The sequence below is a fragment of the Oratosquilla oratoria genome, chromosome 10 (assembly GCF_046742065.1).
Source record: "Oratosquilla oratoria isolate Oo_2021 chromosome 10, ASM4674206v1, whole genome shotgun sequence".
NCBI lineage: Eukaryota > Metazoa > Arthropoda > Malacostraca > Stomatopoda > Squillidae > Oratosquilla > Oratosquilla oratoria.
The window spans coordinates 56,966,705-57,038,793 of record NC_134786.1 but is presented as its reverse complement, the minus strand read 5'-3'; the positions used below and the strand labels follow the sequence as shown (position 1 = coordinate 57,038,793).

The following is a 72,089-nucleotide window of genomic DNA, read 5'->3' as shown; positions in this document are numbered from 1 at the left end:
GGAACCGTGGAAGAGGGAGACCAGACATAAGGTGGAGAGACGAGATTGAGAAGTTTGCAGGAGTGACGTGGCAAATGTTGGCCTTTGTTCAGCAGTGGACTCAGGGTGGCTGATGTGATTGACCGATATACATACATACATACATACATATATATATATATATATATATATATATATATATATATATATATATATATATATATATATATGTATTTTACCTAGTTGTATTTACCTAGTTGTATTTTACGGGAAGGGGAGCTATGCTCGTGGGGTCCCGTCTTCATATCTCATTTTATCTAAACTATTTTTAAATTCATGTATTGTTTTTGCACACACCACTTTCTCATCTAACTTGTTCCAACTGTCTATTACTCTGTGAGGAAAGCTGTTCTTTTTCAAATCTCTTCTATAGCTGTCTTTTTTATTTTCTTTCCGTGTCCTCTTGTATTTCTGTTATCCCATTTTATCAGATTCTCTCTATCAGTAATTTCTATGCCTTTCATGATTCTGTAAATAGCTATCAAATCTCCTCTCTCTCTTCTTTGCTCTAGTGTCTGTAGTTCAAGTTTTTCTAGTCTCTCTTCATATGATAGTTTTGAGAGCGTTGGTGCCAGTTTTGTAATTGCTCTTTGTATTCTTTCAAGTTTTTTTTATACATTTTTTTGTACTTGGTGACCATATCGTTGCTGCATATTCCAATCTTGGTCTTATCAGGGTGATTAGGATTTTCTTCACCACTTCTTCATCCAGGTATGTAAATGCAACTTTGATTGTTCTTATTAAATTATAAGTTTCTCCAAAAATCTTATTTATATGTTTCTCAGGTGACATATTATTCATAACAATGACTCCCAGGTCCTTCTCATTTTCTACTTTTTTTTATTCCTTCTTCTCCCAATTTATATGCTCCTGTTATTCTGTTTTTGCTTTTTCCAAATTCCATTATACTACACTTTTTTGTATTGAACTCCATCTCCCATTTCCTACTCCATTCCTGTTCTATATTTAGATCTCTTTGTAGTGATTCACAATCTTCTTCCGTGTTCACTTTTTTCAATAGTTTTGCATCATCTGCAAAGAAGCTCATATAGCTTTCAATTCCTTCATCCATATCATTAATATATGTAGCAAACATTATTGGGGCCAGAACTGTTCCTTGTGGAACACCGCTTATTACTTCACCCCATTTTGAGTGTTGATCTCTTATCACCACTCTCATTTTTCTTTCTTGCAAAAAGTCTTCCATCCAATTTAGCAGTTTGCCCTGTATTCCTCCTTCAGTTTCTAATTTCTTAAGCAACTTCTTATGTGGTACTTTGTCAAAAGCTTTTTTTAGGTCTAGAAATGCACAATCAGCCCATCCATCTCTTTCTTGTATTATATCTATTAGTCTTAAATAGAAACATATTAAATTGGTGACGCATGATCGTCCTTGTCTGAATCCAAATTGCCTTGGATTGAGCACGTTGTTTTTTTTCTAAATATTTTACCCATCTATTTTTGACAATTCTTTCACAAATTTTTGCTATTGTACTTGTTAGAGAGACTGGCCTATAGTTGTTAGGGTCTTCTTTATTTCCTCCTTTATATATAGGTACTATATTTGCTTTTTTCCAATCTTCTGGAACTTTACCTTCTTTCAAGGAACTGTTTATTATGCTATGTATTATGTCTGCTAGTTCATTCCTGTATTCTTTCAAAATCCAGTTTGCTATTTCATCTGGTCCATGTGATTTTCTGACATCAAGATTACTCAAGTGGTTCAATATTTCATTCTTTGTTACTTTTATTTCTTTCATAGGGGGGACTTTCTCTTTCCATTCGATCTCTTCAGGTTGTATGTTCTCCCTTGTAAACACTGATTTAAAATGTTTGTTCATAATTTCCGCCATTTCAATTTCCTCTGTGTATTCAACTCCTCCTTGTCTTAATTTCTCCAAATCTTGTTTGTTTTTCAGTTTGTTGTTTACAAATCTGTAGAATAGTTTTGGTTGATCTTTACATTTTTCTATGACATCTTTTTCATATTTTCTCTTTTCCTCTCTGCACGCTTGTACATATTCATTTCTATAGCAAGTATATATTTTCCATTTTTCAGGTCTTTTGTTTTTCTTCCATTTGGTCCAAGCTTTGTCTCTTTTGTCTTTTATCTCCCTACAACTTTTGTTGTACCAGCATTTTACATATTCTTTTTCTTGTTTTTGTCTTGGGACATACTTTTCTACTCCTTTTTTTTTTATAGATTTTTGTCAAAATATTCCATTTCTCTTCTACTGTTGTATCTTCTTTGTGTATTCTTTCCCAGTTTTCATTTTGGAAGAATTTTCTTATTTTATCAAAATTTGTTTGTTCATACATCAATCTTCCTTTTCTATATTGTTCATTTCTTTTCATGTATTTTTTTTCATTTAGTTCTAGTTCTATCAATATGTGGTCACTTTTACTTATTGGTGCCTGGTATTCTATCTTTTCCACTATTTTAGGTTCTGATGTGATTATTAGGTCTAGTCTCGATGGTTCTTCTTCATTTCTATACCTAGTGTTCTCTTGAATCCATTGTGTCATTGTGTGGTCAATAATCATCTCAAGTAGAACACTTCCCCATGAGTCTTCTCCACCCTTTACGGTCATCTCTTCCCAGCATATTTCTTTGCAATTATAGTCGCCCATCATAACTATTCTTCCTCCATCTTCCATTATCTCGTTTAGTGTTACTATTGTGGTTTCTAACATGTTTTTATGTTCATTCTCTTCCCATGAGGCTGTTTTTGGGGGCACGTAGTTTATTACAAACTTTCTGCTCTTCTTATCTCTATCTTCTACTTCTATCATAATCATCTCTACTCTATTCTTCCCATATGTGACTCTCTTCACGTTTATATCCTTCTTAGTCAGGAACATAACTCCAATCCCTTGTTTTATCTTTCTGTTTCTAATCCAATAATTATATGCATTGTGTCCTATGCTGTTGGGTGGTAGTGGGCCTTTTAATTTTGTCTCAACAAATCCCATTATGTCCGGATCTTTTTCTTTCAGATATTTGTTCAGTTCATTCAGTCCTGTTATTAATCCATCTATATTTGTGTAGGATACTCTTAACTTTCTATTATTTCCATTGTATTCTCTGTTTCTTTTGTGTTTCTCTCTTTTATGTTCCATTTCTTCAATTTCATATTCACTACTCTCCAGTAGAATTCTTGTTTTTCTGTCTCCGTTCTGGCCTCGTTTTTTTTTTTCTTAGCTTCATGTCTATTCCTTATTTCCTCCTCTCTTTCCTCTTTATTCATTTCCCTTTTTATCCATACCTTTTTATATTGTTCACTTGTTGCTAGTTTCCCTGTTTTGGATAAGATATTCTCTGCCGTCATTTGCGACCTGAATTTAATCTTAATTGGTCTGGTCTTGTCTGTACTATATTTCCCAAGCCTGAATTTCTCTTCGATTTGTTTCATTATTTCTGGCTCATCTTCCTGAACTAATTCTAGTAAATTTCTTACTTTTTCATTTTCCTCTTTGGTTCTTGTGGTTCTATCTGGGTTATGTTTCTCTTCCATTCCTAATATAATTATACATTTCTTTCTATCTGCTAAGTCTCTTACTATATTCTCCTTCTGTCTCATCACTTTAATAACTGAGTCTTCAGTTTGTTCTTTCATTTGCTGTTTGATTATGTCAGTAAATGCAACTTTACTGTTTTCTTGATTTTTTTTCCAACCCTCCTTGTTATCTTATTATTCTCCTTTAAGACTTTATTCTCCTCTTTTACTTCTTTTAACTGTTTTTTTAATTCTTTAATTTCCTTAGTTAAGTTTTTGTTCGCCTTCTCTAGTTCTTCCAATTTTTCAACCCTCTGCACAATGTTGTTAACGTGACCGAACCTAAGTTCCCAGTGCTCGATCATCTTATCGAGCTTCTCTTCTAGTCTTGTTCATCGGGGGGTGGGGGTTTGTGTCCCCCCCACCCTCTTTAAATCCCTAGAAAATATTCTCATCACCTTCTGCTGTATTGCTCTTATCTATACTTCTGATCTTTACATTTTTGTTAGACATTTCGTCGTCGCTAAATTGGTCCGGACCTCTTTTGTTTAGATGGCGTCTGCCTGCCTGGGCCAAGTCCTCACCTTCCTCATTTCCTTCCATTTCCCTCAGTAATCCCTCCCCTTCTCCTTTTTCCTCACTTTCCCCTACACCACGAGCAATTTCCCCCCCACCCTGTAAATACAATAGGTACTTCCTTTGCTTCGGGATCCACGAAATTTCACTTTTTCTTCAGAACGTCGTCTAAGCCGTCCGTTCGTTGAAGTGTGTATTTACCTAGTTGTATTTACCTAGTTGTATTTTACGGGAAGGGGAGCTATGCTCGTGGGGTCCCGTCTTCATATCTCATTTTATCTAAACTATTTTTAAATTCATGTATTGTTTTTGCACACACCACTTTCTCATCTAACTTGTTCCAACTGTCTATTACTCTGTGAGGAAAGCTGTTCTTTTTCAAATCTCTTCTATAGCTGTCTTTTTTTATTTTCTTTCCGTGTCCTCTTGTATTTCTGTTATCCCATTTTATCAGATTCTCTCTATCAGTAATTTCTATGCCTTTCATGATTCTGTAAATAGCTATCAAATCTCCTCTCTCTCTTCTTTGCTCTAGTGTCTGTAGTTTAAGTTTTTGTAGTCTCTCTTCATATGATAGTTTTGAGAGTGTTGGTGCCAGTTTTGTGATTGCTCTTTGTATTCTTTCAAGTTTTTTTATACATTTTTTTGTACTTGGTGACCATATCGTTGCTGCATATTCTAATCTTGGTCTTATCAGGGTGATTAGGATTTTCCTCACCATTTCTTCATCCAGGTATGTAAATGCCACTTTGATTGTTCTTATTAAATTATAAGTTTCTCCAAAAATCTTATTTATATGTTTCTCAGGTGACATATTATTCATAACAATGACTCCCAGGTCCTTCTCATTTTCTACTTTATTTATTCCTTCTTCTCCCAAATTATATGATCCTGTTATTCTATTTTTGCTTTTTCCAAATTCCATTATACTACACTTTTTTGTATTGAACTCCATCTCCCACTTCCTACTCCATTCTTGTACTTTATTTAGATCCCTCTGTAGTGATTCACAATCTTCTTCAGTTTTCACTCTTTTCAGTAGTTTTGCATCATCTGCAAAGAAGCTCATATAGCTTTCAATTCCTTCATCCATATCATTAATATATATAGCAAACATTATTGGGGCCAGAACTGTTCCCTGCGGGACACCGCTTATTACTTCATTCCATTTTGAGTGCTGATCTCTTATCACTACTCTCATTTTTCTTTCTTGCAAAAAGTCTTCCATCCAATTTAGCAATTTACCTTGTATTCCTCCTTCATATTCTAATTTCTTAAGCAACTTCTTATGTGGTACTTTGTCAAAAGCTTTTTTTAGGTCTAGAAATGCACAATCAGCCCATCCATCTCTTTCTTGTATTATATCTATTAGCCTTGAATAGAAACATATTAAATTGGTGACGCATGACCGTCCTTGTCTGAATCCAAATTGCCTTGGATTTAGTACGTTGTTTTTTTCCAAGTATTTTACCCATCTACTTTTGATAATTCTTTCACAAATTTTTGCTATTGTACTTGTTAGAGAGACTGGTCTATAGTTGGTAGGTTCTTCTTTATTTCCTCCTTTATATATAGGTACTATATTTGCTTTTTTCCAATCTTCTGGAACTTTTCCTTCTTTTAAGGAACTGCTTATTATGCTATGTATTTTGTCTGCCAGTTCATTCCTGCATTCTTTCAGAATCCAGTTTGCTATTTCATCTGGCCCATGCGATTTTCTGACATCAAAATTACCCAAGTGTGTCAATATTTCATTCTTTGTTACTTCTATTTCTTCCATAGGGGGGACTTTTTCTTTCCACTCAATCTCTTCAGGTTGTATATTTTCCCTTGTAAACACTGATTTAAAATGTTTGTTCATAATTTCTGCCATTTCCATTTCCTCAGTGTATTCAACTCCTCCTTGTCTCAATTTCTCCAAGTCTTGTTTGTTTTTCAGTTTATTGTTTACAAATCTGTAGAATAGTTTTGGTTGATCTTTACACTTTTCTATAACATCTTTTTCATATTTTCTTTTTTTCTCTCTGCACTTTTGTACATATTCATTTCTATAACCAGTATATATTTTCCATTTTTCAGGTCTTCTGTCTTTTTTCCATCTGGTCCAGGCTTTGTCTCTTTTGTCTTTTAACTCCCTACAACTTTTGTTGTACCAGCATTTTACATATTCTTTTTCTTGTTTTTGTCTTGGGACATACTTTTCCACTCCTTTTTTGTAAATTTTTGTCAAAATATTCCATTTCTCTTCCACTGATGTTTCTTCTTTGTATATTTCTTCCCAGTTTTCTTGTTGGAAGAATTCTCTTATTTTATCAAAGTTTGTTTTTTCATACATCATTCTTCCTTTTCTATATTGTTCATTTCTTTTCCTATATTTTTCTTCATTAAGTTCCAGTTCAATCAATATGTGGTCACTTTTACCTATTGGTGTTTTATATTCAATCTTGTCCACTATTCTAGGTTCAGATGTAATTATTAAGTCTAGCCTCGATGGTTCTTCTTCATTTCTATACCTAGTGTTCTCTTGTATCCATTGTGTCATTGAATGGTCAGTAATCATCTCAAGTAGAGCATTTCCCCATGAGTCATCACCACTCTTTACTGTCATTTCTTCCCAGCAGATTTCTTTGCAATTAAAGTCGCCCATCATAACTATTCTTCCTCCGTCTTCCATTATTTTAGTTAATGCTATCTTTGTGTCCTCTAGCATACTTTTATATTCACTCTCCTCCCATGAGGCTGTTTTCGGAGGCACATAATTGATCACAAATTTTCTGCTCTTCTTATCTCTGTCTTCCACTTCTATCATAATCATCTCTACTGTATTCTTTCCATATATGACACCTTTCACGTTTATATCCTTCTTAGTCAGGAACATAACTCCACCCCCTTGCTTTTTCTCTCTGTTTCTAATCCAATAATTGTATGCATCATGTCCTACACTGTTGGGTGGTAGTGGGCCTTTTAATTTTGTTTCTACAATTCCCATTATGTCCGGTTCTTTTTCTTTCAAATAATCATTCAGCTCATTCAATCCTGTTATTAATCCATCTATATTTGTGTAAGACACTCTTAGTTTTCTGCCACTTCCATTGTGTTCTCTGTTTCCCTTATGTTTTTCTTTTGTATGTCGAACTTCCTTAGTTTCATGTTCACTACTCTCCAATAGAATCTCTCTTTCTCTGACTCCGTTCTGTTCTCGTTTTTTGTCTTAGCTTCCAGTCTTTTCTGCTTTTCTTCCTCTCTTTCCTCTTTATTCATTTCTCTTTTTATCCATATCTTTTTGTGTTGTTCACTTGTTGCTAGTTTCCCTGTTTTGGATAAGATATTCTCTGCCGTTGTTTGTGACTTGAATTTAATCTTAATTGGTCTGGTCTTGTCTGTGCTATACTTTCCGAGTCTAAATTTCTCTTCGATTTGTTTCATAATTCCTGGTTCATCTTCCTGAACTGATTCCAGTAATTGGCTTACTTTTTCATTTTCCTCTTTGATTCTTGTGGTTCTATCTGTGTTGTGTTTCTCTTCCATTCCTAATATAATTATACATTTCTTCTTGTCTGCTAAATCCCTTACTATATTCTCCTTTTGTCTCATCACTTTAATAACTGAGTCTTCAGTATGTTCTTTCAATTGCTGTTTGACTATGTCAGTGAATGAAATCTTATTTCCTTCTTGGGTTTGCTTCCAATTTTTACTTTCTTTAGCTATTGTTTCTCTGTTTTCTTTACTATTCTTCTTCAATTCCTCATTCTCCCCCTTTACCTCTCTTAACTGTCTTTTTAGTTCTTCTATTTCATCAGTTAAGTTTTTATTCGCCTTTTCCAGTTCTTCCAATCTTTCAACCCTTTTTAAAATGGTGTTCATATGACCTAACCTACTCTCCAAGTCCTCGATCACCTTATCAACCTTCTTCTCTAGTCTTGTCAGTCGGGGGGGGTTTGTGTCCCCCCCACTCTCTTTAAATCCCTTGAAAATATTCTCATCACTTTCTGCTATATTGCTCCTATCTATACCTCTAATCTTCACATTCCTATTAGACATGTTATCATCCAACTCGTCTTGGGGTCGTTTGTCTACCTTACGGCGGCCCGTCAGGGCCATTTCCTCCACCTCCTCATTACCTTCCATTTCCCCAGCAATCCCTCCCCCTCTCCTCTTTCCTTACTTTCCCACTACCCCACGAGCAATTTCCCCCCCCCCTGCAAATACAAAAAGGCACTTCTCTTTGCGTTGGTATCCACAATCTGCACTTTTCTTCAGAGCGTTCTTCAAGCCGTCCGTTCGTTGAAAGTGTGTGTGTGTGTGTGTGTGTGTGTGTGTGTGTGTGTGTGTGTGTGTGCGTGTATTTACCTAGTTGTATTTACCTAGTTGTATTTTACGGGAAGGGGAGCTATGCTCGTGGGGTCCCGTCTTCATATCTCATTTTATCTAAACTATTTTTAAATTCATGTATTGTTTTTGCACACACCACTTTCTCATCTAACTTGTTCCAACTGTCTATTGCTCTGTGAGGAAAGCTGTTCTTTTTCAAATCTCTTCTATAGCTGTCTTTTTTTATTTTCTTTCCGTGTCCTCTTGTATTTCTGTCATCCCATTTTATCAGATTCTCTCTATCAGTAATTTCTATGCCTTTCATGATTCTGTAAATAGCTATCAAATCTCCTCTCTCTCTTCTTTGCTCTAGTGTCTGTAGTTTAAGTTTTTGTAGTCTCTCTTCATATGATAGTTTTGAGAGTGTTGGTGCCAGTTTTGTAATTGCTCTTTGTATTCTTTCAAGTTTTTTTATACATTTTTTTGTACTTGGTGACCATATCGTTGCTGCATATTCCAATCTTGGTCTTATCAGGGTGATTAGGATTTTCCTCACCATTTCTTCATCCAGGTATGTAAATGCCACTTTGATTGTTCTTATTAAATTATAAGTTTCTCCAAAAATCTTATTTATATGTTTCTCAGGTGACATATTATTCATAACAATGACTCCCAGGTCCTTCTCATTTTCTACTCTTTTTATTCCTTCTTCTCCCAAATTATATGATCCTGTTATTCTGTTTTTGCTTTTTCCAAATTCCATTATACTACACTTTTTTGTATTGAACTCCATCTCCCACTTCCTACTCCATTCTTGTACTTTATTTAGATCTCTCTGTAGTGATTCACAATCTTCTTCAGTTTTCACTCTTTTCAGTAATTTTGCATCATCTGCAAAGAAGCTCATATAGCTTTCAATTCCTTCATCCATATCATTAATATATATAGCAAACATTATTGGGGCCAGAACTGTTCCCTGCGGGACACCGCTTATTACTTCATTCCATTTTGAGTGCTGATCTCTTATCACTACTCTCATTTTTCTTTCTTGCAAAAAGTCTTCCATCCAATTTAGCAATTTACCTTGTATTCCTCCTTCATATTCTAATTTCTTAAGCAACTTCTTATGTGGTACTTTGTCAAAAGCTTTTTTTAGGTCTAGAAATGCACAATCAGCCCATCCATCTCTTTCTTGTATTATATCTATTAGCCTTGAATAGAAACATATTAAATTGGTGACGCATGATCGCCCTTGTCTGAATCCAAATTGCCTTGGATTTAGTACGTTGTTTTTTTCCAAATATTTTACCCATCTACTCTTGATAATTCTTTCACATATTTTTGCTATTGTACTTGTTAGAGAGACTGGTCTATAGTTGGTAGGTTCTTCTTTATTTCCTCCTTTATATATAGGTACTATATTTGCTTTTTTCCAATCTTCTGGAACTTTTCCTTCTTTTAAGGAACTGCTTATTATGCTATGTATTTTGTCTGCCAGTTCATTCCTGCATTCTTTCAGAATCCAGTTTGCTATTTCATCTGGCCCATGCGATTTTCTGACATCAAAATTACCCAAGTGTGTCAATATTTCATTCTTTGTTACTTCTATTTCTTCCATAGGGGGGACTTTTTCCTTCCACTCAATCTCTTCAGGTTGTATATTTTCCCTTGTAAACACTGATTTAAAATGTTTGTTCATAATTTCTGCCATTTCCATTTCCTCAGTGTATTCAACTCCTCCTTGTCTTAATTTCTCCAAGTCTTGTTTGTTTTTCAGTTTATTGTTTACAAATCTGTAGAATAGTTTTGGTTGATCTTTACACTTTTCTATAACATCTTTTTCATATTTTCTTTTTTCCTCTCTGCACTTTTGTACATATTCATTTCTATAACCAGTATATATTTTCCATTTTTCAGGTCTTCTGTCTTTTTTCCATCTGGTCCAGGCTTTGTCTCTTTTGTCTTTTAACTCCCTACAACTTTTGTTGTACCAGCATTTTACATATTCTTTTTCTTGTTTTTGTCTTGGGACATACTTTTCCACTCCTTTTTTGTAAATTTTTGTCAAAATATTCCATTTCTCTTCCACTGATGTTTCTTCTTTGTATATTTCTTCCCAGTTTTCTTGTTGGAAGAATTCTCTTATTTTATCAAAGTTTGTTTTTTCATACATCATTCTTCCTTTTCTATATTGTTCATTTCTTTTCCTATATTTTTCTTCATTAAGTTCCAGTTCAATCAATATGTGGTCACTTTTACCTATTGGTGTTTTATATTCAATCTTGTCCACTATTCTAGGTTCAGATGTAATTATTAAGTCTAGCCTCGATGGTTCTTCTTCATTTCTATACCTAGTGTTCTCTTGTATCCATTGTGTCATTGAATGGTCAGTAATCATCTCAAGTAGAGCATTTCCCCATGAGTCATCACCACTCTTTACTGTCATTTCTTCCCAGCAGATTTCTTTGCAATTAAAGTCGCCCATCATAACTATTCTTCCTCCGTCTTCCATTATTTTAGTTAATGCTATCTTTGTGTCCTCTAAAATACTTTTATGTTCACTCTCCTCCCATGAGGCTGTTTTCGGAGGCACATAATTGATCACAAATTTTCTGCTCTTCTTATCTCGGTCTTCCACTTCTATCATAATCATCTCTACTGTATTCTTTCCATATATGACACCTTTCACGTTTATATCCTTCTTAGTCAGGAACATAACTCCACCCCCTTGTTTTTTCTCTCTGTTTCTAATCCAATAATTGTATGTATCATGTCCTACACTGTTGGGTGGTAGTGGGCCTTTTAATTTTGTTTCTACAATTCCCATTATGTCCGGTTCTTTTTCTTTCAAATAATCATTCAGTTCATTCAATCCTGTTATCAATCCATCTATATTTGTGTAAGACACTCTTAGTTTTCTGCCACTTCCATTGTGTTCTCTGTTTCCCTTATGTTTTTCTTTAGTATGTCGAACTGCTTTATTTTCATGTTCACTACTCTCCAATAGAATCTCTCTTTCTCTGACTCCGTTCTTTCCTCGTTTTTTGCCTTAGCTTCAATTCTTTTCTGCTTTTCTGCCTCTCTTTCCTCCTTATTCATTTCTCTTTTTATCCATACCTTTTTATATTGATCATTTGTTGCTAGTTTCCCTGTCTTGGATAGAATTTTCTCTGCCGTTGTTTGTGACCTGAATTTAATCTTAATTGGTCTGGTCTTATCTGTACTATATTTTCCGAGTCTGAATTTTTCCTCAATTTCCTTTATAATTTCTGGTTCATCTTCCTGGACTAATTTTAATAAACTGCTTACTCTTTCATTTTCCTCCTTGATTCTTGCGGTTCTATCTGGGTTATGTTTCTCTTCCATTCCTAATATAATTATACATTTCTTTTTGTCAGCTAATTCTCTTACTATATTCTCCTTCTGTCTCATCACTTTAATAACTGAGTCTTCATTATGTTCTTTCAATTGCTGTTTGACTATGTCAGTGAATGAAACCTTATTCCCTTCTTGAGTTATTCTCCAATTTTTAGCTTCTGTAGCTAGTTTCTCTCTGTTTTCATTACTATTCTTCTTCAATTTCTCATTCTCCTCCTTTACATTTCCTAACTGTCTTTTTAGGTCCTCTATTTCTTCAGTTAAGTTTCTGTTAGCCTTCTCTAGTTGTTCCAACCTTTCAATTCTCTGGAAAATGGAGTCTACATTACCTAACTTACGTTCCAAGTCCTCGATCACCTTATCAACTCTCTCCTCTAGTCTTATCAGTCGGGGGGGGGGGGTTTGTGTCCCCCCCACCCTCTTTAAATCCCTGGAACATATTCTCGTCACTTTCTTCTGTATTGCTCCTCTCTATACTTCTAATCTTTACATTTTTATTAGACATGTCATCCTCACTCAGTCTTTTGTTTACCTTTCGCTTGTCTGGCTGGGCAAAGTCTACTCCCTCCTCATTTCCTTCCATTTCCCTCAGTAATCCCTCCCCTTTTCCTCTTTCCCTACGTTCCCACTACTCCACGAGCAATTTCCCCCCCCACCCTGCAAAAACACTAGGCACTTCTCTTTGCGTTGGGATCCACAGACTTCACTTTTCTTCAGAACGTCTTCTAAGCCGTCCATTCGTTGAAGTGTGTGTGTGTGTGTGAAACGGCCTTGCTGTGAATGTGCTGTCTTTCGACACTGCTTCTGGCCCAGGGCAGTGGACAAGATGCAGGGATGACCCGTCATCCAGGAGGTGCCAATGTAAGAGGGAGGGAAGAGGGTAGAGGGGAGTAGAGTATGTAGGGGATGGAATGGGTGGGAATGGTTTCTATGCCTTTGTTTTTTGGCTACCTCCCATATAAGGGGGAAAAGCCTTTAGTGTGTATATATATATGTATATATATATATATATATATATATATGTATATTTATATATATGTATATATATACATATATATATACATATATATATATACATATATCTGCAAATACCCATGTTACTGTTATTACGGGAAAAATGTATTGATACAAAATATTTTATTTAACCTTTCTGTTTTCGTACACTTCAAACTTATACAACTTGCAGTGGGACCTCGGGCACCGCGGTGATGAATATTATTTATTATGGTTCTCAACATTTCTTGTATATTTTCATAGTTATAGAAAACTTTTGTAAGGGAGATATAAACCACATGAAGAACCTTGCATTAAAAAAATCGTGCTTCAATTTTATAAAAGTTGACCTATTGCAACTATGTAAAGTCGGTTCTACTCGTACATAATACTACATGATGCCAAGATACATAGTTTGAAATAAAAAAATATATGTAAGCTGATTTGATAAACATAACAGGTTTACATTGTAAGATTAAGATTCAAGCAGTGATGACTGTACATAACTTACAATTTGGTAATCATATTCAATTATTATCCGTACAGAGAACACAATATGTTTCTGTTTATGTTCGTGGGTCTTGGTTAGGCTGTATGTAAACACGAAGGAGCGTCAGAGGGCAAATGATACCTCGCTAGTTTTGGTATGATAATCGTGTCCTGTAACATTATTACAGTTCAGTGGGCGTATACATAGCACTAATATTCTTTGGTATACGTGATGACAACTTTTACTTGTGTTTGTGTAAGCCAACGTTCGGTTCCCTCGTACGGTTGTCAAAAGTTTGAGTGAATCTCCTGTGTTTGTCCTGGATGTTGGGAACAACATTAATTTAAAATATGTTTCCATGGAATCGGAGCTTGTTTGTTGTACTGTAAGGTACTAAGTCACAGATTTCTTTATTTTAAGGAGGTTTGCAAGAGAGGTTTTACTATATAAATTGATCAACACTTGAAGTTCAGCAATGTCGGTACATATGCCTGTTGAAAGGGAATTGGTAGTGTACTGTGTTGTAGTTTAGATGTAATACGAATGCCTGTCTGGGGACCCACCACTTTATGTATGGTGAGAAGTGCAAGTGAAGTTTTCTTTGGTGTGTTGGGATGGCTGTGGTTGTGGATGAAGTCTGAAATCAGTAATTGGCTTAATACTGATAAAAATTAAGGTGCTAGCATATAATATAATTATATATATAATAACTTGTTACTCTTGGGCAACAGTCCTGTACAGCAAATTATGGTAAATTTTTAGAAGTGCACACATACACAATGTAGCAATAGAAAATTGAATATTAATTTTGTAAATTATAAATCAACATAATATACATTTTTCTTGCTGGAAATTAATAACAAAAAAAGCTGCTTAAAGCGATGCACTAATGAATAGAGCCACGATGACTGCTTGAGATTTTTTTTTTTTTTTTTTTTTTTTTTGATAAGTGTAGAGGTGGAAGAAATTAAAGTATGATAATTTCATCAAACCTAACCATACCTACCTAACCTGCATTTAGTAATACAGTACCTGTAATTCTAGAGGTCATCAGGGTTGTCATCGTCATCAAGTATGTTGACAGCTGGTTTTGGCATCTGATTGGACTGCAGTGTAGAGGAGTTTCATAGGTTGAAGAAGACCATGAACCTCAGCCCAGCAGCATGGTTTTAACAATATGTAGCTTGGTGACATCACTCAAAGTGGGAGAACACCTACTACACAAATTTAACACCGTTGTCAAACTGACATCGACAGGACTGGACAAACGACAACATGGCATTACGAACCTATTGTCGCAGCTCTGTTCAGTAATGTATTTGCTTTTAGCAAGATTTTTTTGTTATTGATTTCTGCCAAGAAAAACCTATTACATTGAATTAAAATTTACAAAATCAATAATAAATTTTCCATTGCTATATCGCATAGGTGTACACTTCTAAAAATAGATACCCAAATTGATGTAGGCAATCATAATGACAGTCATTATTTGCATATCAAAACATTGGACACTTAATTTTTTAGTAAAAATATCTAAACTTGTGAGACCACTATCACATATGCAGTCTATTATTGACTGAAATTGTTTGTAGTATATAACTATATTTGAAATAACCTGGTGTCATGGGAACCTATTATGGAAAGTGGAGGGTACTGGTTCAGATTTTGGAAGTGTCTTTTTTTTTCATTATACTCGTATATTAACTGTAATTTGGCACAGCTACAATTTGGCAGGAAAAAAGACCAGACCATAATATATTATGCGTGTGTTATGGTAACCATTGCAATGACAGGGCTGAGCATATGCTACCACAGACAAGACGCTCCCCACTCCTGGAATAGGGATTTTTGTTGTAGGTCTTGAAGAGGTTGTTTTGTGATCTAAGTGTGAATGTATGTTTGTGTGGGTGTATTATGAAGTACAGGTGGTAGATTGTTTTTGATGTGTGAACATTATTATTATTATTATTATTGTTATTATATTTTCATTTTTCCAGTTGATTGTGCTTGTGTAAATAATGTTAAGGACTCTCTTGAGGGGTATATAGATTAGGAATTGCATTTCCATGTTCATTAAGTGGTTAATACTTCTATTAAGAGCAAAATATTTTATTTACTGGTAACCGGTGAGTGTCATTTCCAATTTAAATCTATATTTCAGAAATATGAGGCAACAGTCATGGTGTGATGACTAATCACATAATGGAGGGCGAGAAGGATGCTGTTCCTATAGTAAGTAGGATCTGCTGCTTTCATTCCTCATCCTCATCTTCATCCTTAACTTTCCTCTCCCTCTGCTTTTTCCCATTCATATTTTATAGATATAACATATGGGATGAGACATCTTAGCTATGCTCTACAGCTGTATATTTTTTAGAGTGAACACATCTTATTTAACATTGATTGGGTTAGTTATCCGTTTTAGAAATTACCCAAAAATATTTGGCAATATACTATGCTAAAGAGTGTGTCCACATCATGGTTTCCCATAATCAAGAACACCAGTAAGGAATCACTACAGTCAGTAGAAAATATGGCCTCAAGATTAACAATGGGCTTGACCAAAACAGTCTGAGTTCACAGGAAACCACTTAATTTATCTTTAATTATTTTTAACATAGTATGACCTTAGAGTAATAATAATGGCCTATCTTACTGTAGTAAATAAAAAATGCATATACCCCAGTATATGGGGGTGGCCAAACAAGGCATGGCCCCATCCCACACCCATCCACCGTCCATATGTTGTCACTTTTATTGTAGTTCCTTGTGAATGAAGGGTCATCCCTGTCCCCCACCCACTGCTTGGGTCAGAAGTAACAAAGGATGTCATAACAACAACACACCAGGGCCTGGGGGCCAAAGCTGGTTTCCCCCTACCACTTTATTACACTCATTACATTAGATAGAAATGGATATGCAAAAATTAGTTCAGAGCATGAAACTTTTTTCTTGTAAATTAAAATTTTTGGGGGGATATTATATGAAATACTCAGGTTCTGTGATGAATATATTATACAAAATATATTAACAATACATGTAGAATATGAACTAAAACCTCTGTTACTAACTTGGTAATCTATTTTGTTATTTTTTGATTGAAGGAAAGCTATGTGTAGGTAATTAATTAATTTCCTTTAACAATACCTGCAGAATGAAGACCAGCATGAAGAAAGAATGGACATTAATGGTGGTGACTGGTATAGCGATGTGAGCCACATTTCATTAAGTGAACCACAAGAACTAGAGGAGTCAGATTTAGCTGATCCGACACCTCAATCCCATCCTGATTTTGAAACCCCATTAACCTATGAATTGATTACAGAATCATCAAAAAGAGGAAAAACGAAACTTGTGGACTCAGTTGGTTACTCGTATACTGTTAAACGGTTGACTGCCACCACAACACAATGGCGGTGTACCATGTGTAATAAGACATTAGAGTGCAAGGCAACAGTTAAACAAGTAGGAAATAATTTCACAAGTGGACGTATACAGCACTGTCATCCCCCAATAGCTGATACTGCAACTGCAAGTGGGATATCTACTGAAGTAAGGGAAAAAGCTGCAGAAGATGTTTTTCAATTTATACCGGAGCTTGTAGATAAGGTAATTATCAACAATGTTTCAAGTAATACCTTGGTTACTTTACCAGCTCCCTATACCCTAACTTGACAGGGCAGTGGGAGATGGCAAAAACTGTAGCCAGAAGACCCAAAAAACTTAAGTTTTAAGGTATTGGAGCAACACATCCCAAATTTCTTCAGGTTAGATGTGGTTGTTGGAGAAAGACATCACTAAGTGTTTTAAGATGATGTACCAACTGAAGATTTTGGCAAGGCAAAATACAGACATTACATTTAAGGTTGATCAGAAATACACTGCTGTTCAGCTGTCATGCCCTCTGAAAAGTTGGAGAGAGGCCAAACGCAGAGTATGGGATCCAATGTATTTAACGTTTCGCCCAGCAGGGCTTCTTCAGAAATGTTAAATACATTGGATCCCATACTCTGCGTTTGGCCTCTCTCCTACAGTGCTATTGCAGTCGTTGCTGCTTTTACTCAGGCCCTTCTGTTGTTTGCACTGATGTTGGGAAAGTGAAGATGAGAGTAGGACTAAAAAAGAATTCTGTCGGTTCTGTCCCTGAGGCTATGTACAGGTTGCAACTTTTTTCTCAGAAAAAAATTGCACAAAAAAATTGTTCTATTACTCTGGGCTGAGTTTGTTAACCAAGTTGGTAATTACAATGGGCTGAGTTAGTGGTGGGCCAAGTTGACCCTACCCCTACTGCCCAGTGCAGGAAAGACAGTCATACAAAATTTCTTTCTTGGGTAACATAGGGGTCAGTCTGGGGGTTGTCTTGGATCTTCAGGTTTCCTGCAAAAGGGCATTGAGGCATTTCTTTGGTTGATATTGTATGATTAATTACTTGATATTTTTCCCAATTGATTAATCATGCAGCATGAATTATCAGATGCCACACTTGTGGAGGTGCTATTCCTTGCTGTTTTGCCTCTGACCTGAGTAGTTGGTGGGGACAAGGATGACCCTTTATCATTAATGAGCTAAGATGGGAGGGACAATAGATGGTTTCTTGATAGATGTGGGATTGGTGTAGAGTGGATGTACACTTTGACCTGACCACCCACTCCCTTGTAAGAGGGAATGGGATTATAGATACATTTGTACTGTAGTTAGTCAAAGTAGTGGCTCTGCTTACTGTGAGCAATACATATGTGTTATATATATATATATATATATATATATATACACACACTAGCATAGTTCTAAAACTAATGCCTCCTATTTTTTCCACATAACTCAAAAAGGTGTAAAAATACAAATATAGGATTTGCACCATTAAAACAAGCAGACATTTTTTCTCCAGAATTTATTTCTCCATGAAATCACCCCCTTCTCAATACACTTTTGCCACATCTCTGTCATCACTTTGGAATCAATGAACCCATATCCTAATTGTGCTGACATCATCTGCCTTGGCTCCATAAATGTTCACCAAGCACTGGTGAATGTAAATTGGTTCTACTTCATGGAGGAATTCAATAATGCATCTCTGATCCTGGTGCACATCTATGACAGGAGTTACTTCATTAGACTTACACAGTCTACATCTGCAAAGAGAGATGAAAATTTCAGGTTATTAGTATGAAGGTTCAGTCATAATAATGCCATAAACAAGCCCCTCAGATTCCTTGGTGAAAAAAAAAAACAAAAAAAAAAACAAGGCATTACCTTATATATATATATATATATATATATATATATATATATATATATATATATATATATACATGCAGAATAAATCACTTGAACGCGTGATTCTAATTATGCCGAATAATGACAGAAATGAGACCAAGCGCTTTCGTCTATTCAGACATTTTCAAGGTATGAGCATAGATCTCTCACCATGACCTATGGACTCAGATTCATGAGAGTTTGGGCTACAATTTTCTTAATATTAAAACTATCCAATTTGTACAATCCATGACTTAAATTGTTAACAAATGTATCCTTGATCAGACTGGATTCTATGACATTTCTATTCAAATACTCTCAGCAATTACTTTAGCTTCCTCCCAATTAATGCAGTGGCTGAAATCCCTAAAATGAATAAATATCGTGCTGGACATTTGTCCACTTCTGATGCTATACTTATGTTGTTTTAATCTAACATTTAATTCTTTTCCAGTCTGACCAATATACAGGGGTGATAATCTTCCATGGATCCGTGATTTTCCGCGGATTTTTGGCTATGAAGACCGTTTTTGAGATCAACATAAATTCAAGGAGAAAGTTTTGGGGGGTATAGGGTCTTATTGACTGTTCGTGACTGGAGTGGGACCGCGTGTAGATGGTTCCGTGTTTGGATCTTTACAATTTACGGCATGCAGAATTTTTTCACCAAATTTTCGCCAGTAATACAGATTTTAGTGCTGAATATGAATATGACATTTATTTTATTGAGAAATGAAAGGAAGTTGAATTTTTTTTAATTTAATGCACACTAGTTTGTGAAGTGCAATTACTTACGCACTAGACGACTCCCTAGCGAAGTTGGGCATTACATGGCAGTATGTGAAGAGACCCTGGAGATGATGGATGTTGAATATAACTTGCATTGGTTGTTTTCAAATATCTAAACTAACCTAACCTAACCAAACCTAACCTAACCTCCTAAACTAAACTAACCTAATGTAACCAATCCAAATCTAACCTAACCTAACCTAACCCAACCAAATCTAACCTAACCAAACTTAACCTACTTTAAGATAAAGTGGACATGCTGTAGTATTCACAGGGGATAGGATTTATTGTGATCATGGTGTTTCAAAAGTAGTTCATATCTACTTCAGAATGGCTTCAAAAATGCTTGGAAAATGCTAAAATCCAGGAGCTTCCGGGGGCCTCGGCAGCCCCATTGACCCCCAGCCAATTTTCCTCTTTTTTTGCAAATAGGCATTATCACCCCTGAATATAGCATTTGTTGCAGTCTTTACATGGAACTCAGATGCCTTTATCCTGCAATGATAAGAGTAAAAATGAACATATGAGAAAACATTGGTGGGTTCTCTATAAACATCAAATTTGAAAGACCTTTCATTTCTGTGTTATTATCAATGTACCTTAGAACTTATATCTGTAGTCCAGAGTTTTTGGATGGTGAATATTTAAGAATAGGTGACATAGCTTCAAAATTAAAGTATCCCAAGTACTTTATTGACAATTCTCAAAAAATGGCTAGGAAGTCTTATTTTGAGGATAAAGCTAGACACATTTAATTCTAAGAATCTTCTTGTACTGCCTTACCATGATTATTTCATCAAGGTACATCATATTCTTAAGAATTTCAACATAAAGTTATTTTAGAAACTCCAACACAGTCAAAAGTCTTTTAATTAAGAATTCACCTGAAAATAAGGAAGGTTGTGTATATAAAATTCCATGTAAAGATTGCAACAAATGCTATATTTGTCAGACTGGAAAGGAATTAAATATTAGATTAAAACAACATAAGTATAGCATCAGAAGTGGACAAATGTTCAAAGCGATATTTGTACACTTTAGGGATTTCATCCATTTCATTAATTAGGAGGAAGCTAAAGTAATTGTTAAGAGTAATTCATATTTGAATAGAAATATAGAATCCAGTCTGATCAAGGATACATTTGTTAACAATTTAGATTTAAGTCATGGACTGTACAAATTGGATAATTCTATTATTAAGAAAATTGGAGCCCAAATTCTCATGAATCTGAGTCCATGGGTCACAGTGAGAGATGTACCCTTTGGGTATATATTCTTGTTTCTCTTCTATGCTTGTACCTTGAAAATGTCTGAATAGATGAAAGCACTTGGTCTCATTTCTGTTATTTTCCTTGTGGTTTTTTGGTATATATATATGTGTGTGTATATATATATATATATATATATATATATATATATATATATATATATATATATATATATATATATATATATATATATATATATATATATATATGAAGAATATTCTTTTAGTAATGCCTTTGTTCTCAGTTCCTTGTACTTTGGTCAGGTCATCAGCCGTTTGAAATCCCACTGCTGAGCAAAGACCTCCCCAACCTCCTCCATGTGACAAGACTAACCTCTGTTATATCATTCCTACAAGATTTTCTTTCTCTGTCAGCCTTACTGTAGTACATATATATGTATACTAAAAAGCTCTTTCTCTTATAAAGGGGGTGGCCAAGTCAAATACCCATTTATGGTTCCTTTCATCCTAGCTCCTTGAGGATGAAGGGTCATCCCTGTCCCCTGCCCACTGCTTGGATATGAGACAATGCAGCAAGATACAGCACCTCTACAGCAGGGCCCAACAACTAAAGCTATTTTACCCCTACTGCTTCATTACATGACAACCCTTCTTCATTCACTTGAGAATTTATAGAGCAGACAAGCCATGTCAGTTCCTCATTTAAAGCCATTCTCCACTAACACCTACATCTTGCCCTCTCCTTTCCCTGTTTGACAGACATTGACACATTCCTCTTGCATTCAATACCCCTTTTCACCTCCATCCACCTCATCCTTGGTCTTCCCTTGAATTCATTTCCTTTTTTCCACAATGTCTTGCTTCTTGTAGGATGACCTGTGGAAGGTTATCTAAGCAGTTTCATTATGAATGTTTATCTGTTTCTCATTGCATTACAATGGCTACCACATGTTGCTTGATCTATTTCCTTACACCTGTCTCAGTCTGTAACCTCATACTTCAACTGTTGGCATTTCTTTTGCTGCTATGAATCTTTGCCATTTGTATATAAGTAATCTAAGGCTCTCATCATGACATTCATTTGATTCATTTTTCATTTCATATAAGCACATGTTCCCATGATCCCACAAAGTGTGTAAGGTGTATATGTATGCCCCTACAGGACTGTACTCTGAGGTGATAGGGGCGTATATATACAAGTATACTGCACACTTTGTGCATCCGCACCCCCTGTTCAAGCATGGTTCACTAGACACAAGATGGCAGCCAAGAATTATTGTTCAGGTTTATATAACCTCAGAGCAGATTTTGAGGGTTTCGAAGAGAGTGTAAAGAGAAAAAAAGAAACTATGAAGGGGAAAAGGAGGAAAGTCCAGAAGGTTTTGACTGAGGTAAGTGAGAAAGTAGAGTTGTTGAAATATGAGTAGACCTTGGTCATAAGAGAAAATAAGCAACTAAGGAGATGACAAACATGAATTGAACTTTGTATCAAGGCACAGAAACAAGGGGTGGGATTGGTGAATCCAGAATAATAGAACGAAGACATGGGAGCAGGATAGAGGTGAGGATTTGAATAAAAAAGATAAAGAAGGAGAACAGGTTTAGTAGGATTTGTGTGATTCCCTTATAAGAAGGGGTGGATGAGTCGTTGTTGGATAATGCCACTGGAGATTTTTAAATGTAATGCTGTATACTGAAACAAAAACATGGGTTCTGAAATCACACACCATTGCAAATAATATTTGGATTTTGTCTTGAACATAGATTTGGTGTGGAGACTTGTATCATCAGGGATTCTGCTTGGGGTTGGGGTTTGAGTGGGTTGGAGGATGGGGGTTTGCTACAAAGTTTAATCATAAGTACTCGAAGTCATAAATGTAACCCCAGCAGAAATCCACTTTGCAATTTTTGGTATTGAAATTCGTTCTCCATTCTTGGCTCCATACAAATATGGTGTATACATCTCTTTACAACAATCTACAACCCTTCTTGTTTTTCACTCCATTCATGGTTTTTGCATCATCTACAAACATGTTGGTATAGGTTGTACCTTTCATCATATCATTAACATACATACATACATACATATACCAAGGCTTTTTCCCCCTTCCAAGGGAGGTAGCCACAAAGGGAAAGGCATAAAAACACTCCCACCCATTTCATCCCTAAATACACTAAATATCATTAACATAGACAAGAAAAAGTGCTGCCATGTGTCATAGAATTTATTCAAATCATTGTTGTAATCCTAAAAAGTTATACACATTGCATTATGCAGCTTCCTATACTATATACCTAAAAAGAATAATAATGAAATAACACACAGATGGGAAATAAAAGAGAAGCATGTACTAAAGTTTATTTTGGCAGAATGGCTAATAGTAAATCACAGCATATGCCACACCCTGATCAGACTCCTCGGATCAACGTAGACTATAGCACTGAACCTTGTGGAACTCTGTTGGTCACTGCTCTCCATCCTGACATCTTATCCTTTACTACTGTCTCCATGTATCTTCCTTACAAAAAATCTTTTGTCCATTTGCGTAGTTTACCACTTAGTCCTCCAATGTGCTCAGTTTCCTCATAAGGCAACTATGAGGTACTTTATCAAAAGCATATTCATGGTTAAAGTGCAGAGGTTTGTCATCAGGTGATGTCTTTATGTGAATGTCATAGGTATTTTTTCTGTGACAGATATGTCATTGGTAGAATAGGAATTTAAAGGAGGCAGAAAAGAAGACCCTAGATCTGTTTAAGATTAAATGTTCAAGAAGGGTGGGTGTTGCAAAGATGGGTTGAGTGATAAATGAAGAGGTGCGGGGGTTGGAAAGAGAGCTGGTAGATAAGGTTGACCAAAGAATACTGGAATGGTTTGGGCACATGGAGAGAATGAATAAAAAATACAAAGAAAGTGTAGAAGGCAGAAATGGATGAAATGAACTGGAGAAGAGGGAAAATGAGGTAGATGGGGTAAAAGTGGCACTGGGTGCAAAAGGAATGTCTGTTGAGCAAGGAATGGAGAGGGCAAGAGGTAGGTGTGAGTGGAGAGCGGTCATGAAAGGATGAGGAATTGACATGACCCAAAAATGGATTTTTTCTTATTTCCTCTGTAAAGTAATAGTGAAGCATATCTGAGTTACTGAAATGCAGAAGGGGAGTAGAGAAAAGGATTTTACAGAAATGAAAAGAAATGGTACGCTCAGTTACAGTGTATAATAAGTGCAGTGTATAGAATTATAAGCTGTATGTGAACATGCAGATAGGAAATTGAAAGAATAACTTGGAGGATGAAGTTAGATGTAAAGTGAGGAAAGTGAAGTATCAGAATTGGTTAGTAAAGCAATGTGCAGAACTGTGTTGCCTTATCAAGCATATCTTAGAGATTGGGTTTCTATCTTTCCCTCACCCCTGCATGCATGTTCTCTCTCTCTCTCTCTCTCTCTCTCTCTTCTCTTTTCTCTCTAGCTCTCTTTCTCTCTCTGTCCTCTCTTTTCTCTCTCTCCCCTGTCTTTTCTCTGTCCTCCATCTTCTCTCTCTATATATATGTCTCTCTTTTCTCTCTCTTTTCTCTCTCTCAGCTCCCCCCTCCCTTCCATCACTCCCTTTCCCTCTCCAACTTGTACACTATTTTCTACAGAGTTAGGTAGACAAGTCTGGGAAACAACCTCACCTCTCATGCTCATCTCACATATCCCTTACACTCCTCCTTGCTCATGGATGTGAAAATTGTACTACATATCTTGTCCAGTAATACTGCTAGTTCATCCTGGTCACCATAGTCTATGCACTCTTGTCCAGCTCAATGCATTATTGATGCTTGTTTTTACTTGTTCCACATCCTGGCCACCTGCTCTTTTGGCTTCATACACCCCCATCCTTCCACCTTTTCTATGGTCTACCCCTTGCTCTTTCACATGTCCTTGCCATTTTATGAATTCATTGAAAATATTCCTATCCAATCTCTTGTCATTAACAAACAACCTCAGGTTGCCTTATTCTATTCTTTCTCCTAATTCTATTTATACCCAAGTTGATTCACAAAGCCTCTGGTTCCTTTTCCATGTTTTGTAACTGGGATATCTGATTTCCTTTGCCTCCACCAGACTTTTCTCTTTTGTATTCATCAGCCAAGCCTCACTCCCATATTCAAGTCAGCACAAGTATTGCTTCATACAATCATTTCCTTGCTTCCATTAACATCTTTTTATTTCTCCATACCACTCACAGGTATGTGGATGGAGTGAACTTAAGAAAGACCAAGAATGAGGTGGTTGGATGGGGTGAAGGGGCATTGGATGCAAGAGGAATATTTGTTGAGCAAGGAAGAGTGAAAAAGATAGGATTAAATGGGAAGGAGTTGTAATTGGATGAAGAAATGACATAATCTGAAGAGATGTTTTGTCTGCTCTTTAAATGTTTTCTCATGTATGAGGGGAGAGTTCACCATATAATGACACTCATTAGCATCATACTATCCAGCAGTAACACACCATGCTCTCACACAGCAATCACCACAACAATAGTCACCCTACCCTCAAATAGACAACAAGCAAATACTCTTATAAATCACTTTGAACAGGCAAGTCATCTCATTCCTCACTCTGATGACTGACACATCATCTAACGTAAGAGAGACTTCCCCACAGACTCCGACTATGCATCCTTCATAAACAGCCAAAGCATGTGATCCATAACCTTAAGCACTCATCCTCTTGTGGTCCAGACAACATAAGTAACATATACTTAAAACACCTTAGACCACACAAAATACATGCACTAATTAACATTGCAAACTACAGCTATTCATGCAACACCGTATCTGACATCTGGAAGCATGGAAAAATCATCAGTTCCCAAACCTAACAAAGACTCCACATTTCCAGCACCTCACTGCCCAATCACATTTCTCTACTGCCCCTCCAAAGTCAGAGAATGCTTCATGCTCATCACACCACAAATCCCCTTGCCAAATCACAACAGTTTTAGACCACTACACTCTTCTGATTGATCTTACACAAAAAGTTTTTGGTGGCATCAATTCAGATAAGCCTCTACACAGATCACTTCTTATAGCATTAGGCATAAATAAACCTTTTGATACCATTTCCTGACATATATATGCATACATATAGCAAGGGCTTTTTCCTCCGTACAAGGGAGGTAGCCAAAGTCAAAGGCATAATTCCACTCCCATTCATTTCATCCCCACCCATTCCACTCCCATTAACCACCCCTCCCTCCCTCTCATCTTGGCTCCTCCTAGATGACGGGTCATCCCTGCATCTCGCTGATTGCCCTGGGTCACAAGCAATGCAGGAAGACACAATCTCACAAACAAAATGTACAATGCAGACATACACAATAATACCAAAAGATGGCTGGCCAATTGTTTGGCAGGCAGAAATGCCTGTGTCATATAATGGCCAATCATTGCACACCAGAAACTTTAGGAATAGAGTACCTCAGGGTTCATTCCTATCCCCCACACTGTTTGATCTATACATGCACAATATACCTACACCCCATACTCCAGAAATACAAATTTCTTCTTATGTGGATGACATAACAATTACATGCACACACTGTAGCACAGGTAAAGCTGCAGAAATACTGCAGCCATACTTCGACACACTCAATACCTTGTTCACTACAAATAGACTAAAAATTGCCCCAACCAAATCCACAGCCACACTTCTTACCAACTGGACAGTAGAACACAAATACATACCATGTCTCTTTATCAACAACACCCTCATAACACACACATACACATATACAGTACCAGTACCAAAAAGAATATAAAGAAAATTTAGATAATCCAGAGAGTAGCCATGAAAATGGCACCAACACTTTCAAACCTGGCATATGATGAGAGATTGGCTAAATTGAAATTACCAACTTTGGAACAAAGAAGAGAAAGAGGCAACCTGCTGACCATCTACAGAATCATAAAAGGCACAGAAGTCCTTGATAGAGAGGACTTATTAAATTGGGATTAGAGAAATACAAAGGGACATGAAAAGAAACTCAAAAAGGATAGTTATAGAAGAGACCTGAAAAGAACAGTTTTCCACACAGAGTGGTGGATATCTGAAACAAACTGGATAAAACAATAGCATGTGCAAAAACTGTGTACGAATTTAAGAGCAAACTAGACACTGCGAGATACAAAGACGGGACACCACGAGCATAGTTCCCCTTCCTGTAAGATACAACTAGGTAAATACACACACCCAAGATTCTTGGCATAACATATGATACATCTTTGCCATTCAAACATCACAAACATAAAGACAAAATGCACATCTAGACTTATCAAGGCTTTTTCCCCCTTGCAAGGGAGGTAGCCAAGTCAAAAGCCAAGTACCCACTTCTACTCATTCCACTCCCATCCCCCACTCTTTCCTCCGTATCCTCTAAGCTCCTCATGGATGATGGGTCATCCTTGTATCCTGCCCACTGTCCTAGGTCAAAAGCAATGCAGCAAGACACAACCCATAGCAATGCTGCTTCTCTTAATCGGCAACCCCCTTCTACGTCTCCTCATGTAGAAAAAAGAGAAGACATGAAGAAATCTCTTTGGGCTGCATCAAACCATCATTCTTATTAACCACTCCCTCCCCCCATGTCCTCCTTTCCTTGCATCACAGTATCATCTATACACAACCTTTCTACACTCACCCCTATCTCCTAACTTCCCCCTTTCTTGCTCAGTGCCCTCTTTACCCTATCCATCCATTCATCTCATCCTTAATCATCCCCAGGGTCCTCACGGGGGGGAGGGGGGGATTTTGGCATATGCCCTGGGGCGGCAATTCTAGTCTGAACATGCCACCTACAAGGCTGATGAAATAATTATAATAAAAAAAGGTCAAAGGAGCCCTGAACATTTTACCATAATATACGAAATTTGCATTAGAATCAACAGAATACGAAATATTTTTCTCTTATCCTTTCTGCAATAGGGACATCAAATACAATTTTTAAAATCTGTTTAATTATTTTGCAAGCTAATATGGGGTAAGGGAGGGGGCATCACTGAGAACATTGCCAGGGGGCGGCACTTTGCCGTAGAGTGGCACTTAGGCATGTAAGGGCTCTGATCGTCCCCTCAAGTTCACTCCCTCCACCTCTGCCATCCACACCTCTTTTACTAATCTTTCTTCACTGATTCTTTTCATGTGTCCTAACCATCCCAGTACTCTTTCATCAGCCCTATCTGCCATCTTTTCCACCCCAGCTCTCCTCCTCACTTCCTCATTTCTCACTCTATCCAACCTTGTAACTCCTACCATACTTCTCAGACATTTCATCTCAAACACATTTAAACTTCTTTCTGCCTCTTAAATTCCATGTCTCTGGCCCATACAGTGGTGTTGGCACAATCACCCCTTCTTATAGTCTTCTCTTCATATCTATGTCTCATGACAATTTTTAATTTCTGAAGGCATTTACTTCCCTCAGTTTACAATTTATTTCCACCTCCACTACTCCTTTTCCTACCACATGTGACCCCAAATGCCTAAAGCTATCCACTTCCTCCAGCCTCTCTTCTTTGAGACTAACTTCCAACTCACTGCTAGCTTCACCCTTGTACATCTCATCACCTTACTTTTACCCACATTTACTTTTAACTTTCTCCTATCGCATACCCTCCCAAAATCTGTCACAAACTCCTTGACTTAACATGCTTAAATCAGTTGCAGGGACAACATTCAGACAAAAAAAAAAAAAAAAACTACCACTGCAGTATACAAACAATATGTACACTCATTGATAAATTATGCAAGCCCTGCATGAGCCCCTAATCTCACTAAGACACACCACAACACCCTATAGACCATACAGAACAAAGCTCTAAAGATAATTACATGCTGTACAAATGCAGCACTTACACAAACCACTTACATCATGAAACAAAAGTCCTTAATTCAAGGATCACCTTGATATGAGAGACACACAAACACTTGCTGCAGCCTTCACAAACACAGCCCATCCACTACACTACATGGTAGAACACCCACACAAGCCAAAAAATATCAAAACAACACTTAAATACCTATTTCACCCATTAATATCCTCTTTTTCTCCACAACCACTAGACACCAGCCCCAGAGGCATATCCATAATCATATTACTGCTGTATTAGTAAACAGAAAGAACATATTGCTGCATACCAGACCCCCTGATATCCATCCCTCTGAATCCTCTCTCCCCCAAGAAGACAGAGTACACCTGGCCAGACTGCGATGCGGCCACCATCCAGCCCTCTTAAGTTATCAGAAGAGGCTGGATAACAGCATTGCAGAAAACTGTCCAGGATGTAACACTTCACCCCATTCTATACAACACATGGATCAGTGCCACCTGTGTAAGAGCTGGTGGCAGGGATGTACTGTGGCTGTTTGGCCCCTAACTCTTGGGGTTGGGGGGGGGGGGGTCCCACAATACAGACGCTGTCACACCAGGACCAGAACACCAGGACACCAGCCTCTAGAAGTATATCCATAATCATATCACTCACATCTCTATCAACAAACTGAAAGACAGTATATTGCTGTATACCAGATCCTCTAATATCCATCCCTCTGGGTCAGTTTATGAAATGTAAGTTTGGTACACAAAATTAATCAGATGCTGTCACCAATAGCAGCAGGTAGTTTGGAAGGAATATGGAATTCATTATATTTTACTGCATCATTCTTTGCGAACTTCCATCTAATGTAATAAACTAAATTCATTATATCAATGGGTAGTTCAGATGGCAAATGGCATTTGTTATATACAAAAATCACTGGTGAGGTTTGATATATTGAGGGTTTACTGTATATTACTTCCCAGGTATCTAATTTTCTTCCCATACAACTTTAGATCACCCATGTGCCCTCTATTCTAGAGTACTGCCATGACATTACTATTTGATGCATTAACTTTTTCTTCTCCAACAAACTATACCAAATTCAAGCATCATCCATAGCAAGCCCTCCTCTGCCTCTGCAAGCAGAAATAACATCTGTATATGCTAAACTGTTTATCATCTATTCATGCCCATTTTTTCCAACCTCACTCACCTACTCATGCATTTGCTGTTCATATCACTGCATAAAAATTTTGGATGCAAAAAATAATCCAATTAAATGATTACTTGCATTGTACTAACATTTAAAAAGGAAAATATGGAGCACCTCCTAATGGTCTAGTCAGTCAATACTTTTGTAGACCTAGATCTCTCTTGTACAAGATATCTAGCCACAAGGAATATGGTAAAAAAATAAATGGTTTCCCCCATAGATCACACAGAGAAGACTATACAGGTGTGTTAAGGTGAGGTTAGGTGTGTGTTTTGACTTGGTCACACTTTTATAAGGGGGAGAAGGCCCTTATGGCCCAAAAAGACAACATAGGAAAAAGTGAATCAGTGTCAACAGACCCATGTTTATATAAAGTGTGACATTTAAAACAAAGGCTGTCATTCCACAGCTGGTCTCATAAATCATAATTGATGCTGCCCAAATGAAGGAAACCTGAGATGTACATTCCACCATCAGTTATGACTGACAGAAACTTTAACATATATATATATATATATATATATATATATATATATATATATATATATATATATATATATATATATATATATATATGTAAATATATATATATATTTATATATACACATGTTATTGTTTATTTATTTATTATTATTTTTTAATCCAACTATCCTTATGGCATCCTTGCAGAAGTGAAGGGGTTTATGCCTGTCTTGTTAAGTCCCTTCTGTACTTGATGACACTTTTTCTATTATTCTGGCTTCCACCAGGTTATTCTATTCATCTTTATTCACCTCAACAATAGTGAAGGGGTTAAGTTGGACATCAAGTACAATGAAAATAGTATATACTTGAATTAATGTGTTTTGGAAGAGCACAACATAAGGAAAGAGAATGGATACAGTTATTACTTTATTTGAAATAGTTATGAATATAGCCTTTGAGTTTGATTGCCTGGAAATCCACTGCTCCATAGTGGCTGGCAACAGTCCTTAGGTTCTCCCATAGACCTCTCTGAGAAGAAACATTGGAGGGTCATCTATGTTGTATTAGTGTATTTACCTAATTGTAGTGTGCAGGAAAGGAGCAATGTTTGTTTGGTCCTATCGCCTACTCTCCAGTTTTGTCAAACCTAGTCTCAAATTTATGTACAGTTCCAACTTAATCTATGTCTTTGATTTCCAATTATCATATTTAGATCTGAACTCGGGTATATTTTGAGCTTGGGATGTATCACCATCTAAGCAGTTCCAAATATTTATGCATCTATTTGGAAAACTGTATTTTTTCACATCCTTTTGACATGTGGTCTTTCTTAATTTGTCACCATGACCTCTTTAAGCCTTCCCATCCTTAATCAAGAGATCTCTTCTGTCACTGCAATCTATCCCCTTCGTGGACTGTGTGTGTCACTGGTATATAATAGTAGGATATAGGATATCTCAGCCCTCCTTGTGTGAAAAGGTGAAGGAAATAGATTCAAAGTTGATAGAAGGAGATCTTGGGCCTAATCTGGATACTTACTCATAGGTGGGGGTGATCGTGTATTTATGGATTTTGAAGATGGGCAACAGGGAGATGATTATTTCACTGTCTTATCTTGCAGGACCACCACTTGCAAGTATTGTTGGTCCCTTAATTTATTTAAAATCAGAGAAGTCTTTACATACATACATATACCAAGGCTATTTCCCCCTTACAAGGGAGGTAGCCAACAAGGAAAAGGCATAAAATCATTCCCACCCATTCCATCCCTGAATACTCTCCACACCCCTCCACCCTCCCTCTCATCTCAGCACCTCCTGGATGACGGGTCATCCCTGCACCTTGTCCATTGCCCTGGGTCAGAAGCAGTGTCGCAAGACACAGCACATCCACAGCAAGGCCGCTTCATTAAATCGGCTACCCCCCCTCTCCGTCCCCCCATCCATAAAGAAGAAGAAGAAGTATTTACAGATGATATTTGAGATCTCTATCTTAAGAACCCTCAGACTTTGTCTTATTAAGGATATCAGCATTTGTATCATCACTTACAATGTGAAAACTTATAGGGGTAATATGTAACAAATCCTCTTCATTTCATTTTAGAAGGTAATGGCTATGAATAACACTGTAACTTTAGTTTTTGAACTGTTAGCCTTTTAGATAAATTGATAACTTGATTGTTCTTTCTCTAAATTGTATTTGTATCTTTCCATTGCAGAAAGAAAGCTCCCCCAATTCAAGTCTTAAGGACAGCAACCCTTCAAGCAGCACTAGCAAGGAAAATGTAGTCACAAATGGTGGAATAAGATGTGCTCCATTATCCACACTGCTTGCAGATAACAGCTTTGCCCCTAAAAGGAAAAAGAAAGTTCTTACTTTGAGCCAAAAGCTGCAAATAATTAAAAAACTTGATGAAGGTGCAAGTTTGAAAGAATTGGCCTCGGAATACAATGTGGGAGTTTTAACAATTTGTAAAATATATAAAAAGAAAGATACTATTAATCCTGTTATATCTAAGTGGGGTGCAGATGATGCCACAACACAGATAAAAACTGACAAATCATCAAAATTTTCGGATTTAGATAAAGTTATGCTTCAGTGGTTACAAGAGGTTAGAGAAGTGAAAAAGCCTCTGAAATATTCTCATGTATTAGCAAGAGCTAAGCACTTGTATAAGGCAACAACAGGGAGTATGGAAGGATTTACCTCATCTAAAGGTTGGTGGCGGCTCTTTCGCCGGCAAAATGGGCTTCACAAAGGAGGAACTTTAGACTTTGGAGTTAAAGGAAATGATTGTAATAAAACTGATGTTAAAGAGAAACCGTTTGTTAAAGCAAGTGAAGAGAGTGAATCAAAATCATCCCAAATTGGAGACCAGTTATTATCAACCAAATTGGAAGGAGAAATGGCCCAAATCAAATACACAACTGCAGTCGATTGTATTAAAACAGTAATATCCTATTTAAAACAGGATACAAACACACCTTACTCTCTAATACAGGATGCACAGTCTATATATGAACACATTATGAGTCAGTGCAAGTTGAAAAAACAGAAGACAGAAGGCGATGTTGTGGCCAATGGTTGCCAGTGGCCCTCTCCAGATGCTGATGTTACAAGTCCTAGTCAGAAGTCCAGTAACATTGATACAGGTTCACCAGTGTTACGTCCCCGCCAAAGAAAACGTCGTGTTTCTGCAGTAAGTACCACTTGTGACATATTTTTGATAAAGTTGAAACAATCAATCCATTGCCTCTAGTCTCTCTTGTAATCCTTTGTAAGACCTGTGGCCTTCAGTTAACTGGCAACAGCCTCCAGGCAGGACCATAAGTCACTCAGGGAAGATGTACATATGTTGTTTAGGGATTGTAAGTGTAGGATATTTTAATGTGAAGTAAGTATTCTATGTTTTTTGTGTGGTGGATGTATCAGCAGTTTGAGCCTGTGGCCAGTTCTATTCTGTGTTGGTACAGGATAATTTCGAGGGAACTTTTAAGAGGGACAGTTATACAGTGAGTCCTCCTTATACGGTAATTCTTTATCCGGTAAATTCAGTTAAGGTATTTGGTAATTACTACCCTCAATTCTATTTACAGTAAGAAAAATTCACAGATATGGTATCCGCTAGATATTTTGAAGAGGAAAGAGCAGGGAGAAGGTATGTCTGCCATATCCTATTATTACATGTTATAATGGGTTCAGTATACGGTAATTTCAATTTGCGGTAAGGTTTTCAGGAAACGCATGTGTACCGTATAACGAGGACTTACTATAGTACAAAAGTAGCATCATTCCTCTGAGTAGAGACTTTACTCTAATATAACAAATGATACAAATAATACAAAGGAGATGCAAAAAGTAACAGACCTAGGTCCTTATGGGGCTGCTTGCAAATTGAAAGAGGGTGTAGATAGTGGAAACAGTTAAGAACCACAGACTTAATTTAAGTGTATAAGATCACGATGCTGAGAAATAAGTTAGATTGGGGTTGGACTCCATATATTTATTTTGGTATTTTTTTAAGTGTCATTTGTATTTGAATTTGCAACATGAACAGGTAGATTGTTACAAACATTTACAATGTGGTGTAGCTCCAGTCTGTTGGGGTGCTCCAAAACAGTCCCAAAAGCATTGGTTGCATGTTACCATGCAGTGAATACTCCAATACTGGGTATCCCAAAAGGTAAGTAAAATTGTTTAGTGGGAGCCTGAAAAAATGTATGTGCATGCTGAAGGAATCCATCTCTACAGCAAAAGAAATAGATATTTTAAACTTGTTATTCAACCTGTTTTGGTGTGTTTTACACATTTAATTGTTTATTCCAGCTGCTGCTAGGAAATCTCATTCAGTTGAGGGAAACTGGAGAGAGTTGATATTTGTAGTGTAATTTTTTAAAGGTTTCATTCATTCAGACACACATGAATTTTTGTAAGTAGATTATGAGAGAAATTTGAAATGGTAATTATGAAATATACTAAACCCTCGATATATCAAACTAATTGGGGAAAGGTTTGATCGTTATAGTCAAAAGTTTGATATATCTAAAGGTTTAATTGTATTGAGCTTTCTGCACATATAAAAAATATTTGGGTAGGTTTATGAGATTGAAGTTTGGTACATAAAATGGTATCACTAATAACAATGATAGCGTCATTCATTGTGAACTTCTTTCTTATATAATGAATTAAGCTTGCTATATCATTGGGGAGTTCAGATGGAAAATGGCGTTCATTATATCCAAAAATTGGTATAACAAGGTTTGATAAGTTGAGGGTTTATTGTATGTTGGTATTCATACATGTATTATAGAAGAGTATTACACTTAACTCAGTATTTGTTATATTCTTCACCTACAGCTAAAAGTAAATATAATTTTTATTTTATACAGTCATCCCTCGATTATCATGGAGGTTACGTTTCAGAACCCCCTGCAGTAGGTGCAAATCCACAAAGTAGAAACCATATATTTTTATTGTTGTCATATATTTTATTAAAAAGTGTAATGAGGAATAGACATTTGGGAATGGATGCTAAGAGGAGACTATATGAAGGAGTGATTGTGCCAACAGCACTGTATGGGGCAGAAACATGGAACATAAGAGAGGAAGAGAGAAGGAGTTTGAGATGAGATGTCTGAGAAGTATGATGGGGGTTACTAGGATGGATAGAGTGAGAAATGAGGAGGTGAGGAGGAGAACAGGGGTGGAAAAGGAGTTTGGAGATAGGGTTGATGAAAGAGTATTAGGATGGTTTGGACACATGAAAGAATGAGTGAAGAAAGACTAGTAAAAGAGGTATGGAAGGCCGATGTGGAGGGAGTGAACATGAAGGGACGTCCTAGGATGAGGTGAAGGGGGCTTTGGGGAAGAAGGGAATGTCTGTTGAGGAAGGACGGGAGAGGACAGAAGACAGGGGTAAATGGAGAATGGTTGTATATGGATGATGATGTGATGCATGAGGTGGAATGGGGCGGGGGGAGGGGGGGAGGTAGTATGTGTGAGCAAAATTTGACGCAGCCCGAAGGGATTTCTCCCTGTCTTGTCCTTTACGCATGGGGGGACGGAGAGGGGGGGGGTCACCAATTTAATGAAGCAGCCTTGCTGTGGATGTGCTGTGTCTTGGGACACTGCTTCTGACCCAGGGCAGTGGACAAGGTGCAGGGATGATCCGTCATCCAGGAGGTGCTAAGATAAGAGGGAGGGTGGAGGGGTGTGGAGTGTATTGAGGGATGGAATGGGTGGGAATGATTTTATGCCTTTTCCTTTTTGGCTACCTCCCTTGTAAGGGGGAAAAGCCTTGGTATATGTATGTATGTATATATTTTATGCCTTTAACATCTTCAATATGAGTCAAATTCTCGTCTGCAGCATTGGATACATGAGGTATGATGATTGATGCATCACAGTACTTGGATTATAAAGTATAAATTCACTGCTGAATTACTCATTCTCTTTCACTGAGTAATAATAAACACAGAAAACGTGATCAAGCAAGTTTACAGAATTTGGGGGTCACTCAGCTACAACCACAAAATGAATATAATCAACACACCAACACTGGCATCCTCATATACCCACTTGTGCTTCATAATGCCTACATAAGCGTCATTGTATGGAAGAGGCTAAAAACCCCTTCCACGCTCTTATAAACCTTTCTTACATTTTTATAAACTGTTCCTACAGTCTTAAACACATTTTGAAACTAGGCCTTCTTCTTCTTCATCCTCTGGACCCCTCATGTTCCTCTTCTTCTACCTCATTTGGTGACTTTGTTATCTCTGCCAGGTCTTCGTCCATTAACAAGTCTGAGTGGGCCTCAAGCAGCTCATGAATGTCATTGGGAGTCATATTATTGAAGCCATATCTTTGTAGTAATTTTGCCAGCTTCACTGCTGTCTCTACTGCAGAATGGTAGATTTTGTCAGTACAGAATCTCTTTTAATCGTGGACCACTTCAGGCCACAATTTTTTCCAGCAGGCATTCAAAGTTTCTTTATTCATCTCCTTTATAGCCATCTGAATGTTTTGCAGACACACAGCAATGGTGTACTAATGCCAGTACACCTTCAGCAAGAAGTTCTCGTTTGAGGCCATAGTCTTGACCAGGTGCTGTAGGGTCTTTCACATATACAGTGCCTTAAATGCATGAATAATGTCTTGCTTCATGGGCTGTATCAGCAATGTGGTATTTGGTGGGAAGAACTCTATTTGTATGCCATCATATGACAGGTTGAGTGCATGACCTGCATTATCCATGAACAACAGTACTTTAAATTGAGATAAAGCTTGACCCTGGGAGTGAAGCAATGGTGAAACCCATCTGATATGAAGATTTTTGTAATCCAGGACTTGAGGTTGTGCATCCAGTACACTGGCAACAGGTTCTTATTTTTCTTTTTGAGGGCTCTTGGGATTTTGGATTAAATAAGATATGGTTATAAAGCCTGAAGCATTCCCACACATTACTAAAGTGATGCAGTCTTTGTGGGCCTTAAATCCAGGTGCTCTGGCATCCTTTGTAATGATGAAAGTGGGAGACAGCATTCGTTTCCAAAATAAGCCTGTCTCATCCATGTTAAGAACTTGTTCAGGCCTATATCCCCCTTCTTCAGTGATTGTCCTGAATGTTTTGTTCATGTATTCCTTGGCAGTGGCTTTATCAGCAGATGCAGCTTCCCCATGCAGGGCCATGCTCTTTAGCTTGAATTATTCCTGAAGTTTGTCAAGCCAGCCCCTGCTGGCATTTAATTGGGTTTGTTTGGTGAGAGATGGGAAATGCGGTTGATGGTCCTGTTTCAATGTCGTTGTTGTTGTTGTCAGTGTCTTTAGCAAACTTGGCATAAAGCTGCCTTACCTTCTCATGGATAATATTGGTATCTAATGGGATATTCTTCCTGTAGTCACTGATCCAAATGGCCGTTGCAGACTCCATCCTTACAATGGCCTTATTGCTGGAGGTTACCACCCTTTTTGCTGTCTGATTAACCTCTTCAGTAAGAATCAAATTCTTGCATGCAGCACTGGATGCCTGATGTACGATGATTTGATGATGCATCACAATACTTGCATTATATAATATAAAGTCTCTACTGATTTACTTGTTCTCTTTCACTCTGATAATAAACACAGAAAATGAGATCAAGCCAGTTCACAGAATTTTGGAGTTACTCCGCTACAACTACAAAATAAATATAATCCGGACGCCAACCCCAGCATCCTCACATACCCACCCATGCCTCATGATGCCTACGTAGGCATCATCAAATGGAAGAGATTAAAGGACACTGCTGCTGACACTCTTATATTCTTTTCATCCTTTTTAATATAATTCACTGTAGGTTCATTCAACTCTTAATGGCAGCCCACAGCTGCAAAGCCTCTACCATTAACACATAGAGGAGTTTCACCTTCTCTACAATAGTAAGCATCTTCCTCAGGTGCTTAGGTTCAGTGCCAGAACCCGTATAAGATGCAGAATGTTTACCCATCATTGTAGGGCTTGAAACAAATCCACAATTTTACACAAAATGCACAAAAACAGCACAGAGCAAGACTGTGCAACAATCACAAGTAGACGTGAACTAAACAAGGTGGGGTACTGAATCCTGCGATAATCAGTACATTGATGCTGTGGTCGGTGAGCCAATCAGCACCCAGGATACTGAACAGTGTGCTCTGATTTTTTGCATTTCATCCAGCAGCCAATAGGGTGCTGTGTATACTGTAAAATCAATTTGGCAAACTAGCTCAAGCAACCAAAGTTTTGTTTTGCATACATGTGATTTATTTGTCTACTCATTTATAGTATATATTTTATTTCAATTTGATATTCTTTTTTATATAGGTTTTAATTAATGTGATATAGTTTTATTTATATATTGCCTCATACAAAAAAATGCTTATTTAACTGCAAGAATAATTAAAATCTAAAAAAATGAAAATACCTGTAGGCTACAGAATCCTGCAATGTAATTTCATAAGTACATACATATACCAATGGGTTTTCCCCCCTTACAAGGGAGGTAGTCAAAGGCATAAGTCCACTCCCATCCATTTCATCCTCTCACACTCCACTCACATTCACCTCCCTCCCTCTTTTCTTGGCTCCTCCTGGATGATGGGTCATCCCTACATCTTGTCCACTGCCCTGGGTCAGAAGCAATGTAGCAAGACACAGCACATCCACGAAAAGGCCACTTCATGTAATCGGCAATCCCCCCCTCTCCATCCCTTCATGCAGAAAAAGAGAAGACAGGGAGAAATCCATTTGGGCAGCATCAAAATGTCATTCATACATACTCCCTAACCCCCCCATCCCCCACTCACTCCCATGCATCATGGCATCATCCATACACAACAATTCTCTACTCACCCCTGTCTTATGTCTTCTCTCTTCCTTCCACAATGGACATCCCCTCTTTCCCAAAGCTCTTTTTACCCTAACCATCCATCTCATCCTTGGTCGTCCCCTCATGTTCACTCCATCCACCTCTGTCTTCCACACTTCTTTTACTAATCTTTCATCACTCATTCTTTCCATGTGTCCAAACCATCCCAATACTCTTTCATCAGTCCTATCTCCCAACTCCCTTTCCAACCCCATTCTCCTCCTCATTTCCTTATTTCTCACTATCCAACCTTGTAACCCCCTATCATACTTCTCAGGTATTTCCAATCAAACACTTTTAAACTCTTCCTTTCTTCCTCTCTTATGGTCCATGTTTCTGTCCCATACAGTGCTGTTGGCACAATCACCCCTTCATACAATCTCCTCTTAGCATCCATTCCCAAATGTATATTTCTCATTACACTTTTTAATCCACCCAATATTTACTTGCTTCTCTCAATCTGCATTCTACCTCCACCTCCACTCCTCCCTTTCCCACCACATTCACCCCCAAGTATCTAAAGCTGTCCACTACTTCCAGCCTCTCTCCCTTAATACTCACTTCCAATTTGCTGCCATCCTCTACCCATGTACACCTCATTTTACAAGTACTAGCGAGAAAAATCAGCAATGTACCGAGTCTGCAAAAAGTTAACCACAATATGGCAAGGGATGACTGTATTGTTTTTGTCGTATTTAAGTAGAATAGTTCTATTTTGTATATAGACCATGTTTTGAGTTGTATTAGAGTTTAAAAAAAATTAATGTCTCTTTCTAGGATAAAAACTTAACCAGTTGGAGTTGTACCATCAGTGCTCCGCCTGCAAACAGCATCCGATTAAAACTAAAAGGTCCTTCAGATGATGAGGAGACGGTTGAGGGGAAGCACCAATGCAGTGAGTGTGAAGCAACATTTGACGAAGCAGCACAGCTGGAGATTCACGTTGTTACACATTTCACCAAACAGGAACCAGTGCCACATGTTGCTAAAAATGTCAGGAAAGGGGATAGGAAAGTTAATATTAATGGACATAGAAGGGAGCAGAACAGGTACAATGGTGAAGTACACAAGGGCCCGCTCTCACCAGTTACTCGTTTAAGTGTTAGTGGATCGTATAAGGCCAAAGATTTGGAGTCTGATTCAGATGATGAATGTCAGGACTTGTGTTATTCTACCCTGCCCAAGAAGAGGAGACACAGATGTTTGTATTGTGCCAAAATATTTCCCAAATCAGCTCATCTGGCCTCACACCTACGGACCCATGCCAACAAAGTTTTCTCGTGTGATGTTTGTGGTATAGCATTTGATGAGTTGAGTGATCTGAAAAAGCATTGTGAGGAAGTACATGCAATTTTGGACAGTCCTGGTGAAAAACCCTTCAAATGCATGCTTTGTGATAGATTGTTTAAGAAAAAATGCCACTTGATATGGCACATACAGAATCACTCATTCTCCTCTCCAGTGAAGGTGGAAACACCCTTTAAATGTGAATTATGTAACCGAGCCTTCAAACTTAAATGTAATTTGATGTGGCATCAAAGAACACACAGAGAATTGGTTGAGGAGAAAGTAAAAATATGTGATTCTCCTCCACCTTTATCAGATGATATTAAAGACAATTTGGGGACAGAGGTGGACAATTTTCCCTTCAGGTGTCAAGTGTGTAAACGGACATTTAGGAAAAACTGCAACTTGAAAGTGCATGAAAAGACTCATTCTCATTTAGATTTGTCTGCAGGTGTTAATGTGAAGTGTGAAGATGCAGATTCTCTTTCTGATGACGTAGTGGATGGTTCATTGGGCCTCAACAGTGTACAGAATGATGTATCATACAACTTGGTGAAAAACAAAGGTGGACAAAAAGATAAAGTGGATGATTCAGTGGCTCCTAACACTGAGTATAAATTGTCTAAAAGAAAGTTGAATACCATTGGAAAGGACAACACAGTGAATCGATCAGTGGCTCATAGGATGCGACAGAATAATAGGCCAAATTATAGTCAAAGGCACAATGCTAAAACTAGTGAAAAATCATTGAATCATAGGGGAAAAAGAAGTATTGTAAAACATGAAACTGCAAATAGCCCTAACAGTAGAAAAGATGAATTACTGGACTCAACAGATGGACCAAATATTATGAAGGATAGCATTATGAATTCTACTGACACTCATAATTTTAATAAAGATGCCCAAAACTTGGTCAAAGGCACCCCAAGTTTGACTGAAGACACCATTAACTTGACTGAAGATGCTCAAAACCTGATTAAGAACACCCAAAACTTGACTAGAGACACCCAAAATTTGATTGAAGACACTTTAAACTTGACTGAAAACACCCAAAACTTGACTGAAAACACCCAAGACTTGACTGAAAACACCCAAAACTTGACTGAGAACACTCAAGACTTGATTGAAGATACCCAAAACTTAACAGAAAACACCCAAGATTTGACTGAGGACTCCCAAAACTTAACTGAGAACACCCAAGACTTGACTGAGAACACCCAAGACTTGACTGAAAACACCCAAGACTTGACTGAGAACACCCAAGACTTGACTGAGAACACCCAAGACTTGACTGAGAACACCCAAGACTTGACTGAAAGTATACAAGACAACACTGAAATCACCCAAAACTTGATTAAAGATGGTACTGAAAGTCTAATTGGTTCCCTTGACATGACTGTGGATGACTCTTCAAACATCAGCAAGCCTGAGATCTCAGATATGGATGATTCTTTGGAGCCAGGGGTAGAGTTACCTTTCCGATGCAAGTTTTGTCCAAGAAGCTTTAAAAAGAATTGCAATTTGAAGTGGCATGAAAAATGCCATTCAAAGAAACGTTTAAAGCGGTCTAGTTTTTGGGATGACTCATGCTCTGAAGGTGATGACCTAGATGATCTTGAATTACCAACAGATTTATACCCTTTCAAGTGTGATGAGTGTGGTAGGGCTTTCAAGATGAACTGTCACTTGAAAAGGCACCAGAAAACACACATACATGAGTCTGATGAAGAACCTGAAATTATTGATGATGATGAAAATTATGTGGAACATGGTAAAAGCAGACGTAGTGGAATCAGGCGGTGTGTACGCAAATGTGTTGTAAACAGCTATGATGTAAACAAGGTCAACATAAATCAGTTTTACTTAGACAGACCTAACACTAACAGACTTAGGACAAGCAAACCTAGAGTGAACACTTCAAGGATGAGCACACCAGAAGTGAACAGATTTGATACAGACAATATAGACAAACCTGATGTAAGCGGGTCTGAAGTAAATATACCTAATGTCAATGGATCTGACATAGACTCAACTATTATAAATGAACCCAACATAAACACATCAAGTGTTGACACACCTACCTTAAACAGAACTAATATGAATGAATCACACACACCCAACAGAGACAGGGATGAAACGAGCCAACCCGAGATAAACCAGCCCGAAATAAGCAGGCCTGAAACAAGCCAGGACAATATAAACAGGGCTGAAGTAAGCCAGTTAAACATAAACAGGGCTGAAGAAAGCCCGTTAAACATAAACAGGGCTGAAGTAAGCCAGTTGAACATAAACAGGGATGAAGTAAGCCAGTTAAACATAAACAGGGATGAAGTAAGCCAGTTAAACATAAACAGGGATGAAGTAAGCCAGTTAAACATAAACAGGGATGAAGTAAGCCAGTTAAACATAAACACACCAGACAAAAGCAGACCTTCTGTTAATGGCTCTAATGGAGACAGATTCAGCATAAGTAATAATGATCAAGAAAATTCTTATATGCATATAGATGAAGATGAAAGTAACTGTTTTGGCCCAGATGACATTGAAAGTTTGATAAAAAAGGAAATAGAGGAAGACATTGAGGAATATGATGCTTATATAGATAGTATTGTGAAAGTGGAACATGATGTCACTTTTGATGTGTTGATTAAGGAGGAACCAGATGAGACCTTTGAATTGGAATGTTATTAACACTCAGATCTGAAGTGTGCAATATGATGAAAATATTTTTGAAAGTCTAACTTGCAATGTGAAATTAATTTATAAGAATGGGTTCCATAGAGTTAGGAAAAGTACCATAAGATTTGTATGTTAAACTTCATCTGGTGTAAATCTGCCATTGAATTTGTATTTCATCTTGCTAAACCTTCATCAGATTTAATTAAGTAGAAGAAAAATTTAATGTAAGGTTTTTATTTATTATTTTTTTGTAATATAAGAAGTTGAAGATAAATGTTGGTAAAAGTAAGGTGATGAGATGTACAAGGGTAGAAAGTGGCAGCAGATTGGAAGTGAATAGTTTTAGGTACTTGGGTGCAAATGTGGTGGGAAAGGGAGGAGTGGAGGTGGAGGTAGAATGTAGATTGAGAGAAGCACGTAACAGTGATATTCGTAAGAAAAAATTTTCCTTGTATAAATCTATCCTTGGAAGAGAAAGATTTAATTTTTTTTTTTTTTTTAATACCACCGTAAGATTCTTACAGTGGTATTCTTAAAAAAATTATTTCCTTATATAAATCTTTCCCTTCCAAAGATTTATATAAGATTTATATAAGGAAAGAATTTTTTTTAAGAACACCACTGTATGAGTAAATGCCTTGGGAGATTAAAAAGTGTAATGAGAAAGAGACATTTGGGAATGGATGCTAAGAGGGGATTGTATGAAGGAGTGATTGTGCCAACAACACTGTATGGGCCAGAAACACAGAACATAAGAGAGGAAAATTTTTAATGTTTATTTACCTAGTTGTATTATACGGGAAGGGAACTATGCTTGTGGTGACCTGTCTTTGTATCTTTCTGTACCAAGAGGGAGGGAGGGGGATGAATTGGAGGGGAATGGGTGGGAGTGGATTTTTTGCCTTTGCTTTTTGGCTACCTCCCTTGTAAGGGGGAAAAAGCCTTTGGTATATGTGTGTAATGTAGTAGGCTTTCCAGAATTCTTTTAAAATCCATTTGGCTGGATGCAGTATGTTACTAGTTTGTTATGTAACTGTGTTTGTTGTAAAGAAATTTTAATTATGATGGGGCCAGTAATAAGTACCTTCTGGTGGTGGTTGTGTGAAATGGATGTCAGCAGGAACCATCTCCCCTCCACTCATCCTTGAAATGTATCAACATTTTTGCCTTCATATGAAGGTGCAGCCCAGAAAAGGCTGGTACATGGTCTCTGGGCTGGACCAAAGATATTTCTATAAAAAAATTCTACAGAGCAGACAAGAAGAAATCCCTTCAGGCCTTCTCATTGCCTCATCCATTTGCAACCACTCTCCATTCACATCTATTTTTTGCCCTCTTTTATTTCAGGAAACATTTCTCTTGCTTTCAGTGCCCCCTTCATCCCATCCATCCACTTCATTCTTGGTCTTCCCCTCAAGTTGCCTCTATCCATTTCTGTTTCCCACACTTTTTTGCCAGTCTTTCTTTCATTACTCTTTTTATTTCCATGTGCTCAAACCATCTTGGCATTCTTTGATCAGTCCTATTTGCCATCTCTGCATCACCTCCACATTTCTCACTGTCCATCCTCATAACCCCCACCATACATTTTAAACACTTTATTTCAAGGATGTTAAGATTCTTGAAGATTGAAGCTCATAGGTTTTCAGCCAGTGAAACGAGGCAGCAGATAAGTCAGTTAAGCTATTGCCCCAGGTTTCTCTTGCAGGAAACCCATGGCTCCCAAATAAACAGCAACAGCCTTCAAATTGGGCCACAAGTCATTCAAAGAAAAGACGTGTTTTCTGGATAAGGCTAGAGTAGGACAGCATAGGATGAAGTATTTAGTGTCTTGTGTGTGGTGATTGTATCTACGACAGTTACACCTCCACCCAGAGGTGCCTGTATATGGGCATTACAAATTGTTCAGTTTTACTGTTTTGTCAAGGTCCAGGATGTTTTTTAAGACAAGCCAAAGTACTTGGGTTCACAAACCTTATCTCTTCTCATAAGGTAGTATCACTATAACTTGAGTATCAAGAAGACACTTCTAAAAATTTTGTATGGACTATTTTCATATTCATCTACATATGGTGAAGCAAATTTCTGTACAGTACATGAATTATAGGGCATCAGTATAGTTAATGCATATGAGGGATCCATGTTAACAAAGGAAAAAAAAAAAGGAAACGAATGGGTGTTGGATGGGTGAAGGGTGGTTGCATGCCTTGGGCAGTCACCTTCCTTCTAAGGGGGAAGAGGCTTTTTGATATATGACGATAACAAGTTATTGCTAGGAGTAGGAGAAAATAGTTATTATTCAGTTATAATTATAGAATTAAATGATGAAATTCTAGGGTTATGGTTGCAAACTGGAATGTTGAAGTTATAGTGCTAAGTATCAGGATGAGATGGTAACATGATGATAGAAGAAATAGAGAATTCACTGATCTTTAATATTTTGTTAAATAGTCATGTGATGATTAATGTAATTATCAGAAATGACATTAAAACATCTGAATATTGTATTTCTGCCTCAGAGGAATTAGATAGGATACTGATATTAGTAGCAAGACCTCAAAAGTCCAGGTGTCATCACCCAGTCATATAGATTGACTGCCCACACTAGGAATATGCAGCTTCCAAGTGGTCTCCAGTTCATATTAAAAACATTGATAGATTGAAAAGAGTGCAATGGCAAGCTACAAAACTCATACCTAATATAAGAAACAAGGCAAAAGAAAAGTCCATAAATTTTTGGAACCTATTCTCCAAAATAATGAATACTCAGGGGGACTTTATACAAGCTTTTAAGATTTTAAAAAGAATTGATAACATCAAAATTGAAAATATTTTTACACAAAATACTATTATTATTAGAACTAATGGTCACAAGCTGTCAGGATGTAGATTTAACATAGAAGTGCAAAGATTTTATTTATTTTTTCCAACTGTATTGTCTCTATTAAGCTTTCAGGCAAGGCTTTTTTTTTTTCCTTTTTCCCTTGTTATGGATGCTTTATCATTGTAACTCATTGTAATTGTTAGAAAGCTTTATGCAGCATGGCTGTGCAATTAGTTCACTAGCCCTCACCAAGGTTGTCCAGTTGTCTTTGTCAAATTATTTTTTTCCCATGTCTGTTGTGTTGTTTATTTTAGCAGCTATTTGTTCACAAAACTTTTCACAAGCTACTCTACAGGTGTGTTTTGGGTGACAAAACTTACAATCAGCCACCCAGTTGAGCATAGCAAGTGAATACCCAAACTCATTAAAAAAGTAAATTCATTTCACTGCTAGTTATAGGAAAGTAAGACCAATGTTCTTGAATGGTTAGTGTGCAGGCCCTATTTGTTGCTCATCATTAGAGCCCCACTACCTGTATACTTGATGCAACAGAAAATAAACTTGTGTTCCTATTCTGTTCTCAGGATTTACATGATACTGGCATGTAGCTCATGAGTAGGACTTCATGGTCTGTAAATGGAAAGGATATTAACTTCATTCCATAGGAAAATGAGATAAAAATCATATAAGCAGGAGGAATGCTTAGCACAAGAGTGATTTGGCCACAAGGGGGATGAAATTCAAATAATCTATTTTGAAATTGAGACATTGTGGCAAGCTGATGAAAATGGGTGAAGACATGGATCTAAGTCCAAGTTTTATACCTAACTAGTTTCACACTGGTTTTGTCAGAACCCTTAGTGCAAAGATACTCTGGAATTATGCCTTTTGACTTTGGCTACCTCCCTTGTAAGGGAGGAAAAAGCCCTTTGTATATGTATGTATACAATTCTCTCACAAAATGGGCCTCTGGACTTTAATTCACTCATACATAACTCTTATTTACTCAGAAATCACATGTCACACAAGTTTCTCAAATTAGGCCACAAATAACAACAAATTAAAGCAACAAAAACAGAGAATGTGAGCACTTTGAGCTTGCAGGTGGGAAGAATCAGACTAACTACATTTAGGCAGTGGTGGGAATGAGTCACTGGTATTTAACTTGTTTGTGGATGTAGTGGGAAGTACAAATATGTAATGTTACACCTGGGTTGTGGCTGGAAGAAGCTGACACTTTGCAGCTTCTTTGAATTTGTGAGTAGAAAGTCAGCAAATATTGGGGTTCATGTGTATAGTAAACTATCGTTGATTGCCTATGATTTTTTTTTTGTGTGTATATATATATATATATTATATTATATTATATTATATATATATTAAAAGGATACAACACATACATATATTTGTATAAAAGTAGCTGCATACATCCTGGGAGCCATCCTGATGGAAATTTTAATTTGTATCACATCATGTCAGCACTTGAAAAACATTTTATTTTTGACAAAAAATTTGGCTCTCAGAATTTTGGATATAGGATTCTTAACTTTTATTTATATTTTCAACAATGATGCATGGCCCCCCTATTAAAGGGGTCACCAACCTACTGCTTGATGCAATAGGTTTTTCAGCTCATGGGAGTTGAAGGAGTGGGCAGGATTTAGACTAAATATGCAACTTCCAATTGTTGTTGTCTTGATATGGCAATGTCATCAGGATACTTAGAAAATCTTTCTTAGACACCAAATGGAAAGTTTGAACAGGCTTTTCAGAAATTTTTTTTGTAGGTTCTGACATTTTTTTTTCCAATTAGATGAAGGGATACCCCATACATTGTGCAAGATATCTATGTTCATAATTAATTAATAAACCAATGTATTATGTACGTGTATATTTTTTCTTGTCTTATTAAGAACTTAAGATTTGTAAGAAAGGGTATCCCATAATCTTGTGAAGTTTAACTATGCAGTCATAAAACTCCATTTTATCACATGAATAATATCTGGTTTACTGGTTTTGTCATGATCACATGCTATTTTTTTTCATAGGAATTGATAGTACACTAAGTTAGATCTGTTGTTTTCTTCCTACAATTAGAACAACCATAATTGCAGGCAACTTATATTTCTATGAAATAAAGAGGCACCATCTTGAAACACCTTCCAACCAGGAATATATCTGCCCAGATGTAATAACAATACCTGTATTGAACTATACCCAGAATAATAACATCCAGCAATGTACTTACCTTTGTAAATACTTGAAGAACTCCAATGGTGTAGCTAGAGCCCAAATGTAATCATGATGTATATTGTTTAAACCCCATTACATGCATATTGGGTGGTGTGGTGGAATTTTGATTAATTTTTCTGCTCTTTTCTTGTGGCTTTGAAGTATCAGAGCTCTGTAGGACTCGTGTGAGCTTTTGTTGCCATATAAAAGAATGCATTTGAATTTGGGGGATTGTAGACATGTGTGACAATGTCAATGTGTACAACATTCTAGGGAACTACAACCAGTGTATCTCAAAACAACACCATGTGGGGTGTGTTGTACATGTTGATACTTTACTACACATGTGTGCAATTCTCCCATGTCATCTCACCATGTGCTGCCACCGCCCATTCACTGCCATGGGCAAAATTATCTTAGATAACTTTAGGTTGTTAGTAGGTTGATTTTAATAATCATTCTCACCCATCAGTCATTCTCCTAACATCTCCCACCACCACAGTCTAAGCCTCCCTTTCCACTATCCTGTCCTCTTCTACATTTAACATTTTGAAATACTTCACCTATCACAACTTTATCTTATATAAAGAATGTAAAACAATTAAAATTCTCAAACAAACACCTCCCTACACTGTGTTCACTTTTCTCTTGGTGGGACCAATGACAGGTATCTGCATGTGGTATGTGAAATTGCCCATTTTCTAAATATGTCAACCCCATCACTTCCATCTTGAGGTGGACCCCTAATGGACTGACACTAGGTCTTCAGAATATGCCCAAACTATCTTTCTCTTTGAACTTAAACTGTATTTCTTACACTTTTTCACACATGGTGAGCTGACAACTGATGACTGTTCTCCTCTTCCTACAACTTTGAGGCAGTGAGGTAGAAACAGTCCCACACAAATGGAACACAGACATCAGTCCAGAGTTTCTTTCCAGAGAGATCTGTAGGTGGTTCCAAGAACTGTTACCAGCCATTGTGGGGCTATGGGTATTCCATTTAGTGAAACACAAGGCAGCAGTTGATTTTCTCTAAGCTTCCCTCACCTTATACTTTGCTTCCACCTGCAGATGGTGGTCATGTGGGATGGACATAAAAGAATTATCTCTTTGCTGGTTCTCTTCAAAACCAGTCAGCACATATGTAGGTTGGGTGTTGATGGGTTTTGAAGAAAGGCAGCACATGGGGCTGATACTTGGTCTCATGTGGCCCAAGACATCTATCAGCTTTGGCTGTATTTCCTCCACCCTTTTACATGAATAGAACTGACAACCATCATTTGGTTCCCTCCTCCTCCTACCCTCCTACTCCTCCTCCTCCTCCTCCTTTTCCTCCTACTACTACTACTACTATTACTACTACTACTGCTACTACTATTTTCTTTTTCTTTTCTTTTTAATATGACCTCCATCCTCGTGGAACTGTATTGTGAAAAAGGTCAGGATATATCTCCCACAGACAGTTCATTGGCCCCATTCTCACTAATGACTGTGGTCGACTACCTTTTTATATATTATTTAACTTAAATGAGGCCTAACACAAAAGTTCATCTGTCTTACTTTCTACTACAATTTGCTCAAAATTGAGGTTCTGTGTGTGTGCTGATTTAAGGGCTGGGGACCTGGTACCTCTCAGACATAGAAGAGCTGATATTAATAGTGAGAATGACAGTCTCCATCTCATCCATGCCACAATATTACTTTTTGGTCATTATTTCTTTTCTGCCATCACCTCTGCCAGACGAGTGTAGAATGCCTTTGTCCTTGTACCCATCCTACCTGAGGTCGTGAAGGTTATCAGAGTGAATGAGACCTGGTCCACATTCAGTATATACTTCTTGTACATCCTGATTTTCTTACTCTCATTTCGGGAGTAGGACGCCTCAGCAGTTAGGTTATTGTAACGGCCCATTGGATCAAATATTCGTATGTCAAAAAAGGTCAATTGTCCCTGTGTCCAGAAATCTCTTGCACTGGTGTCTATTCACGCTTCATCTGTTGTGTTGGAGGTGCAATACCTGAAGTTCTTCCCTCCTAGGAGGAATAGTTTGGTTTGATTTCACATCCTTGCAAGCCTCCAGAAGCATTTGAGCAGTGAGATCCCTTATCTCATCATGTCTCATGCAGATAAGTCCACCTTACTTGCATATCATTGCACAGGAACATCTATTAGGTTGCCCATTTAATGACCATCAGGGTAATGGCATCCATGAATTCTTTTTTGTTTATGTTGAATGCTTTTGCCCTTATTGGTAGAGCTGTCAGCCAATTGGATGCCCCTTCTTTCTGTGCCATGGCTATCTTTCTTTTCATATGATTCAATAGGTGATCCAGTAAGATGCGAAGCTCCTCCTTCTGCCTCGCTTCCCTGCTCTTTGATTTTTTTCTTCAAATTTCTTTGAATTCATTCGCATTGGTTTCCTTCTGTTGATCTTGTGACATGATGTTTGTCAGGGAGGATGTGAGTTTCAGAGAGTTTTGATGTTCTATGATGGCAAGGGTAAGTGGATTTGAGATGCCTAACCCTCCCATTCTTGGTAGAAGTTCAATTAGTTTTCTCTTCTGTTCGTTTAGTATCCATCCATTGGTGATGGCCAGTATTAGTTCACTTCTGATGGTTTCTTCAAGAAGTCTTAATAATTTTGGTGATGTTCAGTACCATCCTTAAGATGTGATTCCACTTGTGTTTCACACCATATATGAATGCAGCATATGCTGCCTCTGGTTCCATCTTTGCAAATTTAGCTAGTAGCCTAATCTCCGCCACCCATTTGTAAACTTTGTCTATGACATATTGCTTTTTAAAGGACTCAGAATTGATCACTGCACTGAGATGTCTTTCCTCCTCTTCAGTTACCTTCTTCACTACCTTTTAAAGTGATTTTTGCCCTCCTCCAAGTAATCGGGCTTTACTATGAGGACAAACTTCTTTGCATTTGGTAAATAACCCAAGTGCGGACCATTTGTCTTCACCAGATCCCACCACTTTCTTACATCCAGTACTTTCCCTGCCTCTGTGAGATCATCTGTATATGCTGCCTGTTTAACCTTGGTGGCTTCATATTGTATACTCTGCTGCAGGTGCATAAGTTCAAGAGCATACATAGCCATGGCTGCTGGATCTCCCTGAGTAGTGCCTTCCGATGATTGGAGAAACTCCACTTTTGTCTCTTTCTTTCCAATTCTGTTGGTGATGACTAGCTGTGCTGGTTCCTTGTATGTGTTCACATATTTGGCCACCACCAACACCACCACCACCCACCACCACCAACCACCACCACCACCTGGGAATGTAGAACAGTCCACACCACCAACACCTGGGGACATAGAAACAGTCCACATCATCACCACCACTATCTGGGGATGTAGGAACAGTCCACACCAGTGCAACACAGACACTAGTCTAAAGTTTCTTCAAAGAGATCTATGGGTGTGCCCAAAAAGTGATGCCAGCCATTGTGGGTTGCAGTTTTCCAGTCAGGAAAACTCAAGGTAAATATTATTATTGTCATGATAACTAATGCTAGATGATTTAATTTAGTTGAGGGATTGACCAGAACAAAAATGGAGTTGGTGGATCAAGATCCTGTTTTCCTCCGAGTCTGTCTCCTCAGCAGAATAAAATTGTCTAGCATTAACCATAATAGATTTTGTAAAAGTTGTCATCATGGAAAAGGGGTTAATAGTTATACAAACAGTGTCAAGAACTCTTTACCCTTAAATATAGGTTAATCTTATTACAGGTTCTACTGTATATGTTTGGAGACATGTTCTTCCAAAAGATATTTCTTACTTGAATCCTCTATTGTAGTTTTATATTTTGACATTGATAGGACATACACATTTTTGGTACAGGTCTCCTGCTCTCTAAAAGGTATCAATATACAATACTTCATATATATGATCACTCAATATACATTGCTATACATTTGGCCAGTTTTACTCGTATGATGGGACAGGGTGGCAGTGCAACCATTTTTCTTTCTTTGAATATTTATATAATCACTTGGTCTTCAGCAATAATTATCCTCTGTATCTTTAGTTAATCAAAATGGTAAGCAGATAGAGACACCACTGAGTGGCAGTGTTGATCTCTGCAACTAGGGCCAGAACCTGTCTTCATCCCTCCTACCATTGTAATACTGAAAATGCAAAAGGAAGTATACTCCGTTTGGCTGCCAAGACCAGTTTTATAAGTGCTTCATCTTCATGCCAGTTGTTGTAAATTTAGGGATCATTAGTTGTTATCAAATAATCAAAGCCAGGTGTAGTTTAGCAAGATACATAAATTCAGTGGTAGAATTAAGTACACCAGATCTTGCCAATTATTCAGGACTGCCTTCCTAACATGATGTATATATATATTATGGTGAAGTGTAATTAATTGATTTGAGAGTGATGTCTTTTTATGCTAATGAAATAATAAAAAGAAATTATATTTGATAAATTGGATGCAGCATTGAGAGACGAATTTGGAAAGGTAGTAGGTTAAGACTAAAGAAGATGGAAATGCTCAAATTATTGAATCCTGTTGTAAACAAAATATTACAAAGATTTTAATCTAAACCTGTAGAAAACCTCAAGGAGCCCCAAAAATGTGAGCATGATATGATTTATACATTACATAGTAAATATAGACATGGCATGAACTTCAGTGTGACTGTCTTACAAGGTGTGGGTACTGTAAATAAATAGTGTTAACAAAGGGTTGCACTGTAAACTGTGCATGGAATGATATACTCAAGTTTTCACAATGATCAAGTTGCTGTAAACTCGAGGCACATTAAAATGTTTTAGGAATTACTTGTGTAGATAAGTTTACAATACAAGTACAGTGTAGATGATTTATATTTTCTCATGGAATTCTGGTGTAGCTTTGAATGAGTATGCCTACCTTAGTCTTGTACTGTTTTGGAACCAAGATGAAGAGCACAGAACTTTATCATACATTAGCATGAAGGAAGATTTTGGTGGGAGTGCAAGTGTGGTAGAAAAGCAAGCTGACAAAATGATAAGATGGCTAAGTGTATGATAAATTGGAAATGCTCGGAAAAGTATTGTTTGGATGTTATATGCAGAGTTTATCATTAGATTAGAGAAGATTAAGATGCCATACATGTGTTTTTTCACATGATAAAGAATATGTTGTAAAACTCAAGTGAAGTATTGAAGAGAAACTTCGTATTTTATATGTGTCTTGTCATGAGTACTTGCTGACAAATTGGTATCCTGTAGTAGGAGTACCCTATTTTATTCATTTGGAGATCATCATAGTATAAGAGTAATCAAGCCAACCCAGAAGAAGGTAGTCAACTACAGCAGTAACTTTGACATATACTGTATAACTAATTTGTAGGATACAGTACGGTTAAAAATTAAGTTTCTTGACATTTGCTGGTGGGCAATCTTGGTATCTGGTAACAGAGATGTAGAAAACTGTTGTAGCAATTTGCCATTAATGAATAAATTTTTGTTTATTTATGGTACCAAGACTGACTGATGGAAAGCTTTAGTTTTTTTTATTTCTACGGGACTTAAAATTCTTTTAGTATATGTTAGCAACATGTTGAAGAACTCATTTCCCAACCGTACATATGGTAAATAAGGATTTCCCTTAGTTATTAATTTTTTAGACACTGCTTAGTTCATCCTTATTTTCTGGGTTTGCTTTAAGGTTTCTCCACTTCCAGATTATTCAGGGCTACTATACTAGCCCTTCTTCGGAACAAAAGGTCTTGGGTTATTTCTGTGTTGTGAAGTTGCTGTATAAGTACACAGTATGTCCCAGGTAGACTAGTAGTTGGAGTTTTCTCATATTTTATGCGTAGATTGTTGCATAGAGTCTATTCAATACATGTTTGAATAAGGATCACAATGCCTCAGAATTTGGTCTGTGAAAAAGACCTTTAAGAAACATGTAGTTATTAACAGTGTCTGGCATTTTATCCATTTTTATAAAGAATGTAAAATCTCAACATGATTACCATGTTGAAATTAGCTATTGGTAAGGATATGTATTTATTGATCAGTGATAACTGGTAGCTCTCAGAATTGTGTCACTTGGTTTTTAAATGTTTTTTTATGGCCAAAAAGCAAGAATATATGATTTGACATTATGAAAAATAGTTTTTAAGTGAAATGTAAATTCAAGAGTACAATGGAAAGTTTATGTAGAGTATGACAGGTATTTGAAAATTTGGTTGAAAAGTATACTTTCAGTTCATGGTATTTGTTTTAATTCATTATAGTTTTTTGATATCTGTAAGCATGTAACAGTGATTTTCTATGTTGAATAATGCAATAAATATGAAAATTATGTCTGTGCCATATTTTATTTAGTTTTAATACACATTTATTTGATCATTTAATTCATATGATCATTCTCTCTTTCTCTCTCTTTTGCTCTCTCTCTCTGGCATTTTTAAAGAAATTACAACAAGCCACTGCCCTCTTAATGTAAAAGTTGAATATATTTTTACAGCACAACAATTACAATCACAGTCTACAGGAAACCAGTATGAGCTTTCTTTGACCAAATCTGTTTGTTTCTATACTTGTGGTGTTCCTGGTAGATGGTCATTAGAGTTGCCCATTTTCAGAACTTGTGAACCCTGTCACCTCTGATAGGAACTGACACTATTTCTAGACTGTCTCCAAGATCTCTCTCTGTCAGCTTCATCTGTATTTCATCTTTTTACACATGGAGAGCTGGCAACTGGTAATTGCTTCCCTCTTACTACTTTCAGCCAGTCAAATAGAAATAGTCCCACACCAACACTGTACAACACAGTTTCTTCCCAGAGAAATCTTTGGGAGGGCTCAAGGACTGATACCAGCCACTGTGGGTTTCCTACTCGCTGCAACTTGAGACAATAATTTATATTATTTAGTTTTAGGGATGCTTGCTGGCCAAGTGGCTAAGGGCGTTCTACTTGGCAAGCAGTCAGGAGTGTATAGGGTTGGAGGCTTTGGGCAGGACTTGTAATGGATTTAGATTGGACGAATTTAGGTTTAAGAAGGAAATAGGCAAGAACTGGTTTACCAACAGAGTGGTTAACGAATGAAATAGACTTATAAACCATGTAATGAGTGCTGGAACAATTGGTTGTTTTAAGAGAAAAGTAGATGGATTTATGGATAGGGATGAGAAGCAGTAAGGGACATGGAAGTGCCCAATGTAGGCCTTGTGGTCACACGCAGTCTCCTCCATTCTTATGTTCTCAGGTGAGTTTGTAGGAAGGCATGCTACATCAAATTCCTATGCTTCAAAAAGTTCTTCATAAGAAGGTACCATCCTTGTCCTCTCTAAGGGAGTTCTGCGATGTTAAACTAAATTGAATTATTTACTTAGTATTATTTGATTTTTCAAAGTAGAAGCATGGAGTGGGGAATCCCTACTTCTTACACTCCATCCCGTTTAGTTGCTTTCACAACATGCGAGGAAACAGTGGCAAGATTAGCCTCCTCCCCTACTCCCAGGCACCACAAGGGGATCAGAGAAAGGTGGTGGTCGTACAAGTGGTAAAGAATAGGTTCAGTGAAGTAGCAGAAAAGAGGGTCAGCAGCAGTGGAAAAGTATTTCATAATTTCTTTTTTTAGTGGGAATTCTGTTCTAACATAGATGACTGGTTTGTGGTTCTGATATGTAGGAGCACCCCAAAACAACCCCTAAAGTACTGACTGGATGTTGCCATGCAGTCGACACCCCAGTATGGGGATGTATATTTTGGCATGGCCATCCCTTTTGTAAAGGGGAAAAGGCCTTTTGGTGTAAGGTTGTATTTAATTTTTTTTTACTTGACCACCGCCTCTGTAAACGAGATGGGCTTCCTACTTAATTTATATATATTATTATTGTTTTTTGACATTGGGTAAAGGGTAGGTACGGTCACGATCCACGGTTTCTAACCACACCTGGGCTCTCCAGAGGTGAGGAACATGCCCTTTTCGTTGGGTGCTACGAGAGTTCTGACGACAAAAGCAGTTTGTAAATGCTAACGACTCGGAACACGATAGGTCTTCTCTAAATATTCTTGGACTTTAGAATACACTTGACAGTTATACAAATTAATTCATGAAGTTGAATCATCATGACTATACGTAAGAATATTTGCTAAGAATGTCATTATGACGTCAGTAAGAATCACTAACAAGCGGCGGATACTCAAAACTCATTGTAACTTGCTAGGTCGTGTGTGTGTGTACGCGCGCGCGTTTCCCCGTGCGTTGCAAAGAACACCAAAGATAAAAATAACAAAAAACTTTAACACTAAGGAAATTCTTTATATTGCGATAATAGTGATATACCAAGGAACCTTTGCACAAGAAAATACTTTCCAATATTAATTTATCCATTTCTCTTTAATATTTTTTGTATACAATTGAGATAAAAAACGACGTATCTTCCTCAGGTGTATTGACATCTAATATATTTATAATAAACGAATAAAATTTAACTACTTTAACCACATGGTTACTCCTTTTTATCGAAGTTATTCAGGTTATGATTGTCCCTTTACCCTTAGCAAGCCCTCTTAAGGAAACCCTGGAGTTCCGGGGAGCCCTACGCTTGAAACTGCTTTCGAGGAAGAAGAAAAAAAAAGGAAAAAGAATATACCAATTTAATGTCAAGTGCTGATTTTTTTTTTTTTTTTTTTTTTTTTTTTTTTTTTTTTTTCCAAGTCGTAGATGGGTGGAAGAGCCTCGGTAAGAATTTTGGAGCCTTCCATTGGACGGAATGTAATGGACTTCTACAGTGGCGGCGCCAGGGGGGAGGCTTTAGCCCCCCCAAAAAGTGGCCAGCCCCCATTAGCCCCCCCAACTGAAATGAGCAAATTGAAAATTTAAAACACTGAAATAATTTTTATTAAGTGGAATTTTTAATTGCCAGGGCTAAAGATTTGTCAGCCATCAGTGCTAGCCCAACCATTAACCCCCTCCCCTTCTGAAATGAGGATAATATATGTGTATTATCATATCACTATTAGCCCCCCCCAAAATTTGCTCAGCCCCCCTTAGCCTCCCCAACTAAAAATTCCTGGCGCCGCCGCTGGACTTCTACCAAAGGTAATGGCACACTTTCTCGGCTGGCTGGCGTTTCTATCCATCTCTACAATTCCCCCCCCCCTCTTTGTTATCGAATCAATTTTATTCAGCTGAAGGAAAAACCCTCTGTTATCTCACCCTCTTTCCCGGCCTGCTGTTGCGTCCATTATCCTGTGTTTGCCGACCGGCCTATCCGTCTCGCGGTTCCGTTGAAACCAAGATCTAAGGATATAAGGTCTAACCACTTCCGACCGAATTTCGAGGGAGTTGGCGCAGCGGGCCCGTGAACGTCACCTGGCTGTTCAAAGTGGGGTTCACGGGTCCTATAGCTGTCAGTTGAAGCTGGTGCGTCGTTCGGGAATGACGTTGTCTTCGCTCGCACCGCTCCACGCAATTAGTTATATTCTGACAAATATTATATAAAATATATATATATAAATATTATAGTTCCTGTCTATATATATGAATATATATATATATCTATATATATATAATATAAAATATTATAGTTCCTGTCTTGGCGTTTCACAGTTTTCTTCAGTATTTCACAAAGAGAAAACGGACCCAGCCTAATGACGTCAGAAGCTGCGCACAATAATTCAAACGGTTTGACCTGTATATTTAGACCTTGGTTGAAACCACCCACTTTCCCGGCCGGCATTTCTGTTGTTTTTTGTCGCCTGTGTTTGCCGGCCGGCCATTCCTTCCGGTGGTTTTGTTGTTCGATTTTCTTTCCCGGCCGGCCGTCTGTTTCGTCTCCTGTCTGCTTGTCGGCCAGCTTATCCGTATCGTTGTTATTCTGATTTACCCACTTTCCCGACCGGCCGGCTCTTCATTGTCTTTTGTAGCTGTGCCTGCCGGCCGGCCTATCCGTATCGTTGTCCTAAGCCCCCCCCCCCTCCTCTTTCCCGGCCAGCCGGCTCTTTATTGTCTCTTGTGGCTGTGCTTGCCGGCCGGTCTATCCGTATCGTTGTTCTATGGTCCCTCCCTCTTTCCCGGCCAGCCGGCTCTTTATTGTTTCTTGTGGCTGTGCTTGCCGGCCGGTCTATCCGTATCGTTGTTCTATGGTCCCTCCCTCTTTCCCGGCCAGCCGGCTCTTTATTGTCTCTTGTGGCTGTGCTTGCCAGCCGGTCTATCCGTATCGTTGGTCTATAGTCACTCCTTCTTTCTCGGTCGGCTGACTCTTTCTTCAATTCCATTGTCATTTCCCATTTTATCTTGCCGGCCGGCCTAATTCTCATCGTTGTTATTTTTCCCACCCACTTTCCCGGCCGGTGGTTCTTCATTGTCTCTTGTGGCTGTGCTTGCCGGCCGGTCTATCCGTATCGTTCTTTTGTCCCACCCTCTTTCCCGGCCGGCCGACTCTTCTTTTAGTTTGTCTGTTTCTTGCTGTTTGTGTTCTGTAGTCCCTCCCTCTTTCCCGGCCGGCTTTCTGTACCATTGTTTTTTTGGTCCCTCCCACTTAACCGGCCGGCCGGCCGGCTTTTCTTTCAGTTCCTTTGCCGTTTGTGTTTGCTGGTCGGTCACTGCGTTTTCTGTTCGTGTTCACTCTGCCAAAGATCCCCCGAGCTCTTAGTGGCCAGGAGTCTTTGGATCACTTTACGCCTCATCGAGGAAGACGTTCGATATTAACTCTCAGGGCGCCTCCCTTTTAGGCCCAAAGGTTTGATAAAAACCTACTGAATAAAATCAGGCGGCAGCCAGAATAATGCCCATAATTCGTACTACTGCAGTCAAAGGGTTAATGGAGAGAATAATTGGGATTTTTTAATAAATCCCTTGGCGACAGGCAGTAGCTAGGAGCTTCGTGGCGGGAATTCTCTTGTACCCCTGATGACGGATATGTCAGTTTCTCACGTATATAATGTGCTTATGAATGCAATGGTGTGCGTGCACACAAGAACTCTCCATATATATATATATATATATATCTATATATATATATATATATATATATATATATATATATATATATATTAAGAGTGACCACTGGGAAAGAAAAACTAAACGAAGTAAAGCGCTTTCGTATATTACATCCATTGCAAAGTACTCGTACATAGAAAAGGAGGATTACAGCAATATATATATATATATATATATATATATATACATATATATATATATATACATATATATATAAAGAGTGACCACTAGGAAAGCAAAACTAAACGAACCAAAGCGCTTTCGTATATTACATCTTCAGCGCAAAGCACATGGACAAGAAGGATTACAGCAATATATATATATGTATATATATATATATATATATATATATATATATATATATATATATATATATATGCATGCATCTTTACAGGATTGCGGAGAGGCTTTTGTTGACGTGGGACGCCGTTGCCTTGCTACCTTGGGACCCCCTAGAGTCACGTAGGCATGTCATAGACGTTTGGGGGGACCCCTTGGTGTCACAGTGAGAACGCCTAGGGGTCACGTGAAGCCACCATGTGACTCCAGTGGGCTATCGCCAGGTGATTTCATGAAGCTGATTGAATATATCCATAATGAGGCCACATCCGACGCCGCCGCATAGTGTGACATCGGCATAAGGGGCTGACACTGTCTCCAGACCAGAGCAAGATCTCTTTTAACTTGACTGGACTGTATTTCCTTCATAATTAAACAAGACAAGTGGCAACTGCTCCTCTCCAACTACTATAAGCCGGTGACAAAAACAGTCTCACATTAATGCAGCACAGACAACAGTCCGACTTTTATTCCCACGGAGATCAATGGGAGGGCATTTGGAACACTATTCTTTGATGTTACCTGGTGATGCCGCCGAACAATTTTTATCGGCTGAGAGGGCGTTTCATAAGGTCAAGCATATCGCAATTTCATTGCAAACGACTCGTATATTAGTGCTGGCCACCGTCAGGAGATTTTATTCAGCCAAGAATAACGCCACCTTCCCCCCCCCCCACGGCAGCAAAAAGAAAAATAAATAAATAATAAATAAACCTTCCTTGATTAAATCATTCACAATTATTCATGAAAAATCTGCAAAGATCACATATGTGCGGGCTTAATCCACACGTAATATAGTCACCCCTTTCTTAGAATCGTTTTCTCTGGTTTACTGTGGCACATGGGCATCGATCATGTGACAGCCATTATCTGGCTATCTTAGCACACAAGGTAAATGTAAATGTTTCGGAAGCGGGCAAGATTTTTTTTTCCAGCCAACACTTCCGCGAGATCATGTCCTTATATTTGCAGATACTATCGATTTCCTAATCCAATACTATGCTACATTTTAATTGCCATTATCACTAGCATCAAACCATCAGCCATTCAGAACTCCACCATTGAGCATTGAGCCGACCTCTGCCACGTCACTCTTGCACAGTTCTCCATCTTGTCCCTCCATCTGCTGCGCCGTTCATTATGTATGAGGTATTGACTCCGTGCATTTTAGTCACTATATGTACATATAATTATATACTCTTTCTCCCTTATAAAGCAGTCGGTCAAGTTACAGCAAGCACTCACTCTTCACCCATTCCCAGGGCCGATCTTAAGCCGATTTTGAACGATTTAATCAAAGTAGGCCCCGCGCGGAAGTGTTTGAGATCCCCAGGCTTTAACCTGTATTATAAAGGCAAAACGTTCACATTCTCTTTCAGTATTTATTACATCAAGCATTTAATGCTTTTTGGCTAAGACTGGCATACTACTGTACACGGAAATAAAACATCAATTTCGAACTTTTGTGGAGTAGAGGCCTCATTATCAATTTTCTAATTGAGCCCCGCAATTCCTAGCAACAGCCCTGTCTATCCCACACCCATCTAAAAACCATTTTGTTGTCCCTTCTCTCCTAGCTTTTTGTCGACGAAGGGTCATCCCTATTTCCCACCCGGTCAGAGGCAATGCAGCAAGACAACACCACGGAGGGTCCCAAACAGCGAGACTGATTTACCCTCACCACTTCATTACATGGCGACTCTGCTTCTCTCATACAGAGTGAACGAGATGAAAAAAGTCTGCATTATTCCCTTCTCCATTCACAACCACTGTCCACTAACACCTCTCTCTTGCCTTCTCCCTTCTCTGCTCAATAGCCATTCTTTTTGCATCCAATGCCTCATTCACCCCGTCCATCCATTTTTTATCGGTATTCCTCTCAAGTTTACTCCATCTACCTCCGCCCTCCACACTTATTGTTGTTTGTTCTTCTCTCATTCTTTCCATATATGCAAACCATCCCAGTGTTCATTGATCCTATCTGCCGGTTCTCTACCTTCGCTCTCTGTATATATATATATCTCTGTATGTATTCAGCAAAAATCAAATAAACGTGCGATTCTGAAAATAGAGAAAAACACAAACGCTTTCGTCTTATTCGGACATTTTGAGAGTGTAAAGGTAGGACAAACAAAAGTATATATATATAGATGATAAGGAAGTAACTGGGAAAACATGTATCAAATGGAAATTTCTCTCAGGTCCACGTGACCTTACACAATGTCTCTTCCTAAGTCACGAGTGCTTGGACAACAACTTGATCAATTATAGAATTATCTGATTTGTACAATCTATGAATTTAACTTATTTTTTCATTCCTATTAAAAATATATTCATTGAGAATTTAAATCTTAGTCATGCAATGTACAAACTAGATGGCATCCAACTAAAATTCCTTCTTGTTATCCTTTTAAGTTTCGCAATGCTTGTTGTCTCCTTCCCTGATGTTGAATTTTGCTATGCAACCTACTATTCTATGGTCACTACCTAAATTAACTTCATTTATAACCGTAACATTGCTAACCTTGTTGCTCTTATCTCTATATGAAGACTATATCGCACTTTCTTGTTCCATTTGGACTTCTCCAGGGCTATTTACGACCCACATGATTTTGGAAGAAAGTGCTCATTATTCTCATATCATAGTTTTCTGCAAAATTTATCAACATCTCGCCTCTGTCATTTCTCTCACCTCTCATACATAGGTCATGGCCGCAGCCAAACGCCTCCTGTTACGAAATGGGATACTTCTGTTGTTCCACACCCCGGGAAAGATATGAAGGGGTAGGGGGAGGGGGAGGGGAGGAGGAAATGCATATAAGCCTACATCTTTCACGAATACCCTCCCCCATCCCTCCCTTGCCCCCTCCCCCTCCTCCACCCTTCCCTCCTCCTCTTCCTGGAATCTGAGCTTTTGACGTCGCCGAGGAAAGTTCTCACCTTTTTCGACATCCGACATTTTCTATTTGAACGAAACTCATCACTCCCTGCCTCCCCTCCCCCCAACACCACAGCACCACAAGCACCAATACCACCACCACCACTTAACCACATCTCACTACTACACTTTCGTCGCTGTTGTAGCTATTACTTCCTTTACCACCACCATCACCACTATCACCACCAGCACAGACATTTTTCGGCCTTTGGAGTGTTCGCTCTTTCTAGTGGGTCTGGGGCGTAGCAAGTGTGTTTGCTAGGTACTCGAAATTATGACAGATTATGAGTCTTAAATTGGGAGTGTGTGTGTGTAGGGGGTAATCGTCAACACCAAGAATCCTCACCAACGCTACTTCCTTCAGCTTCCTCCGTTTACCAATCCCAAATTTTTAGACCTTTGTGAGGAAGGGTCTGAAGCAAGGTGCCGGCTGCTATTTCCCAGAAGTGAGATATCAAAGCAAGTATTATGGTACAATTGCTCAAGGCTCGCTCGTTACTTATGCATGAACTACAAGAATGGTTATGCAAATAGCCAGTAACAGTCCCGAAGTGTAACGAGCTAGGGTCGTTTTGAAGTATATATGTGCACGACTGCAAAAAATTGCACCTCCACCAGACCAGTCGTTCGGATAGCAACGACGCAAATCGACAGTGGAAGAGCGGGAACGCTCGTAGGTGTCGTTTGTAAATAAAGAAAACTTTCGCATCTTCTGCTGCTGCCACTCCCCCGCCGCGCCGTAAAGGGGTACGGGAAGTGTAGACAATAATTAAGTTTTTCCACTCAGAGCGAGGGACTGATTACACATAATGGCCTCATGTGCCCTGATTATCAAGATCTTGAATGTTTCGTGATTTATCGGAGCAATCTGGTGTAAGTATCACCATTACATTAGATGTATGTTGATTAAAACTTCTCCCGGGGGTTCGTTTTTTTAGCTGATGATGATGACGACGACCCCCGCTGCGAAAATGCAGGGAGAGGCTAGACTGCGCATCTCTGGATGAAGCCACAGGACTGCGGGGGTGGTTAAGCTACGGTCACACTAGTCATGCCCAGCCATGGAGTAGTAGGTAATTAAAGAATGGGCTGGACGCTAGTCCAGCGGTTCCGAGTTCCAAGTTTGAGTCACGCAGCCCATCTGTCCTCGCTCATTAACAACTCGTAGTCCACAGCTAAATACAAACCTCTCCCAAACTATTTCACGAGTCACACCACTGCTCCAATCTCTGCCACGTCACTCCTGCAAACTTCTCGATTTCATCTCTTCGCTTTCGGTCTGGTGTCCCTCTTCCACGCTTCCCATCCCGCAGCGTCCACTCAGTAACATACTTGCTACATCTCCCATACTCATTTTTGGCTAACTTCCTTGTCCAATTTTACTTCCATTCATTTATCACCTCTGTGTATATATATATATATATATATATATATATATATATATATATATATATATATATATATATATATATATATATATATATATATATATATATATATATATATGTGTGTGTGTGTGTGTGTGTGTGTGTGTGTGTGTGTGTGTGTGTGTGTGTGTGTGTGTGTGTGTGTGTGTGTGTGTGTGTGTGTGTGTGTGTGTGTGTGTGTGTGTGTGTGTGCGTGTGTGTCCCAATGGGTTCTCTCACCCACCTTGACCTCTTCCACTCTTTCAATGTTATTCCCAGCAATGATCTTTCCATTCGCCTCTGCGCATTCAATATCTTTGGCTCCATCGCTTTTGGCAGTTACCAATTCTCATATCCGTAGATTATTACTGTCATACCCATTGCGTTTCAGACATGTTGGTACAACCTCTAATAATGTTCCTACATTTACCAAACAATCCTCATCCAATTATAATGCGTCGCTGCCATGATTAAACCAAAACAAACCTGTGACGGATGCGGAAGTTAGGAGTGCAATGATCTTCAGTTGTTTCCTGTGCACTCACTCATAGCAGTTATGGGAAAATATATGTACTCTACTATTTACATTTATCTAAAACATATGAATTTTATCTGCATTATGCAAAACGAAACAATTTGTTGCAACTTAAAAAAATACAATATTTATGCAAATGAAATCATGAGCCATTTCTGTAGCCATCCAGTACCCCATGCCTTTCGTGTGGCACCGAAAGGTGCTGCCAAAACCCCCCAGGGATAGTGTAAGGCCAGGGATTTAATTGAGTGTTATTTTTTGTTTTTTTTCTTTTTCTCGAAGGTTCTACACGCGAGATCACGCTTAGGCATAGGGGACATTACATCTCTCACTCCATCCCACCATTACGGCTTGAGGACGTATTTGTATGTAAGCATAGACTAGAAACCTTAAATTTACGTGAAGGAGAAAAGTCCCCACCCTCCATTTCAGGATTCCAGTAGAGGAATATTTTTAAGGAAATTTTGACGCATAAATGTTACATCACGAAACGAGGTAACGGAGCCTTGATTTGAATTACGAAGTGGTAGTCAGTATCTTCGTCCAGAGATACGAATAGGTAGATTCCATTGTTTCAGTGAAATATCCTTGAATATAATTTAAATTAATTAAAAATATGGAATTGTAAGTTAGAATCTATTATAACTTATTCAGTAGAACATAGTCTGAGTCAAGACGTTTATACCGACAGGGACGTAATAATGGGGTAGAGGGAGTACGCAGACAAATAAATACAAATATAAAGATAGATCAAGCATGGCGATCGAAAGAATCTTTTGTAATAGATTATAGGAAATAATAAGAAGTAGTTTGTGAAACGGGATTGTGGCCGAGAGTGCTCTCTCCCAACAATATAAACAATTATGTGATTAGGTTAGGATACGGTTTAGGTTAGATTATCAATTGTAAAGTGATATTCAAGAAGGTGGCCGGACGGTCAGAGGCGTAAAATCCACACGTTCGTTTCACGCCATTGAAGCGTTGAATTTATACTCCATTTGTTTTTTTCTTTTTTCACTACCTCTATGTCTTACAGATTGTTCATAAATATTAATCTAGGGTAAAGTTTGATTAATTTTTTAGTAAGTTAAATTAGAATATGATTGGATGTAAATTTCAAAGGAAAAGAGACGAACATTCTTGTACGGCGTGTAATTGTTATATTTCTACCCCCACGTCTTTGTTACATTCTTGTACGGTGGGGAAGCGTTACATATATAAACCCCATGACGTGTTTACTATATTTATTTTACATTGAATCATGTTTCTTTTACATTGAATAGGTAAATGTACATCGTAATGACAAAATCGTCTCTTAAATCAGCAAATCAATTTGTTGTAAACTTGAAAATTAATTCACCTAACCTGATTTCGCAATATAAGTAATACTTAAACGGCCTGAAAAGGGGTATGGATTGAAATCGTATGTTCATTCACGAACCACACCTAGTCACGTATATATATATGTATATATATATATATATATATATATATATATATATATATATATATGTATATATATATATATATATATATATATATATATATATATATATATATATATATATATATATATATATATATATATATATATATCGGTTGGGATGGTGGCAGCGATTATTAATCAAATTAATCTGACTTAATGCAGGATTTCCCTATCTCATTATATAGATATATTTGACTGTCATCATCATATTATGGTGCTCTTGATTGAACATGATTTTATGAAGATGTACTATACATCTCGCCCATCCATTCATTGATATAATTGTAGTGTTCATTCTGGCACCACATATTTTGGGTATCAGCGATGGCACTACAGTAGAACTATTGAACTAGCTTGATAGGGTCTTTCGGTTCACAATGATGCCGGATCCAGAAAAAACAAATGCCAGGAATGAAACACACAAACGAGAGAGTCAGAAAGTAAACAAAACTAATAGACAATCATTAGAGCGCAATATTCATGTGAACGCATATCCAAACGAAAACTTTCGAGCTCTGCTGCAATCCACCTACCCCACAGGGGATTGTGCCTCAGACTGATCGAGTTTATCTATTCACTTTTTCCTTTTTCATACGCTCTCATTAGCAATTCTGCTTGACAATGTTGTCACACTGGAGGGGATGTTGACTTGGTTGATGCTGTTTGCCAAGAAAAAAGGGCCAACACTCGTCACTGGGGGAGGTTAATGGAAACATAATTAACCTTTTCCGTACCGGGTGGCACTTCTCATTTTTTCTGGCTGCCGCTGGGTGATTTTATTCATCTGTTTCACCTGCTCAGTAGTGAAGGGCCTGGAAGTTGGCACAGCTATGTTTACCTGTGCCATTTACACCTGTTGACATTTGGATGTTTTCTGTGCATTGTGTTTTATCGTAATCATCTGTCCACTGTGTAAAATATACGTCGATCTATTTGTACACTGTAATGAACACAAATGTATATGTATATGGATATGCATATGTATACAGTATGTATCTACATGTTTATGTATATGTATATTCTCTCCTATCCGAGAGTTGACACCTTGACGTGGTGGATATGTTTGAGAATCTTAATGTTACAAAAGCTATGACAATAGAGAGGAAATCTCTTCAGGAACACCCATATCGAATAGGTTTTGTAAGAAAAATCAGACAAAGAGCTGCTCACACTCACAGTCGCAGGACCCACTGCTAACTGGCACGTCCCTGATGGCGAACAGGGAAATTCCTCATAGATATTTGGGGTACCGTCATAATGACGGCTTGGACCATTGGGCACCCTATAGATATAGGGCTTCACCAAATATAATGAATAAGGTGACACCAGAGAAATATCTCATCAGAAACCAGTTGCCAAGGAGGTGAGATTACTGCCAACCCTTCATAGCCAATATGAATAGCACAACCAAAAAACAAAAACAAAAACAAAACAAAACCGGGCGTTCCTGTTGGATCATCGTCTCCTAAAGGTCCAACCGCATTGCCTCGTGTGCTTATGGGCAGTGTGGCACCAAATGTGAGTAAGCACTGTCCAAGCAGATCCAAGTTTTGGACATTAAACAACATGAAGAAAATGAAGATCTATACTTACAACGTAAGAACTTTCTCAGATGACCACAGGCTGGAGAGTTTAATAGAAGAACTACACAACATCAAGTGGGACATCGTAGGACTATGCGAAGTCCGAAGAGCGGAAAAAAATCTGATACAATTACAAGATGGTCACCTGTTCTACTATAGAGGTAAGAACAAAGAAAGATCTAGTGGAGTAGGATTCTTGATAAACCGAGAGGTTGCTGGTAACGTAGTCAAATGTAGTAGTTTATCAGACAGGGTAGCTTGGATTGTGATTAGGCTGTGTAAAAGGTACACTCTAAAAATAGTTCAGGTTTATGCACCAACTACACAGAGTTCAGACGATGAAATTGAGTCGTTCTATGATGATTTAAGTCAGGTAATGGATCAAGAAAAAGATAAGTACACGTTGGTAATAGGCGACTTTAATGCTAAAGTGGGGAAGAAGATGGGAAATGAGTCGTGCATTGGGAAGTTTGGAGTAGGTGAAAGAAATGACAGATGTGAGATGTTAGTAAATTTTGCGAAGAACTACATAACATAAGAATAAAGGAGACTGCAAGAGACCATAAGGCCTACACTAGGATAATGAACACTTTCTTCCAAAAGCGTGTAGGTCGTAAATGGACGTGGAGAAGTCCAAATGGAACAACAAAGAACGAAGTAGACTTCATATTCGGAAGTGAGAGAAAAAGCGTTATCAATGTTACAGTCATAAATAAAGTCAACATAGGTAGTGACCATAGAATGGTAGGTTGCACAACTAAACTCAATTTCAGAGCCGAGGGAAATAAACTAGTTTAAGAAAGAAAATCAGCCTTGCAAAGGTTGAGGATAATAATAAGAAATTTTAGAAGTTAAAGATAGATTTGAAGCTCTAAGATCCAACGAGGACACCGTCGTAGATATGAATTTAGAATGAGTGAACATCATTAGGGAATCAACAGAGAAAGTAGGAAGTACAAAAAGTATTAAAGAAAACAAATACTCCAAAGCTACAAATGAACTAATGAAAAGAAGAAGGACCATGCAGATTAACCCATTAAACTCCGATGACAAGATTCTTGTCATTTGGTCAAATAAAACAAAAAACCATAAAACACCAGAATGTTTGATCAAACATTTTGGAGTTTTATGATTTTTTTTTTTATTTGACCAAATTACAAGAATCTTGTCATCGGAGTTTAATGGGTTAAAAGCAGGAAAGACGAAATAGAAAGAGTAGAACTAAACAAGCTTATCAACAAAAGACAGAGATCAGAGAAAAGAAAGAGAAACATGGATGAAATAGAGGAAACTGTTCGGAAAGGTAAAAGTATTAAAGGGACCGAGTGCAGACATGCTTAATGAAGACCGCAAATCATATGTTTGAAAGATAGAAAAGGAGAAATCATTAAATGCAGAAACAGAATGGTAAAAAGAGTAGAAGAATTTTACCAAGAGCTTTACTCGTGGAAGACCGTAGTTGAGTCAGTAAATTCGAGTGTAGACGTTAGTAGTGTACAAGAGATTACACAGGAAGAAGTAGAATTTGTTCTATAAATATGAAACAAGGAAAAGCACCAGAGGAAGATGGTATATCGATAGATCTCTTGAAAGACGCAGAGAAAAGAAGATCATATTAAGTTAGCTCAGTCGTACACCCAGTGCTTACGTCAAGAAAGCGTTCCTGAATCGTGGTGCAATGCTATAGTGATTTTACTTCATAAAAAAGGAGACCAGAAGGACCCTAGTAACTATCGACCAATTAGCTTGCTATCAAATGTATATAAAGTATTCTTCAAGATCCTTACAAATAGACTAAGTCAAATTTTATATGGAAATCAACTGAGAGAACAGGCTTTAGAAGCGGATATTCGACTCTAGACCATTTGCAGGCGATGAACCAACTAATCGAGAAAACGACAAAATACAATATGCCTCTTTGTTTAGCTTGTGTAGATTATGAGAAGGCCTTTGACTCGGTAGAACAAATAGAAGTACTAAACACGTTACGCAATCAGGGTACAAACGAACAAATCGTAAGGGTTTTAGAAAAGATTTAAGCGAAAGGTACCGCTATAATTCGACTACATAAAGATACAGAAAATATCAAGATCCAGAAAGGAGTACGGCAAGGCGATACAATTTCACCCAAATTATTTACAGCTTGTTTGGAAGAAATTTTCAGAAGGTTGAGTTGGGAAGAGAAAGGTTTGAAGATTAATGGCGAATATTTGAACCACTTAAGATTTGCAGATGACGTTATTCCTATATCAGAAAAAGCAGAAGACTTGCAAGATATGCTGAGTGATCTGAACAAAGAAAGTCTCAAAGTAAGTTAAAAATGAATAAGAGTAAAACCAAAGTAATGTTCAACACGAAAGTTCAAAGTAAAGAGATTATAGTCGATGGTGAGAGTCTTGAAGAAGTTGGGGAGTATAATTATTTAGGCCAGATGGTGAAAGTGACGAAATATCATGATAATGAATTAAAAAGACACATTGCAATTGGTTGGAAAGTGTTTGGTAAGTATAATAAAATCGTGAGAGGCTCTCTACCTTTATTGTTTATAATCAATACATTCTGCCAGTAATAATCTACGGGTGTGAGACTTGGAAACTAACAAGGGCGATAGAAACAAAATTAAGGACTGCACAGAGGAGAATGGAGAGATTAATGATGATAACGCTGAGAGACTGAAAGACAGCAAGTTGGGTGAGAGAGCAGAGCAGAGTGAAAGATATTGTGGGGGCGGTAAAAGAGAGGAGGTGGAATTGGGCAGGTAAGTTAGTACGAACGACTGATGAGCGATTGAGCAAGTGTGTTACTGAGTGGACGCCGCGAGAAGGGAGGCGTGGAAGAGGGAGACCAGACAGAAGGTGGAGAGACGAGATCGAGAAGTTCTTAAGAGTGACGTGGCAGAGGTTGGCGCGGTCGTGTGAATCATGGAATTCTATGAAGGAGGCCTTTGTTCAGCAGTGGACTCGGGATGGGTGATTTGATTTGATTTGATTTGTATATTCTCTTGTAGACAAATGAGGTTGAAGGCGAAAGAGGATTCATTTTTGATTATCTTATTGCGTGTAGTTTCAATACAGCGCACGGTTTCCTTGTCTTCATCGATGATTTCCTCAAAATTAATACAGCGTTTCCCAACCTGGGGATGCTGAAATCAATCACAGGGGGACGTGATGCACACAAAAATCACATTGATATATGTATCATTGATTACCTAGTTGTGCATATTTGACTTTTTCCATGCTATTTTATTTTTCTAGGGTGTTCTTATTTCTTCTACAAACAATACTGTCAGCTTGTTTCAGTTCTAAGGAGTCAAGAAAATAAATCATCAAGTAGTACCCTTCACTTTCTTTTATCCCTCTAATAACAAGATAGGGGTGCTAGACTGCTTAGACATGACAACAGAGGGTGCTGTGGTCAGAAAAGATTGAGAAACACTGTCTTAATAGAAAACGGGTTAGGGTGACTGTATGTAGGGTGACCCGTATGCATATGTATAAGTGTATGTATGCGTACGAGTATATGTGTATGTATATGCTTATGTGTATGTGTTTGTCCATGTGTTTCTGTACTTGTGTGCATGTGTGTGTATGACTCTCCACGGTCTTGGACTACGCTTTGGACTTGTGATCGACAACTAATACCATCTAGGATGAGAGCTCAGTCCTCATAATTATATGGCCCGATCTATGGGTAATGCATGTGTGTGTGTGTATGTATGTATGTGTGTGTGTGCTGTGTGTGTTTGTGTGTGTATGTGTGTGTGTGTGTGCGTGCCCTCGTCTCGTCCTCTTCCCTCTAATCCTATTTTTCGCCCTCGTCCTTGATCTTGTTCTCGCTTCCTATCTCTTCCCCCTCGCCCTCGTCCTCCTTTTCCTCCTCGCCCTTTTCCTCCTCTTCCTCCTCTATCCCCAGAGGATTTATCTCGACAAGTTGAAGACCATCAGGATTTAGGAGCTTAGAAAGCAAAACTTAGGATCGGATTTACTTCCACGGTTTTCTCTTTTTTTATCTGTTAAACTCTTTATCTTGATTCTATTCAGTTGTGGGAGGGTAGTGGGACTGGGAGTTCCCACCTAATGACCGGGTTAAGCCTGTTTCTATCTTAACTTTTACAATGGCCCAGTGGGGTCACTGATTTCTATACGAAATTGTTTAGTTACAGATTGTCGCCTGTGTTGAGTATGGGAGAGGTTATGTTATCAATAGCAGAAGTATTGACAATATGAATATTTTCAATGGCTATTGACCGTGTGAGGGGCCTTGAAGCCATGGAGAAATCAGCTAGTTTTCCATATTCTTTGTTGCAGACGACGCAGCCAGTGTCGTTCATGGTCCTCCTAATGGTCCTCCTTATGGTCCTCCTAATGGTCCTCTTCATGGTCCTCCTCATGGTCCTCCTCATGGTCCTCCTCATGGTCCTCCTCATGGTCCTCTTCATGGTCCTCCTCATGGTCCTCCTCATGGTCCTCCTCATGGTCCTCCTCATGGTCCTCCTCATGGTCCTCCTCATGGCCGTCCATCTATATCGCCCTCACACTCCTCATCATTCTTCATTGTCTTGCACATAATCCTCAGACTACCTTATACTCCTCATCCTGCTTCTAATTCTTCTACTCCTCTCCGCCCTTTTTCTCATCCTGCTCCTCTCCTTCCATCCCCCAGTACCTTCCTCCTTCTGGCCCTTCTTCCTTGTCTTCCTCCTCTTACCCTCCTCGTCTCTGGCCCCTTGTCGTGCCGAGGAGCCAAACAGCTGATTCGCTTGTTTTCTGTTCTATAAATACCGTTGTCTTGTTTTGACTCGAGCTGTTAATTAGCGGCAAGGTGATGTATACTCCTTCGGATGGAGCGAGTGTCGGCATTGCATCCTCGTTGAGAAACTGCTAGTCATACTGCAGAAAGAAAGAAAAAAGTAAATGAAGTAAAATAAAATGATAATATATATAACTGAATAAAATTAAAAAGCAATACAGCAAAACAGATAGATAATGATGAATAGATGAATAGTTGAATAAATGAATAGATACAATAGATGAATAGATAAAATAAGATAAAATAAAAAGATCCTTACAGATTATGTTGGCAAAACCTCCATCAAGGTAATCTGCCTTCTTCTTCATGTCTTCCATGGAACATTTACGATCAGGCTCCTTGTAAAGCAAGTACTAATTGTATTAGTGGAAGATGTTATACATGTACAAGTAGGAAAATTATGCCTCGCTCGAATATATGCAACAAGATTTTCTACTGAATCTCCGTTGATTATATAAATAAATTAATCTGTCCGAACACCTTCGGCACCGAGGAGTGTGTCCCAAAGGGTTGAATA

At 38.0% G+C, this 72,089-nt stretch overlaps 1 protein-coding gene across 12 annotated transcripts; it reads left to right on the top strand.

The window, feature by feature from the left end:
• The first annotated feature begins 13,337 nt into the window (after positions 1 to 13,337).
• On the top strand, positions 13,338 to 53,826 carry LOC143029228 (uncharacterized). 12 transcript variants are annotated; one of them, XM_076191837.1, is made up of 6 exons: positions 13,338 to 13,438; positions 15,446 to 15,516; positions 16,438 to 16,494; positions 16,610 to 16,893; positions 31,814 to 32,794; positions 39,261 to 53,826. In XM_076191837.1, the coding sequence occupies exons 4-6, from the start codon at positions 16,708 to 16,710 to the stop codon at positions 42,459 to 42,461; spliced, it is 4,368 nt and encodes a 1,455-aa protein (XP_076047952.1). In that variant the 5' UTR covers positions 13,338 to 13,438; positions 15,446 to 15,516; positions 16,438 to 16,494; positions 16,610 to 16,707; the 3' UTR covers positions 42,462 to 53,826. The 12 variants fall into 12 exon arrangements, with proteins under 12 accessions (XP_076047952.1, XP_076047955.1, XP_076047946.1 ...); XM_076191838.1 differs by lacking the exon at positions 16,438 to 16,494 and adding an exon at positions 14,329 to 14,594 and having other exon boundaries at positions 13,352 to 13,438; XM_076191832.1 differs by adding an exon at positions 14,329 to 14,594 and having other exon boundaries at positions 13,352 to 13,438; positions 16,438 to 16,893.
• Positions 53,827 to 72,089: the final 18,263 nt, after the last annotated feature.

Coding starts and splice junctions, on each gene's coding strand:
- LOC143029228 (XM_076191831.1), top strand. CDS start 15,472: ATGACTAATCACATAATGGAGGGCGAGAAGGATGCTGTTCCTATA. Junction 15,517..16,437: donor AGAAGGATGCTGTTCCTATA/GTAAGTAGGATC, acceptor CAATACCTGCAG/AATGAAGACCAGCATGAAGA. Junction 16,894..31,813: donor TACCGGAGCTTGTAGATAAG/GTAATTATCAAC, acceptor TTTCCATTGCAG/AAAGAAAGCTCCCCCAATTC.